Below are 71,574 nucleotides of genomic sequence, written 5' to 3' on the forward strand. Positions count from 1 at the left end.
CCTTTATGCGAAATAATGAGCACAGGCTGTAGCTCTCGCCTGTTCTAACCTTAAAGCACTCAAGGAAATTGGAGCGAGTTGGATAGTAAGAGTTCCAACTTGGATTAAATCCAGGAGGAACTATAGAAAGGTTAGATGGAGCTGCTATTGAAGAAGCTTGGGTGGAAGGGAAAGAATTCCTTCAGAGGGTAGAAAAAATGAAAATAACAGAAAAAGAGAGACTCTGCTGGAATCTCCTGAATCACAGGAGTACTTCCAAGGAGCTTGTTACAATATCTAACAGACTTTCTTCTTGATTTTTTCCAGCTTACCAACAGAATAAGAACATTCATGGCTTAACAATTAAAAGAGATAAAAACGGTGTGTATTGGCTTAACATTGCCTAAACAAACGTTGTCGTTCCAAGCCAGAAAATTTATTTCCTTTAAACAAAACGCTGCGCATCATTAACGAACCAAAACGCAGTAGCGCCAGAAGCAGGCATTGCTTTCTGCAGATAAATAAAAGAATTGACCAGAAGCTAAACAAGAAAATTTAAAAAATGGTGAAAAGTAAAGACTCAAAGAAATGGAAATCTTTTTTAATCAACATGAGAGATCAACATGAGAGAAGAAATGGAATAAGTAAAGGAGGTTGCCTAGGAGTTGGCTATTAGAAATTTAAAGACATGGAATTAGGGTTTGAATTCAAAATAAGAGAAGAACATTATGAATATTATTTTATTTATCTTTTAGTTATTATATACTAGGTCTTTTAGAGATATTAGGGTTTTTATTTAAATTTAAGTTCATTGAATTGTTACTATTTATTAGGTTTATCTATATCCATTATGGATATTCTATTAGACTTATGATTCTTTCTAATATAAATACTCTTTTGTAAAGACTTTTGAAGTTAGATTATTAGACTATTTTTAATAAATAAATCAATATTTTTACTATCTTTTGTATGATTGAGTGATTCTCATACCAAGTTCTTGATTGATCTTGCAAACTTTTGAAAGATTGATTAATTTTATTGTGATTTTATACTACTCGTTTGTGTTTATTTTATAGATATAGGGTAGAGGTGATCATTGCATGTAACTTTAGTTCTTTAAGGCAAGTTCTTGTTAGGTAAAGTTACAAACCATTCAAATATAATTTTAACGTATTTTGAAAGGTGCCCATATCAGTTAGTATTAGAGCTTGTGTTATTATAGGTTATATCCCTTTAATCTTTAGTTTGTGTCGTTTCTTAATTTTCTTTCTTTTTAGTTTTGGATAAGGTCTTATTTCTTAAAAAAAAAGAGAGTATATTCTTCTTTTATTATTTCAAAGTTTGCGTCAAACCCTATATATAAAATAAATCATCTTGCCTAGTTTCTTGATTTTGCCAAACACATCAAAGAAAAATTGTATTCTTGATCTTCATCTTTTATCTTTCTTGATTTCAACCTAAAATAATAAAAGAATTAATTAAATTGACAAGTTATGGCATAACCGAACCCAAGCCTTTGAGTTTTAGGGTTGATCAAAAGTTTCTTGAATATTTTCTTGATTTTTCCAAATAGATACATACCAAATCTTGGTATTGCCAAATTGAATTCTTGTTTTTTCTTTTGTTATCTTGGCTTGTTTCATTTAAATTCCGGCAGTATAGATTTTTTTTGCTTTATTTTAATTATTTTCTTGAAATTCTTTAATTAATTAGTTTTCTTTGGATCTTCAACATAAGCTCCATTGCTTTTATTTTGTGTTTTCTTTTCATCATTAAATTTTGTACACATTTACATTGCTATTCGTAATTTTTCCTCAAGTTTTGTTTTGATTATTTTCATATATTTTCTTGATTCCTGAGTCTTCATTCATTATGTTGTTTTGATTAATCATTTGATAAGTTGTCAAGTTATCTTTAAGATCCTAAGTAAAGAAATAATGAGGTAAAATGCATAGTAAGATTATTAGAGTGAAAACCCGATTAAATTGTGTGAAACACAAGTGGAGTGACAATAAATTGAGTGTAAACATGTGAGGGAGTTTGTGAGAAAATTTTTCTTTAATACTAACCTTTATTACAGGTGTTCACAATATCATCAAAAAGTATAACTTAATCAAATGTGAAAAATCTTGTAGAAAAACAAGATAGGTTGGAAGTAATGATGGAGGTTTTGATAGGAAATGTAGATAAATTGAGTTCTAATGATTAGTAGACATAATGTTCCTAGTCATAAAAGAAATGAGGTTAAAAGGTCTACTAGATAGGTAGGGGTGAAACCAGAAAATAATAAAAGGAGCTAAAATTTCAGTTGTTTTATTATTTAAACTAAAAATATAAATATTGTTAAGGGAGGGGTTGGAAAAACAATTTTCTTGTAGGGGTCAGGGCCTCTGCCAGCCCTCCTGTCTTCGCTCATGTAGATAAGCACTTTTTCCTCCAGATGAAAGTATAGCAAAAAACTTCAATAATGAGAAGGAGAATGATTTATTTAATAATGAAAGGAAGTCCTATACACACTAAAATCCTTTATATGAGACACGTCCAGTGAAATAGTTTGGTGGTAGGTTTTGGACAAATAGGGATTTCAATCAAGAGAGGAATTTTGATGATCATGATGGTTTAGATTAAAATTTGGGTAGCATAAAACTTAAATGTCTAGCATTTCAGGGAAAGAATAATCCAAAAACTTATTTTAATTGAGGAAAAAGGTGAAATTTGTATATGATTGCTATTGATAATTGAAGGAAACTAAGATAAAACTAGCTGTAGTTGAATTCACTGATTATGCTATTATTTGGTGGTATCATCAACTTGTTACAAGTAGGAGGTTTAATGGAGAAAGACCTTTTGAGACATGTAAAGAGATGAAAGAAATCATGAGAAATAGATTTGTCCCCAATCATTTCTATATGAAAGTATATAATAGATTGAAATCTTTATCTTAGAGTTTCAAAAGTTTTGATCAATATTTTAAAAAGATGTAAATAATTATGATTAGAGTTAATGATTTTGAAGATAGGGAAGTCACAATGACTGGTTTTTTAAATGGTTTAAATAAAGATATTGCTAATGTGTTTGAATTAATATTTTTCAGTATTTTTTAATGATTTTAATAAGTTAATGTCAAAAAAAAAAAATATTTTTAAAATATTTTCGAACAAAAAGCTAATTAGAAAATCATCTTGGAAAAAAGAGAGCCATTTTTACTATATTTTATGTGGTTGAGTGATTCTCATCCCAAGTTCTTGATTGAACTTGCAACCTCTTTGAAGGATTGATCGACTTCGTTGTGATTTTATATTATTCATTCATGTCTCATTATAGGCGCATGGTGGGGGTGATCATTGCGTATAGCATGTTCATGTTTGGTTAAGTTGCAAACCATTCAAATATGACCTTAGTGTATCTTGAGAGTTGGCCGCAATACCTCCCGACTTAACTCCTTATCTAGTCCAGGTATAAAATTAAATTATGCAAAAATTAGTTCAATATGATCTAGTTAATTTGATCTATTCAAAAGCATCCTAAATAACAGTTTAAAAAAATTAAGGACAAAATTTAAAAAAGAAGAAAATGAAATTGAAATAGAAAAATAAAGGAAATGAAAAAAAAAACAAAAAAGAAATAAAAAAGGAGGGCACCTGCTTTACTGTTCATATAAACAGTATAGCGGGTGCGTTGCAGTCTTGGATATTTTAGAATGTTTAGGTAATTGATCAAAGGGGGAGTTGGTGCGACAAGTGAGAGAAGTAGAAGAGTTCATTTCCATCATGCTACCATTTAACCATAACTTCTATAAGTTTATTAAATTATAACTATATTTTAAAGTATTTTTAGTGAAATTAACAACTAGTCTCTCTAATTTAAAACTCTCAGATTTATTTTTTAGTTTTTAATATTTTATCTTAGCCTTTTCAGTGTTTGTTTAGTGCAAATTTTAACTATAAAAATGATATTTGAACTCAAAACCTATTAATAAAAAAAAGAAAGGAAAAAGGTGGCAATTAAGTTAAATGTTCATGAGCATGTATTTTTACTTGTACATGCTGAGGAACCACTCTAGGTATAAAACTATTAATTGAGAAAGTAACTACTAACTTATGAAATATGAAACGAAAAGGCAAATATGTTTGTGAAGTAAGTAGTATAATAATGTTTATTTGAGGTATTTAAAAGTGTAACAATGGTTGTTTTTTATAGTATTTTTTTTTAAAATATATTAAAATAATGTGTTTTTTATTTTTTAAAAATTATTTTTGATATTAATATATCAAAATAATTTAAAAATATATAAAATTTAATTTTAAATAAAAATAATTTAATTTTTTTAAAAAAACATCAAATCAAACATGGGTTAAAGTTTAATAGCTTGAATTCGTTACACTTGACTAATTGTCTTGAAAATAAAATCATATGGTCCCCAGAATGCATGTGAACTTGTCGTCAAAAGGCAAGCAGACGTCGGTTTCTTCCAAAATTGCAGCATAAAATCTCTCATATTGTACAGCTCTACTTTCCCAAGCCTCAAAAGCTCCATTGCCGTACAGCTGGTGCACATATCCAGAGCCTCCTCCCATGCCATGATTTTTATTTTTTTGCTAATTCTAACTTATCACGACCATCTAGTAGCTCGGACTGCTACAAAATACCATAAAGTTTTAGCTTTTGAGACATTAATTAATGGAGCCGTACTGTTTGGACATGTGTCGACCTAATCTCCTTTATGCATGCTATCGTTTATCCCAAGTTAAGAAAACTAATTATAAAGAAAAAAAAGGCCAATAAATCTCGTGATCATCAGAAAGAACGAACAATTTCGAAGGTTACTTAGCTTCCATCTACAGATTCTACACCTATTTTTCAGAGTATTTTAGACCTTGGTTGTCAAAATCATCTAAAATAAATTTAATCTTGGATCAAATAAATATATTTAAAACTGTTTTTTCTAATGAAAAAACAAAAAAACTATAATCTCAGAGTAACTATTTTTTATAATTATTATGAAAAAAATACATTGACTGTAATCCAATCCAAGTCCAAAACCTCTTGTACACCTACTCTCATGTACCAAAATAAAAAACCTCTCAATCATTATGCCTTAGTGATCCTAGATCAATACCAAAATAAAGAACCTCATACTATATTAAAGAACCATCTTAATCCAAAATTTTAAGTTATTAGGTGAGATCCCAAGATATAATTTATATTATTCTCTAACACACCCCCTCAAGTGAAAGCCTATTGGGCTTGAAACTTGCACAAGTCCACATTACCTTGTGCTTAATTTTATCAAATAAATGAGGATGGTGAGATTCGAACTCGTGACCGCTTGGTCATTAAGGCTCTGATACCATGTCAAAGAACCATCTCAACCTAAAAGCTTAAGCTATTAGGTGAAGTCCCAAGATATGATTTATATTATTCTCTAACATACTGTAACAACAAAAAAAGTATTTTGCAAGCTAGCCAAACATGATGATCAAGTTTACTTACTCCTGCTCCTAGAATATGAGCCACAAACCCAACAAAAAGTGCTTATAGTTTTCATGTTCAAGGACATGGATATAAACTAAATATTTGATGTTGAATATCTCTAATACTTTACACTTCACTTCTAATTTGAATGCTAATTAAGACCAGTTGTTGATTAAATTCATTATTAAATAACATATTCATTACAAAGAACTGTATCATGTTTTCAATTAAGACTTTCCCACAATTAAATAGGAGAAGAATTGATCTTATGAAGTTCAAGAGAAATTCCCTATGAGGTACTTAACCTTGCAGCGATAATCACCTCTCCTCTTGAGAAATGGAACTTCTCAGATTTCTATGGCCTGAAAACGACCATGTCGGATAAATAATTAAGCTGAGCTTTTGCGTGATCAAACGAGTTTAACCGACACAAAGCACGCTATTTTCAAGAGGCAACCACAAGCTTAATTAGCACCAAGCTGGACGGCAAGCCCTAGGGCTCTAAAATTCAACCAGCACGCACTAATCTCATAGTTTATTATGTTCAAACACTGATGAAAGTTGATATGATTTAGCAAATCCAGGCAGCAATCACCTGTTCATGTTCCTTAAGCTCTTGATTTGATGCTAGCTCATGGCCCTTTGGGAACTATGCACATGCCTTGTCATTCACCACTATCTCTTCTTTCTCATATATAAAGGCCCTGGAGCAATATTCTATATGAAAAAATATTCCAACTTTATCACTTGGTAGAAGTTCTAGCTTCTCTTTGTTTTTTTTTTATTGTTTATATTTGAGTTCTTATTTAACTTGCTTGCACGTAATTAATTAATTATCATCACTAGGCCAACACCATCTAGTTAGGTAACCTAAAAGCAATATGGGAATGGGAACTTGAATGAGCATGCAGGCTTTCCAAGATCCATGTGCTTTGTGAAACTAGTCAAATCGTGCATTTCAATATTTCTAGTCAAAATAAGAGGAACCTCCGTAGGCTGTGCAGAGAGAAAGTAATTCATAAAAAAAAAAAAAAATGAAATCTCCCTTTCTATATATCAAAATGATCTAAAAGGACTTCCCTGTGATGATAGCATTCGTAGAGGAATTTTATTATGATGTTGTGTTTTTGTACATTATTGTGACATCAAAAGTAATAATCACAAGAATTATATTAATGAATATTTGAAATTACGGAGTTTTCAATAATTGAATATTGAAGTTTTAATTGTTCTTTTATAACTAACTTATTTCCTATAATTACTTAATTATATCTCACAATTAAAATTGATTTCAACATGTAGTGTTAGAGAATTATATAAATTATATTTAACGATTTAAGTTTTTGAATTAGATAATTTTTTAATATAATATTAGAGTATTGTTTATCAATCAGTTATGTGTTTGAATCTCATCACGCTTAATTTATTTGATAAAAAAACTTTTGTTTTAGAAAATATATTCAAAAAATTATATAAATTATATTTTTAAAGCTCCCTAGCATCTTAGATTTCCAAGAAAGAAAGAACATTGCATTCCTAAGATCAGCCAAGCTATATATGTATGGTCAACACTATTAGCTGTCAAAGGAATAGCTAGGTTTCTAAATGTGTTTAACATATATATATATATATATGGTGATGCAGATTAAGTCTTACGAAGATGATGAATGATTTTTGTGGTCCTGCACAAAGTTTTTGACGACGTCCATGCACCAGTGCTGTGGGAAAACTCTAGGTAGTTCTCTAGCGAGCTTTGGTGTAAATCTTGGACTTTCTAACTAAAGTTACTGGTCCAGAAATATGCTTGATTATATTCAAATTCCTCGTCGCATGCATGACAGTAAATATATGGATATAAAACATCCATATTTCTGTCAGAATATCGTGGCATGCCTCGTGGCTAGCTTTGGTCCAATGCTCCAGTTCAACCCTGGAGACCACTTTCAAACTCTTGAAAGACATGGATATAGTTTCTTAATTGGTTTTTCACTTTCAATAACCTTATTGTGTTTGGTTGTTTTATTTTAAATTGTCTTTTGAGTTTCCCTAGTTCTGCATGTAGCCAGGGAGCTGTAATATTTTTATTCAGGCAGTTAATGGAACCCTAGGTTTGACTTCGGTTTGAACTCTCTATATAACCAACATCATGCTTCCCAGGTCTCCTCTCTTTCTATTCTTGAAAAACAAGCATATACTCAAGAGAATAAGGAATCAAAAGATGGTGTACAAAAGGTTTTTAGGATTAGCACTTGGGCTGCTCTTTGTTATGAATGCTATATGGGGCTCTTGTGCCTATGATTATCATGGTACCTATATTTCTTGCCATTTATTAAGCTTTGATGGAAAGAAAACATTACTAGAATTCATTTGATCTTTATTTGATTTTGTTTTGTAGATGGGGAAATGAAGAAAAAGGAGATTGTTGGGTTTGGAGAAAATACAGTGTCTGTTGATAAGGTAATTAAGCTTGTTGCCACCTATGTAATTTCTCTCTTATGATGGCCTATCGTTTCTTAACTCGAGCACTGTCACGCACAGGAACTTCTCAGTGGTTTCAGCACTGCTAGCACCAGGAAGATGGGCCTTGGAGGAAGGAAAATGGCAGTTCAGGAAGAGTCAAGGAGAGAAACTGAGAAAGAACAAGGACTTCATGGAAAAGCTTCAGAAGATAATTCAGGTGCAAACTACTCTAACGTCAAATGTGACTTTCAAGTAAAGGGATCGGATTTTAACGTAAGATGTAAAGATGGAGACAAAAAGAAATCTCCTAAAATGATCAAAGGGCCTGGTTTTTTTGCTTTTGGTGATGATTATAGAGGACCTAAGCAACACCCTCCCAAGCATAACTGACAGAAGCGCCGAAACCCTTTAGTTAATTAGATCCCTTTTTTCTGCAATATTCAGCTTGTAGGTATCCTAGCTAGGAGATATCATGTACAATTTTGATGCTTCAAGGAATACAATACAATCAATCCTTAATTAGGTTATGCTTGTCTTTAAGTTACAGTTTCACAGTGCATTAATTTCTTACTTGTAACCATGTGAAATTACAAATATTTGCTTAAAGCTTTGGTTCCAAGATTTTGGAAGCGGCCTGGGTTAGAACATGTTGAATATCTTGTTCATAGTTATCTCTGACTGCAGGGAAGAAGAATAATGCTTTAGACAAGTCTCGTATAGGATCACAAGATCAAATTAATAATCAGGTCTCCTTCTATCTCTCCTTCTCTTCGACACACATAAAATCTTGGTATATTTTAATGTAAGCTCTTTCAACTAATTAATTAACAATAACCTTTTGTTTTTCCCACAGCAGAAGGATATGAGCAATTTGGAGAGAGAGACGCTGTCTGCCAGATTGGGAACTCCAAGGACTGACCAGACAGTCCATCTCCCAAAGTCCAACTCCATGGATTCCAAAGCGTTGCCAACGAAAACCAGCTTGGAAAGTCCTTCAATGGCCGACATTGACCAGGAACCTCAAGGTAGTGCTACAGCTGATCCAAAAAGTGAAATGCAAAGGCTTCTTGATGCAACTAGAGAAATGGTCAACCTCATGAACAAAGATTACAGCACAAGACCTATCCGCAAGCCACCGATCAATAATAACGAGCCCATTCATTGAGCACAGGACAGGCTCACAATTTTGTCCCCATTAGGAAGTGAAGTCCTTTAACCAAATATAGCATCCAACCTCTTTGGTTTTGTTTTTAATGCATGGGTTATAAACGTACGTAGGGCACACTAGGAACATGGAAATATTGTTTGTTTAATTTTCTAACATCTGTAGAAGCGTATAAGTTGTGTACATTAATCACAATTGTATTTTATAATCTCTGTAATAATCTGGACCAGTACTTGTCTGATCATGTCTCTTGTCATGGAAATATTCAGAATAGAATGGTGATGCTTTCAACTAGCCGATTTGATTTATATTTGTATAAGTACTTGCTAGATATTCCCCATCACACAGAAAATTCAATTACCAATCGGTGTAGAACTTACATTTGTACAAGTTCTCTTAGAGTAGGAGAGCAAACCGATCTATCATTGATACAGGCCCCTGCTAAGACTGAATATGCAGTTTCAGTAAGGTGATAACCATCAAAAAAGTAGTGCTGGTTTGGATTAGGGCACGGTTTTAGCTCAGGAATGCAAGCAGAGGTCCCATTGGCCCAAGTTTTGCAGCATGGGTTGCTTGTGTCAAGTAATCCTGTATAAAAAACAGAACGTTTCTTAGCAGAGAAAATCACAGATCCAGTGAGCCAGCCATGGAAATAACTGAAGAGTACTCTACCATATTTAGAAGGATTGATGATTGCATCATAGCCTAGCCAATGAGCATGACCACGAACGAAAATGGAGTTGGGGAGAGTGGATGTCAGATTCTGAAGCATTCCAAGAAGATCATCGTTGAAGTAAGCAACAAGCTGGTTTGATTCTTCAACACATTTTCCACTATGTTTTTTTTTCCTTGTCATCGAGGGGGTGCAACCAATGGGTCCAATCTCATACATCACAACTTTCCTGGCTCCTAAACTGTGTAGTCTCTGTGTTGATAGAAGATAGATATATGTAAATATTTAGACAATTTGTTTAAACCCGGATCCTTAGTTCCAAATCTTCTTTTCGTTTTCAAAAGCAAACATCTCTCTGTGTGTTCAACCACAATACCAAAAAAGAGAGTGTTTTAAAAATATAAAAACAACATCTGCACATCAAATTAAATCGATTTTCCATGCACCGAGGGATTTACCCGGAATTGTGCTGATAGTTTATCGAGAAGGTGTTGAGCAAATGCTTGAGGAGAGTAAAGTTTGCTTGTGTCATATGCATTGAGCTTCAGGTAGTTGCTCATGTAGTCATTACTGCCAATGCAAACTACAAAAATAGACTTCGACAAGTGCTCCGATTGCTCCTTTGGCCTTCCTTTGAAGTGCTTTGGCAAGCTTGACTTAACTGTATGCTGAAATAAATCAATCTGATCATCCAAACTCAAGCATTTTCCCTGAAAATTGACACCAATCAAAATGGGTGATTAATAATTAATTAACTTATTAATTATAGTAAGCAACCTTTTCTTTTTCTCTCTTTTTTTTCACACAAAATTAACAAGGTACTTTTGCTCATTAATTGATACTAAATTCCAAATTTAACTTCATTCACGACAATAAAATTAGTAAATACTAAACTCCTAATTATATAATTTTATCAATGAAAGTAAATCTGATTTTTATATTGGTGATATGTTAAATAATACAAAGAGGATTACAAATAGAATAAAACATGTATATTTTTTTTTTGCATATATTTTTTATTTGTGAAGTCATTGGTAAATTTATTAACAATTAACTTATCAATATATTAAAAATTATCAATGAATGTTTTTTTTGATAAACAATATCTGTTTGTTTGTGATCTTGTTAGTATAAAATAATTATAAACAGATTATTAATATAAATACTAATAAAATTTTTTGTTGATAAAACTGTTAAAACTAATAGTGATTAAAGACAAAGTGAAGAGGTTTTTTTTTCCTCACATAAATTACATTAAACCCATTTAACCATATATAGTAGTTAAACTCACATTCACCTTGTAGATTAACGATAAAACACTCAAGACTCAAAACTTAACCCGATTCAGGTTTAAAATTGAACTAGATAAAATCCTATTAACTCATCTAAGGTTTTAAGAACACAGTTCGCATGAATAAACCGTATTAGAACTTAGGCATATAAACATTAAAAAAATATTTTTAAAATTATAATAAAAATGATAGATATAATACTACTATAAATCATTTAACATAAACTAAACTCGCATCTTCAGCTTATTAATTAACACCGATCTTGATGCCTGCCGATGTCACATGCACTTTTATTAATATTTTTTCTTTCTATTTACAGTTCTGAAATTGAATTGATATGGCTGTACGCGTAGTGTCTTAATTTCTAAGGAAATAATCATATTAGCATATACTTTGACGATTGTGGGAGGATATGCAAAACTGCATCTTCTTGCACGTAAATCCTTTTTATTAATTTTAAATTCAATTATAGAATTATATCATAAGACTCTCAATTAAAGAATCTGAAGCGGCATGTGACCCTGTTTTCTTAAATGTAAGCACGTAATTAATGTTGTTAATGTGGTCTTAAGCTACAAGCAACGATATCTTAGCTTCGAGGCAGATATCACAGCTAGCTGGAGCCAAAAAGAAAAGAGAAAACAAAAGGTAATCTCTGGAATTATATATCTCTTGATGTCCTACAGATGAACACTTGAAGGCTATCATGCACTTATATGATTAGAGTGATGCGACATCCAATAATTCGTCGTTAATTATTTGTCAATGTTAAAGGATAAAATAATTATCCATATACTTAGTTGCAAGGATTATATATATAGAGAGAACAAGAACAATCATCGAAGGAAGATCCTCAGGTTTAACAAAAAAATAAAATAAACAACGACGTGGGAATAGATTAATTGAGTTAGTTAATATCTTACCAAAAACTGTCCAGTTTCAGGAAGAATGCCACAAGATGCTGACGCGTAATTCAAACCAGTAACCGGTGTGGATATCCGGATGCTTATAGACGGCGGAGGATACGGCAGCCCCAGAAATTCAGCTACAAAACGAGTTTCAACAATGAGCATATACACATGTCAGTGGCTATAAAACTTAAAATGAACTTATTTTCTGTGGTGCATGTTCTTGCCAGAACGTGTAACGTAAGAAAATAGCAAAATACCTATAAAATCTGGAACCAATCTACCATTACTGAATCTTCCTGTATCTCCTCTGACAAAATCAACACCATAAGGCTTGAAATTAGCCTTCGAAACGGTTGGCAAGAGATTGTTATTGCCGCTATCGAACAACGAATCGCCGAAGACGAACAGTGCCGGTGCAAGAGGTGCACCGCAGGCCAAAGAGATGAAATGAAGGAGCCCAACAGAGAAGACGAACAGTGTAAAACCCATCACTTTAATATTCTCCATGTTCGTGTTGCAGAACTAGACCGGAGATAAATCTGTGAAGACCGGATAATTAAGGGTGTCTGCAACAAGGTGCTCAGAAAACCCTTCAAGACGTTTTCCTTTATAGAGGGATTGGCCGCTTGGAATAATGTGAACGGGATTAGACATTGGTATGGAAACTAGAACACAAAAATGTAACTGATATTCAATGGCGAATTGGCGATACTTATTAAATATTTCTCCAAAACATATCTATCTAGTTATTAATTGAAAATAGAATTCTGTGTTCCCATATCTTAGCATCTACCTGTATCAAATATTATCTTTAAAAGAAATTAAGTATTTTGTTGGGTTTATTATGTCTGAAATTGACATTTATCTAATCTTTTAAATTCAATCTAAAATTATTTTAAAAATATATTTATTTTATGTTTTTGCTTCATTTTTCTAGCTAAATATATTTGTCTTTTTTTTTTTATTATTTCAAAAGAAATTATTTATTATTGTGATAGCTTTTATTTTTTTTGCTCGTAGAAAAAAACTGTTTCGTTAGTCATATAAGTTTTGCCTTTTCTAATAGGCCTATATACATATATAGGTTGTGCTTGGTTCAACGGTTAAACCACTGTTTTGATAATTTTTTTAGTATTTTTAAATTATTTTAATGTAGTGATATTAAAAATAAATTTTTTAAAAAAATAATATGTTTAATGCATTTTCAAGTCAAAAACACTTTAAAAAATAATCTCTATCATTATCCCAAATAGCTCTATAATTATGTTTTAAACCTTAATTTGTTAGAAGTTAGAATAATTTGTTTTCTATACCAAAAGCATAATTACTATTTATTTTATATGTAAAAATTAAATTTATTATAGTTATAATCAAGTATATATTTTAAAATTTTTATTTTTAAAATATAATTAAAAGCATTTTTCTCAAAACTAATTTTTTAAAAAATATACCCGCAAAAGCTACATGACTGCTCAGGGTTTTGATCTTCACTACCGGCCTTGTATTATTAGGGAGTGCTGATCATAGCAGCAATTAATGCCATTTTTGAAACGTCTGGTTTCATACGATAAAGCTGGCCACCATTCCATATAAATATGAGTTGATTAGAATGTAGTCCCTTTAGTTTATTATAACTAATTAGTCAGTCCCTACAGTATTAAAAGTAATTATAAGGTCCTTTGACCAATGTTAACCATCGTTAATATAGTATTTTTTTCAAAAATACCTGTTTTCCCCTAATCAAGTATTGTCATCTCACCTACTTTTCGTTTCTTTTTTCAATTTCTCAAAAAATCAAATTAAATTAAGAAATAATATGCATTTGACAGAAGGACTAAGTTATAAGTGGGTTCAAGATCAGAAGGATGAAAGGGTAGTTCTTGAAACTACAAGGACTAAATATTTTTCTATAGAAACTGATATTATTTTTCTTGGGCCCCTAGTGTGAAAGCCGGAGGTTCGGCATGAAATGCATGAGTTGACTAAGGAAGGTGGCTGGGACCGTGTCAAGTCTGTGTCAGCAGTCCATTCGGGTTTTTTGCAAGAAAGAAATTGAGCCCTTTTTTTTAATTTTATTTTTAAAATAACCCATAGATTTATCAAAAACTTTTTTTTTTGACACTATATGGAAAATAAAATATAAATTCAGATAATAAACTTGAATGGTAAAATCATAAGTAATTATATATTGATAATTCTAGTTAAGAAATTAAATTACATGAAAATCTGATAAAATAAGTAAATAATATTATAATCAATAAGTGATCTAAATAAAACGGGAGAGATAAATAGTGTGAATTAATATACTAATGAAAAGGAGAAATAAAAAGTATTATAAAAAAATTCTCAATATAAAGAAATCACTGAAAGATAAGAAGCACACATAAACCTAATAACAACCTGATTATTCCTATCACAATAACTCTTGATAGGCCTCTTTTGGGATGTAATCTAATGAGTTTAAAGTACTAATTAACTAATATAAATTCAATAATGAAATAAACTCCTAAACAATATCTAATGCGCTAGAAAAAATTCAAATTAAAAATAATTATTTAAAAATAAATAAATAAAAATAATAATAGAAAATTTCATGTTAAAATTCCTCTATATAGCCTGAATCTTTAATTTTTGTGTATTCTTGGCAGATTTGAGTCCTGATTTCAAACATATCATTCTCTTCTAATTTCAAACATGTTGTTCTATCTCGTTTTGAATAAATTATTGGGCCTACGATATATAGTTGGAAAGTTTCAGATATTTAGTTTCTATCTCAACTTTAATCGAAGCAAAATTCCATCGTTAACTCTAAATTTGGCTCAAATAGTACACAAAGGTATTGTTTGACATATTTGATAATATTAGTTTACTAAATTTGACCCTTTGAAATATTATGTTTCCTAACTCCATTTTACTTTAAATTTATAACTATATATTTCTATGTATATAATATTTCCCTGTAAATGTTAATTTTATCCAATATACAGTTTAAATGATATGTTTAATCTCACAAAAATAATCAGTGGATATTTTAAGGTCAAATTTGAACTTGACCTGATTCATATCATAAATTTAATAAACACTTAAAATCAGACTAGGCTTACTGAGTTTATCAATTTTACTGATTTCGAGTTTTTAATTTGATTTAACACGTTAGACACATATTGATTAACTTGTGATTTTAAATATATTAGCACAGAGTATTTAGTTTTTTCTTTCTTTCCGTTTAGAAATCTAATTCTATCACCAGCTAGCTATACCATTATAAAAAGTTTCAAATCAAAATTATAACAATAGCTAAAAGGAGTCAGTGTTTTACTGTGGATTGCACTGTGCAATCCACAGTAAAACACTGACTCCTTTAACACTGATGCTTTAAGTGTGTTTTGTTATGTTTTTTTATTTTTGTTTTTTTTGTTTTTTTTTAGGTTGTATTTTTTTATGCAGGCTTCTTTCTTTCTTTGTTTTTTTTTTTTTTCTTTTAACAAAATTTGTAGGTGGGTTTTTTTTAAGTTGTATTATTTTTTTATGCCTTTTGGGATTTTTTTTCCTTCTTTGTTTTTTTTTTCTTTTAACAAAAATTTTTTTGTTTAATTTAGTTTATTAATGTTAAATTTTCTTATTTAGTTATCAGATTTTCATGACATGTTTTCCGGATTTAATGGCTTAACCTGATTTGACAAGTTAACCTATAATTTTTTTTTTGCCTTTTATTCTTTTTAATTAATTTTTTTTAGTTTAATTTGTTAATGTTAAATTTCTTTCTATTTATTTATTAGACTTTCATGACACATATCCCGAATTTCACGGGTTAACATGGTTTCACAGGTGAACCCAGTTAATTCTGGGTTGACCCATCAATTTTTTTTTTCATAATTTTTTTGTTTAATTTAGTTTGTTAATGTTATTTTTTTTATTTAATTATCAGACTTTCATGACATAGATCCTGGGTTTAACGGATTAACATGGTTTGACGAATTAACCCGGAATTGTTTTTTGATTTTTTTTTAATTAATTTTTTTTGTTTAGTTCAGTTTATTAATGTTCACTTTTTTTGTTATTTAGTTACCAGACATTCATGACACGGATCCCAGGTTTAACGGGTTAACTTGGTTTGACGAGTTAACTTGAAATTTTTTTATTACTTTTTTTTTCTTTTTAATTATTTTTTTTTTGTTTAGTTTATTTTGTTAATGTTAAATTTCTTTCTATTTAGTTTTTTTTCTTCTTAGAAGTTTTTTTTTTCTTTTTAATTAATTTAGTTTATTAATATTAAATTTTTTTTCTAAGTAGTTCTCGGCTAATACCTTTAGTTTTTCCTTTTGTTTTTATGCCTTTGACAGTGGACTGCACAGTGCAGTCCACAATGAAAATGTTGATGCCTTTTGTTTTTTTTTTTTTAATTAATTTTTTTTTTAATTTAAAGTATTAATGTTAAATGTTTTGCTATTTAGTTATCAAACTTTAATGACATGGATTCTGGGTTTGACAGGTTAACCTAATTTGACGAGTTAACCTAGTTAATTTTGGGCTAACCCATTAATTTGTTTTTTTCTTTTTAATTATCAAACTTTCACAATGCGAATTTAAGGTATGACGGGTTAACCTGGTTTGAAGGGTTAACCCAATTAATTCAGATTTTTTTTCTTTTTTTTCCTTAATTCTTTTTTTCCTGTTGGTTTTTTTTCTTTGATTTTTTTTTCTTTTTAACTAATCTATTTAATTATCACACTTTTATAATACAACCTTGCAGCCATACCCACGCCCAATGCTATTAGGTATGGTATTGCAGTCCAGACATTTTTATGCTAAGGGTTAACCCAAGTTTAATGTTATTATTAATATTATAAATATTACTCTTGGATCAGGCGTTGCAACTAAACTTAAGACTCTTGAGTATAACTTTGCAAAAAAACCTAATACTTTCAGATCTTGACTTTTTTTAAATACAAAAAATAATTGACTCGTGGCATCGCGCGGGGCATGTAACTAGTTACTACTAAATTCAATCAACATTTTTTTTCTTAAAACATCATTCATTATTATAGCAAGCACTGCTTTTATTTCAAAATAATTATGACAAAACTAAAATGATGGCTTGTGTTAAATGATTAAAAACTTGAGTTGTTATATGATTTTTCATTAAAATTTGATTCGTGTTAAAATACTTTATAGGTAGAAGAATAAGAAAAAACAGAAGAAAGTTAGCAGAAATAGAATTAATAGAAAATACTAAATATAAGAAGAGAGTTAGCTTAAAAAAATGTAGAAAATATGATAGATATATAAGGAGATAAAAATTAAAAATAGGGTTTCATGCCAACTTAAGAAAAAAGATGAGTGGATAAACATCAACTATTGGATAGGCTTTAAGAAAATCCAATAATAAATCTGGTTTTAGAAGTGCAGTAGCTTTTGTTTATAAATATGTTTTAAAATGTTATTTATCTTGAAACAGTTATTAAATTAATTTTTATTTTTAGTGTTTTTAATAATTTTAAAGTGCTAATATTAAAAATAAAAAAAAATTAATTTTTTTAAATATATTTTTAAATAAAAAATATTTTTTAAAAACCATACATATATGCAAAACGTGATTTCGGTGGCCTTTCCCAATAATTTGATAGCATAAAAGAAAAGTGATTTCTCTCTCCGTTTTTTTCCCCTCTCCTTAGCTATCATATTCAAATTTCATGTTTAGCAACAATAATATATTTCTACATAAAGCACACATCATTTAATTAGATTTAGAGCATGTTTGAAAATATAAATTAACCCATATTTCTAAAAAAATTATTTTTTTTTTATATATTTTAGATTATTTTGATGTGCTGATCTTAAAAATAATTTTTTTAAAAATAAAAATATATTATTTTGATATATTTCAATATAAAAAATATTTTGAAAAGCAATTACAGTCATATTTCTAAGCCTAAAATTTTAAAAAGTTTTATTCTAGAGCTTTATGCCTAGTGCCCAAGCCGTGGTTTTAACAATGTTCCTCGATTGAAAATTCAAATTAAATGAATTAGATTAAGTCAAAATTAAAAAAAATAATGAAGTTAATTTCCATGACAAATTTATTGTGATTCCCTCACATTACACAATTGAAGCACGGTGGAAGACTCATATGCTGCCCAAAGAAGATGGACTTTCCTCATGAAACACGCGTAAAGGACTTTTTCCTTGTTCTTTCAATTTAGTTCCTTGATTTTTAAAATCTCTTTGATTCAACCATAGATTATTTTTCATATTTGTTATTTTTTTCTTTCAATTTAATCCTTCGATTTAGTCCTAGATTTTTTAAATTTATTTTTTAAGTTTTTTATTTATTTTATTTTTCAACATTAAATTGATTGATAATTTATTTATTTTCATTTTGCTTTTCTATAAGGTTATCGCGATGTCAAACAAATGTTCTGACATTGGATCGATGATTAATTTTATAATTGTCTATTTTTTTAACATTTAGTTACATAAAAAATGGTTTAGGAAAAAAGCCAAGTTATTAAACTTTGTAGAGCCAATGACCTAGTTTATGGGTTTAACGAGGTAACTTAGGTGGCCTAGTTCGCAGGTTTGGCAGGGTATTTTTTTTCTTTTTGTTTTTAATTGAACTCGATTTTATGATTGTCAATTTTTTATCATATAGTTAAAAAAATATAGTTTCAAAAAAAAACCATATTATTAAACTGTAGTCCACGGACTTGCTTGTGAGTTTAACAGGTTTAACTTTTTTTTTTTTAATTTTATTTTTTATTTTATTTTTCAGTATTAAATTGATTAGGAATTTAATTTCATAAATTGTTTCATTTCACTTTCTATAAAGTTACTATATATATATATATTTGTTTTTTAATCTCAATATTAGATTGGTGTTTGATTTTGTAATTATCTATTTTTGTTAACATATAGTTAAAAAATAGTTATTAATTTTAGTGAAGTCCATGACTCAGCTTACGGATTTGATATGTTCACCACTTACCTAATTCACAAGTTTGTGATAGGGTTTATCCACCAAATCCAATATGTCTTTTTTTAATGGTTTTTGGTCCTTTAATTTTTTTAATTGTTTTTTTTTTGTTTTATCCCTCAATATTGGATTGGTTGAGAAATAAATTTCATAATTTATTTTTGTTTATTTTCTATAGAGTTATCATAATTTTAAATAAACATCTATTTTAAGTTTGGTGGTCGATTTTGCAAGCATATGTTTATATATATATAAACATATGCTTGCAAAATCGACCACCAAACTTAAAATAGATGTTTATTTAAAATTATGATAACTCTATAGAAAGTAAACAAAAATAAATTATGAAATATATATATATATATATATATATATTAAGTAAAAACTTTTTACAAAAAAAATAAAATTATTAAACCCAATGCAGTCTATGATCTAATTTGTGAGGTGATTGAGATCAATTTAATCTGGCGTCATTTTAATATATATTTTTTAAAATTGTAATCTTAAAGGTTTTTTTCTTAAAAAAACTAAGTTATATTTTTATTGGTTATCTAGATTGTTTTTAAATCCATAAAATTAATTGAATCATTTTAGATCAATTTTTATATAATTTAATTGAAAATTTAAGTTAAACAAAAAGTTATATCAAGAGATTTTAAAATTTATCGCTTAATAAGTTAATAATATTGATAAAAAATTCTTACTTTTAATATTATTTTATATTTTAAAAAATTAATATAACCTGCTGCTGTTGAGAAGCGCATAGAAAGGCCTTGTAGCTAATACATGAGATAGGTGCGGGTGGGTCAACGTCCCAAAACTAAGTAATCAGTTCGAACCCAAACAAGTATAAAAATGGAAATAATAGACTCGTTTGTTTGCTGAAAAATAATTTTTTTTTGAAAAATAAATTTTAAAAAAGTAAATTATTTTTTAATATTTGGTAGTGTAATGAAAAATAAATTGGAAAAATTTTTTCTAGTGTTTGATTATGTCATGGAAAATGAGTTAGAAAATAACTTATTAATCTTTTTTTTTTTCAAGTTTATTAAAATAATGAGGAACAAATCTTACAAATTAAAAAGTTGAATGATAATAAATTGAAAAAAATATAATTTTATAAATTATCTCAAATAAAATAAATAATAATCAATATAATAGAGATCAAATCTAAAATATATATATATATATATATATATAAATAAAAGATGAAGAAATTAAAATAATAATAATTAATATTTCATAAATTATTTCAAATAAAATAAGTAACAATCAAAAGAATAAAGACCAAATTTGATACATAAAAAATTTCAATAAAAAAATAATAAGGGAAAAGCAAATAACAATTATAAAAAAAGGACCAAAGTTAATATAAAAATTAAATTTTAAGAGATGAAATTGAAAAATATTCAAAAAAATATATATATATATATATATAGCAATCAAAAGTTTGAGAACCAAATTTGATATAATCAACAAATAATATGATATTTTTAAATTTTTTACAACTTCTATAAAGTGTTTTCCGTCCAAATTTTTCAGGAAAATACTTTTCTGAAAACTAAGTTAAATTTTTCTTTGACGGTTAAATATTTTTCATTGACCAATTTTTTTAATGATAAAAAAACATAAAAAAATTTAGAAAATAGTTTTCTGAAAAGTGAATTCCGGGACAAAGCCAAAAGCCCGTCTGATTTTCCTAAGAACTTAGCGTATAAGATTACGCCACGTGACACGATTTTAAACCGTTCGATATGCTTCTTTTGATCACCAACCCCAACAAGAAAATTCGTTCTCGTCTGACTAGTCACAATGGGAAGCAACAAAATTCCATGGTATAAAAATGGCTGAGTGGTCAGGGGCAGGTCTTCCTAGGGGTGTTTATATAATTATTTTATTCATCACTCCGACACTTGAATAACACCAAGCAACACCCCCACCCCTTCGGTTTCTGCAGAAGCTTAAATTTGCTTTGTTTTTTGCACTATAAAGTATAAACTCACACTTTTCTCTCTTCAACCTCAAAGAGGTAAGTAAAGCACTTACTAAGTTCATGCATCTTCTTTGAATTTGACTATTTGCAGCTTTTAAAATTAGTATTTTTGCTTTCGTTTATGCATGGTGTGGTTTTAATTTGAAAGAATTTCCTTGCATGAGATGTAGATCAATCTTGAGGTTTGGATCTGGGGTTTTCATTGCTTATGAAACATTCGATTCGATAGTGAATCTTAAGGATAAACGAGGGGAGAGAAAGAATATTTGAATTATATGTTTTTGTATTTTCTTTTTCAAGTGTTTTGAATCAAACTAAATAAAACTTGATCAACTGGTTATTGCTTTAAACTACATTTTGCGTGTTTTGTTGTGATTTTGACGATGAATAGTAGATGGGAAACATTGGTTTTTAGTGAAACATGATTTTCAGGTCTGGTTGAGGTTGAAGATGACATGACATGATTTACAGTTTAGCCTGTGATGTTTCGAAAGCTATTCATTTTGGTCCTTTTTTTGCTGATTTGAATTGTTTCCAAGAGCATCCCTGCTTTGTGTAAATATGCCTTCTCAGATGGGCTCTTGGTAACAAATGTATGGATGAACTGCTTTGTGTATGTAATCCCAACTTGCTTGTCAGTTGTCACAAATACATGCATTGAGTTATGAAATGCATATCTGCTATGCTTCAAGATTAGGATTCTGTTGCCTTCAAACAATAAGGTTGCTTGGTTTTGTTATTCTGTTTTTTTATTTTTTTTATGTTCTACATGTATTTTACAAGTTTAGATTACCAGACAGAGATGAACTACGTATTTATCTTTTGGATGAAGTAGAATAAACTTCTCTCTCATTGTAAAACACACACAAAAAAGATGGTTTTATATATGAGCAAAGTATACTGTAGTTTGATAAAAACTCTATTCTTCTAACCCATAATTCCTTCTAAAATTCTTGCTGTTTTGATCCAATATTTCTGAATATAGATGAATAATAGAATGTATAAGTCAGTTTTTGGCATGGTTTTATATTCAAATTTATATCTCTTAATGTAAGAGAGAAACGAATGTCACAATTTTTTATGTTCTTAACCATGTTGATATGTGATTCTTTCATAATATTTAGATTGAATTACAAACGCTTGTTCAACATACCAATTTGGGCTAAACTTTAATATCTTGGTTGCAAGAACACAGTTTTTTCAGCTGCTTCGTGTGTTACGAAAGCCGTATTGCCCAAAGGGGGCAAGCTGAACAAAATAATGAAATTATTGGCTATAACATAAAAGTTGAATAAAGTCGTAGGCTGCTTCAAACCAGAAACATCGGTCTTTCGCTTCAACAAGTCCTTGTAAATGATGTTTCAATTGATTGGTTTATTGTTTGACTTCTTCATATAATGAATAGGTGATGGCATATTGACTTTTGTTTAGAGAGAGAAAAAATGTTCACAAACAAAGAATTCATATTAAATTGGATTATATCACTACCTCTTTTGAACACCTAACTTTGAAATTTGCGTACCAAATCGATTGCATGCACTGGGCTAGAAACATTTTTTGATCCTGTAAAATAGGACTTCTGAGTTTCTTCAGATATTAAAACCATAGCAACCCGAAGCAACTTTTGAGGTTGTGTCTTAGTTATTAGTTAAGCTTTATTTGGAGGTTAACTGGCTTGTATCACCTGTAGCTAAGCTAACTGACGCTTGTGTTTATAGCTAAACCTTTAACTGTTCTTTTGTAACAGATTTACAAGATGGCGGCAACATCAGCAGCTACCTTTTCAGCTGGATCTACTGTCGCCTGTGGCACCAAAGCAAGCCAACTCCCACAATCAAAACCTTCCGCTGTAAGATTCAAGTCCCAGAAATCACTTGCAACCTTCAGTGGTCTCAAGGCAGCTACGTTTGTGAAGTGTGAGTCAGAGTCACATTTCTTAGGCAAGGAAAGTAGTGCAGCCCTTCGAGGCTCTGTTGTACCAAAAGCTAAAAATTCAAGCCAAAAGTCACAGTATCACCTAAACCCACAGGCATCCTACAAAGTGGCAATTCTTGGAGCTGCTGGAGGGATAGGCCAGCCCCTAGCACTTCTAGTTAAGATGTCTCCATTGGTTTCAGCCCTGCACCTCTATGATATAGCAAATGTCAAGGGAGTTGCTGCTGACATCAGTCACTGTAATACCCCTGCGCAAGTTTTGGATTTCACAGGGGCTTCTGAGTTACCCAATTCTCTGAAGGGTGTCGATGTTGTTGTCATACCTGCTGGGGTTCCAAGGAAGCCTGGTATGACCCGGGATGACCTCTTCAACATCAATGCCAGCATAGTGAAGAACTTGGTTGAGGCTGTGGCTGATAACTGCCCTGATGCTTTCATCCACATTATCAGCAATCCAGTAAACTCTACAGTGCCAATTGCAGCTGAAGTTTTGAAGAAGAAGGGTGTGTATAATCCAAAGAAGCTCTTTGGCGTTACTACACTTGATGTCGTGAGGGCAAATACATTTGTTGCTCAGAAGAAAGACCTCAAGCTTATTGACGTGGATGTGCCAGTGGTGGGAGGGCATGCAGGGATAACTATTCTTCCCCTTCTATCAAAGACAAAACCCTCTGTTAGTTTCACTGATGAGGAAGTGCAGGAGCTAACTGTAAGGATCCAGAATGCAGGCACAGAAGTTGTGGAGGCAAAGGCAGGGGCAGGGTCTGCAACCCTGTCAATGGCATACGCCGCGGCCAGATTTGTCGAATCTTCTCTTCGTGCTTTGGATGGGGATGCTGATGTCTATGAGTGCTCGTTTGTGCAATCTGATCTTACTGAGCTTCCATTCTTTGCTTCTAGGGTAAAACTTGGAAGGAAGGGGGTTGAAGCTCTCATATCATCTGACCTCCAAGGGCTGACTACGTATGAACAGGAGGCACTGGAAGCTCTCAAGCCTGAACTGAAGGCCAGCATTGAGAAGGGTATTGCATCTGCTCAGAAGCAACCAGTTGGTGCATAGAGTGAGGTCAGTTATAAATGCCTTAACCAAACTGAGATGCAGGAGTTATCGAGGTTGATAATTCTTGCTGCGACACATCACTGCATCAGCACTTTCAAGTTTTGTAGAATTTTCATTTTCTTTTTTTATATTATGAAAAACTCTTTCTAATGAGATATTTCATGATAGCGCTGTAAATTTGAAAATTGCAATTGCTGCAATTTAGAGCATGTGTCTTTTTTTTTTCTTTTTCAAACAACATGGATGATGTGCCCCGATATATGTATATAATGAGATGTTTTGTCCTTCCATTGAAAGTACATTGAATTGTCATTTTTGGCCTGATGTTTTGCAGGTGTCTTTGTTAGGAAGGCTGTATTACCAGAATCTCTGTATTTTTGTTAGGATATGGTGTTAGATAAACCAAAAAAACCGTGTTGATCTATGAATTCATGAGCAAATAAGAGCAGCCTGAAAGAGTAACTATTGATGAGTGCAGAGTCTTCATGGGAAGTGAAACATACATGAGAAAATAATTACTTAATAATAATAGCAGAGCTCATTATATCACCTTTGTTCTGTGCTAACTGCTTCGTGGTAATGGTAATATTTGCTGAATGTGGGTGAGGGCTACCTAATCTTCAAGGATTCCAAGCCTGTTGATCTTTTATTTTTCTTCTGTTGAATTAAATGTGTTGGTGGAAAATCTTACAATGTTAGCGACTTAGCGTCTCTCGAATTTCGTTCCATTTGCTGCCTCGCAAATGTTTCATGGAGCTACCAAAACCTGAAATATTGTGGGAGTATGATTCTCATGTTCAGCAATCACCACTCAATTTCTTTGAGCTTCTAACCAGTTTTATGATATAGAATACTAATAATTGAAAAAATCCTATGCATGGTTAAGATATCTACTAGCTATATTGCGTGATAGATCAACCAAGAAATTATTTATCATTATTACTACACTTGATATAACAAATCAACCGTAATTTTTTTAACTTGACTCATTGCTTAGTTCTGATTTAAAATTAATTATGTGAGAATTGTCATGATATGATTTTTAAAGATATTTTAAATGACTGATAAGTTTGATTTAAAAAAAAAAATCAGATAATATATATATATATATATATATATATATATATATATTTTTTTTTTTAAAAATATTGAAACAAAGATATATTAGATCAATCTAAGTTTCACAACTTAACACTTTAAACTCGCAACCTGAATTATGAGTTTCATTGAATTTAACAACTTTGTATTTTTAAACTAATTTTTATTTAATGAAATGATAATAAAAATAGATGCTCACAAAATTAAACATGAATCAAATGCCAAAATATTTATTTGAGACTGCGATAACTTTATAGAAACTTAACAAAAATAAATTATAAAGATCAATTTAAAATCAACCAAATATTAATAGATGAAATTGATAAAATAAAAAAGGATTCAATTGAAAGAAAGAAAATTTGGAAGGTAGAATTTAAAAAGAAAAGAAAAGAAAAGAAAAGAAAACTATTGTTATTAAATCGGATCCAACATGTCAACATTAAAACCTCTCAACCCGACTCTTTATCTAACTTGAGTTTAAAATTAATTTGCATCTTTATCCAAAACAAATTAAGTTGTATGAAACTTGACTTTAAAAAACTCAGTTGACTTAGAGAGTTCAAAAACGACTCAGACAACCAATAAAAGTATAATTTGACTTATTTTTTTTAGATAATATATATATATATTAAAAATGATGACGTATTAAATTAATCTTGATTTTGTGATTTAACTCATAAAACTTACCACCCGAATCATGAACTCTTCTCCATGGAAATAAAAGCCTAAAACACTTATGGCCTAACCTTGTTCAACATTTTTTAGCTAGAAAATTAATACAATTTTAATCGTACATGACTTCTCAAAGTTTATTTGAAAGTGGCAATAGGGCGTTGTGCATTATAGAAGTGAAAATTAAAAGGAGCCAATGAAAAAGAAAGAAGTTGCTGCAAAGCTTATTAAACACGGCTGCAATGGATAAACAAAAACTAGCAGAGGTTGCGCTCGCGAGAGAGGAACATTGTAATGGTCAAGCTGATGCCGATAAACATTGTATGATAACAAAGCCTGCGCTGCAAAAACAAAAAACCTTGCCTCATCCAAGTAACTGTGGAGAAATAGCAAAAACAAAAAAAAAAAAAAACAGGGCAAAATAAGTTTGAAATCCCAGATAATAAAGAGGAAATTAAAATGCTGTGAGAATAAATAGTTAGAAGAGAAACTAAAGAAGCTTAAGAAGGGTGAGGCAAGAGGGGAGAAAGAATGGAAAGGAGAAACCAAAAGTAACAGCAATGGGACGATCGTAGACTAAAAACAATAATTTCAAAGCAAAAGATTTTCTCCATAAATGAATGCATGTAGATCATCAATCACTCAAATGGATGGTTCATAAATGGATGAACTTCTCTGGTGTGCTTGCTCATCAAACCATGAATTTCTTTGTTTCTATCACGAGTCTCTAATTATGAGTATTTCTAAAAACCTTTTAATGTCATCAAATCTTCAAACAGTGCTTAATTATGCTTCATGACATGCCTTGGTCTATAATTTCTCCACATCGTTATGTTGGTCGATTGTCGGAACAATCAAAATATAATTTTAACTTAATTATCACAAACAAAATAAATTTATAGTATAATCTTCCTACAATATACTAAAATAAGAAAAAATGGGGGATTTGAATGAAAAATTCAAGAAAAAAAATAATTCTAAAAATAATAAATTGATATGTTGTTAAATCAGTTCAAAATTTCACACATCCATTCCTAAAAAATTGTTGATCATCGAAGTGAAATAAATATTCTTTCATGTCAAGTAAATAAATTTGATGTCTCTTAAAGCTGAGGGAAATTGATAAGATTACGAGTACATTAATTACGAAAAGCTCTTTAATCAATTTCTTACCATCAAGCGAATGTAATATTAAAGACAATGTTTATTCATTCGGCAGTAGTCTTATGAATAAAATCTGTGTATTTATTCTAAGCAAACGTTTAAAAGTTTGATAATTTAACTTAGTTTATTCTTCTCTAATAAATCAATATGAGAGTTACAACAATCAAATTAATTCTTTTGCTTCTTATTCTAGTCCTTAACAACAATTACGGTTTGAAAGAAATTAGAAAGCATACATGTCATCTCAAAACAATTTGATAAGCTTGAATAACAATAAATAACATAATTCTGAATAAAAAAAAAATACTTGAATCTAAAAGAATTACAATAATAATGTTACTTCTCACAACCTGCTAATAGAGATGGTGTGTGTCACTCGTGAACCGAATTTAGAAGTTTAGTTCATAGTTTTTGAAAAATTGACAAAAGCAGAGAAGAAAGGAATGTTTTTCGGACTCTACTTTAGCTATGTTCTGTTCCATTTATCCTCCCTTTAGCTGCCGAATTTCTTGAGGATTACTAGGCTAATTATAAGTATTCATGATACTTAATTCTTTCCTTTTTTATCTGGTCCTTAAGGTTGAATAAATCTCCCAAAATTTATGTTGAAAACTGACTCTGCTGCTGTCACAACTTTGTTGTAATTCCAACTCTGTTGCAACTTAGACTTTGTTTTTTTACTTGGTTTCTTGCACTATTTGATCATCTCAATTGTATTAATTCATTCATGGAATGTTAAAGGTTTGATATGCATCTTTCTTAGTTCCTAAAGCCCACCTTTTTTTATGTCAGACTTTCAGCTATAGTGCGATGCTCGACACTGTTAGTTTCATGATCAGATTAGGAGATCCATCTTTTCCTTCAGATTGCATCCGAAGTTTGGCCTTTAAAAAGATTTTATTTGATGGAGTCCTGCATGAAAGTTGTATTTCTAGATGTGTAGATAAATTTGGACTTTTAAATTGCCTGATTTAGATATTGAAATCTTAAGATATTCTCGTTTGAATATTTAGTTTGAATATCTAGTGTGGAAGCAGAGAATCCTATTGTGAGTAGGATTCTGGCCCGAATTTGCAAGTCGAAATAAAGATCTAAATGAGATCAAAGTTTTGCCTATAATACCTTCCTGGAAAGCTTAACGTGTGTACTTTGACTTAGATTAAGCCCGCGCTTTCATTCGAGAACTCTAACATGGTGAAAAACTTGTCACAAGAAACAAGGTCCAAAACATAAAATATAGAATTTCTTATCTTCAACAATTAATTCACAAAGTCTCTTAGGTATGCCAACTCATAAAAATAACTTCCAATAAACTCAAATAGGCTCAAAATACATTAAAAAGTAGTTTTTGTGTGTGTATTTGTTGCACTTATCATATGTCATTAAAGCCGGCTTTATTAATTTTTTTGTTTATAGGCATCATACCACAAATCACCCAACCTGGTATAAAATTTATTAAACAAAAACAAAATAAAAAAAATTTAAAAATACAAGTTTAGAATAATATAATATTCTTTTATTGATTATTACCTAGTTGTATTGTGATTTTCCTTTTCTGACCATTACTTAATTATTATAATCCAAACAAAATTCTTCCTTATATTAAATTCATACATTAATTAGTTTTCAAAATATAAAAAACTATTTACTCAAATAAGTGATTATTTATTTATCCTTAAACTTCTCTCACCAAACTTCTACCATATTTACCCATTCAAGATGCTCATAAAGATAGCTCTATTAAAATAATGGTTCTTTGACTTATGATTTCATTGTAAATATGATCGAATATAGCTTCAATATTAGTAAAACTAAAAATCAATTTAATGAAGCTATTTTAATTTAATGTAAAACTTAAATAACATGATGCAAATAAATAGCTTTAATATTAAAAAAAAAAAAACATTAATTACATAGTGAGATTGCCCTTCCATTCTATAACAATTTTGCATGATACAATAATGTCTATGGCAAAAGAGATTCTGGCTCTATTGTTTATATTGGTGAATGCTTGATCAATAACTTCTATAGTATGTTTCTTTTCATGATCATCACTTAAATTAATAGTATAATTATTAACACCACTGGTTGATGAAGTAATAACTTTTTTACTGGACTTGGACCTGTTTCTTCTTTTATATATGGTATCTAAAAAAACAATTAAAATACAATAAGCAAAATTTTTTCTTCGACCTAATATTCTCATAACAAGCATATATATTAAATTTGATTATAGGGTTTTCTCGGCAAATTATATACAGAACAATGTTACATCTTTGTCTTTCTCTTGGATCATGATATTATGTGAACCCCAAGGATGATATACTGACATTAAAAAAAAAAAAAAACAAGAAGAAAATAAAAGAATCTCATTCAAATCATGTAGTGAAGGGAGAAAAAAATATGTTGATTTGGAGATTATCTCCATTAATGATATTATTGCGACTAGTTGAAGCAAAACACATTTTAGGAATATATTGGTTGCAGCCGCAACGAGTGTAATATTGGGCATTCACCATTCTTCCATCTCCAACCCCTGACATCCCCTCCAACAAAAGGGCTACCACTATTACTGCTGGATTTCATTGACTTGCAAATATGTAATAAAGTAGTTTGCTAATTTTTTTTATTTCTTTTCAAGATAATATTTGATATTATGATAACGGTTTTTTTTTTTTTTTTTAAAAAAAATTTACTTGGAAATACATAAAAATAATATTTATTTTTATTTTTAAATTTTTTTTTAATGACACAGGGTGCTTCCTTACAAATCAATAGGATGTTTTGTGATGCCTCATGGATGGAACCCAGCAGTGGGGAGTTTAGCGGCAAGCGTTCCTGTAGTTGGTACTTCCGAAGTAGAAGAGACTGGGAGGTGATGGGAGGAGATCAAAGAGGAGAGGAAATAAGGAATGCCAAAGATAAAAGGTGGAAAGGATTGGTTTTGGAGGTTGTGACGGAGGGAGGGAGGTCCTTCACATAACCCCCCTTATATTGAAGGAACCTCTCTAGATTAAAGCTTTGCCGAGCATTTTAGTCATAGGTAGTCGCTCATATTACCGATACACTAACATTTATGTTGGTAGATCGTTTTATGCACCTGCGAAAATGGCTATTTCAGTGTATATATTGCCTCCTCCTGTCTTCTCCACAGAACAATTGTAACTGTCAATTAGTGCACTAGTCTTTATGGGCAGTGAAAAACCTGACTATTATTTGAGAACACAAGAACTTATGATGTAAGAGTTACTTGTATCGCGAAATATTCATGTTGGTGAACGTGTGAGTGTTCCTCGAGCTGTCTAAGATCTATCCGCAGTTGTGAAGTACGGAACCGCAAAGCCAATCCTGAAATCAACCCATTTTGCGTCATCCAATTTGGAGCTCTTCTTGTTATGGAAGTCTACCTGTTTCAAAACAAATGTCTGGCCTCTTCAAGACCTTATAATATGAAGAAATTGTTCCGACCATTTGCCCACAAATTCATTCTTCCACTTTGCTTCCTAATTTCGGTTGATATATTTTTAACATCAACAATATTAGATGGCCATGATCAGCTTATAGCTCAGTGGCACTCGGGGAATTGAATCTCGGTCTTACGAATGAAAAGAATTCGGCATAACCTGTAACAATCGAGTGCAGTCCTCCCAGCACCAATGAGCCTGTTTAAAAATGTGATTGCGGTTGCTTTTTAAAATAATTTTTACATTCAGAAATATATCAAAATAATATATATTTTTTATTTTTTAAAAATTATTTTTAATATCAACATATTAAAATGATTTAAAAACTTCAAAAAATATTAATTTAAAACAAAGAAATTTTTTTTTTTTTTTTTCAAAAACATTTTTGGAATGCAAAAACAAAAGGGGAAAAGAGGCCAGGAAAAGAACGAAGAAAAAAAGAATCCAAGGCAAGAGCTTTTCATGCATGGTAGTAAAACCACTGAAAGGTTAGAAAGTAGCTTCTTATTATACGTATGGAAAAGCCTCTATCTGAAATGAGAAAACCAACGGGGAAGACAAGTTCTCATTCTTACTTTCTTCCAGGATACTCCACGCCACTGGGAAACAAGCCAAAGAGCATTTATAATACATACATGTACAACTGATCCGAACCTGGCTGTGGATGATGGACAAACAAAGACGAACACCGAATTTTCTGTAGGGACCAAATGAAGTAATCAAGCTGGTAGATACACTGTGAGCGGAATGATACACTAGCATTTTTCTCTTCTTGGCCTCTTATGAGCTTGTTCTGAGTTTTCTGCACTGCTCCCAGCTCCATCTTGTACGCTTAGTTGATTGCTTAGATACTGGTTTACCTGATCCTCGGGAAAAAAAAATATATCACCACATCATAAAGGGTTTCTGTTAAAAAATCATGGCATCAGAGGGCTTCCAAAACTCTAGTCTAGGATCATAAAATAGGCAATTCCTTTTTTTCAAGAGAGAGAGAGATCACAAAGCAAATATGCTACCCTTGTTCGAAAATCATGGAAATCATATAGGGCTTCCAATAATTAGTTTAGGATCATGGAAATAAACCTTTGAACTGGGTGCTGCCACAGCAGTTGTACTATTTTCTCGTTTGCCAACATCAATTTGCACTCCGATGCTTGTCTGTGCTAGATCCACACCCGAAGATTGTAGTGCCTGGGTCAGAGTATTCAGTATCCTGTTGAACACCAAGAACCCATTCTATAACAACATATACAAGATCTCTTTACAGTACTGCTTAGCAGCAAAATGAACTGATGGCAGGTATGATTGCTAAGACTGCTATTAATACCACATTAACTTGTATGAATTCTGAAGTTCAGAAATCAATTTGTTCCAGTAAAATAGACATCCCTAAAACAAATCAAACCATAAAGAAGGGAATAATCATTGGCACATATTACACCTCATATCATACAAGTTCAAGTAACCCTCGAGATGACCCACCAATTTACCTTGCACAAAAACCTTACCCCAGATAAGTGGTTAATGAAATTTGAAAGCATAAACTTGCAGACAACATCAAGGTAAAAACTTTATTGGCCAAGTTACTAGCCTAGACAATTCTTACATAGATACTTGCATCAAACTCTTCTAATTTTTTTGAGATGGTGTGAGACAACCATGAATTTTCTTTCCAGATCTCCCACAGGTAAGGTCAGTGCAAAGTATACATGACCAAACATGCTAGTTCCATAACAAGCATGACCATGAAGTGAATTTATTCCAAGAACATGGGTAGTGGCTCGTTTCACAATTACTAATGCAACAGAATTATTAAGAGATGGGCAGATGCTCACTGTTGAGAATAGGCATTTGAGATATTAACTGATAGACTGTCACTCGCCAAGTCCTCCTGTCCATTCAGTGTATTGTTTGGAGTAGAACACTCAGTAGCGCATGGTCTACCATGCAACAGCTGGGATTGAAGCTGGTAAGCCATGTTCTCAACATCAGAAACAGATTCCTGCAAAGACTGTGTAGGCAAACCACCCCTCCCAACAGCAGCAAATACATTCGATGGTGTCTGCGCATCAAATGGAATTGCTGGGTTGGTGGGCCCATGGGGATGATCCAATGTTTTGTACATTGCAGCAGCGCCCATGTCAGATTCTATTGAGTTATGTACATTTGCAAGCATGACACTATTCTCATGAGCAGAACCATTTTTCATAACTTGTGTATGATCGAGTAGGCTGTCGGCAGAAGCACGATCAATCTTCTGTTTCAAAGGGAAAAAAAAACCAGTTGGAAGGGAGAACAATATAGGGAACAATATGCCCCACAATCAAATATAAAGCGGTCATGATTGCAATTCTTATCTATAAAATATTCAACAAAGAGAACAACACATGCATTTTATGTTCTTACTGTGATCAGTGAACATAAGATGAATAGCCCTCCCTCTGTTCACTAAAATTCACTAACATTTGATGTGTAATTTGCCCATCATATGGTCCAGATTAAAAAGTTGATGAGAACACCTTTGGAACCTAGGCCACTAGATCCAATGAGATTTTTTTTTTTTTTTTTAGCTTACAAATCCATGCATTCAAATGCCAGTATGCAAGTCATGCAATGTACCAAACCCCAAATCATCGAAGGCCCTGAAACTCTCAGTCCTGCACTTTAAACCAAGGTCGCATCTTCAACATTCCAAAATGAACAGGCGAGTGCATGCAGCAAAACCTCATTATATCATGACTAAGTCATTTATAAGAAACCCTAATTGGACTAGTAATGAAAACAAGAAAACATTTATTGGCTTCTTTACAAATTATGAAAGTTGTTCCACATTTTAAATATACTTTATAATATAAAAGTTAGAAAAAATAAAGGCACCAAGGAAGTCATCACTATCCCATTTTGGCTATTATGCTGTATGTAAAAAGCACACAGGAACCCATTAAAATGTCATATCTTAATCAAAATCAGTGAACTTCAATGGATGTTTTAAACGTTCTCAAAGTTGTAAATTGTGAGCACATCCTTCATACCCAAGCAATAATCCCTCTCCTGGTCATGACCAATAAACCCACCTTGCATGGCGGCCTGCTATGCATGTTAGGCGCAAGAATTAGAAACATAATTCATCTATCCTTCAAGTGCACAGACAAAGAGGCACGAATGAAGTTCATCTATCCTTGAAGTTGTTTTATTCCATACGCTAGTTTGTTATTGAATTGGTAGGGTACGGTCATTTTTTAAGAAAATATTCAAGTTAAAAGATCATATAGTAGGAAATTCAAGCCAAAAAGGACTCAGCTACTATTTCTTTTGGACAGTCCAACAAGAGTTGTTCCCAACTCGAAAACTAACATAAACATCCTTGCTCGTTTCATGAGGTTTTAAACAGAGGTGAGTATATTAGAAGTGATGGTAAATAGCACCAAGCAGACTAATGTTAATCAAAAGCAATAGCACCCACACGGACAAGAGCATGTTCAGAATTGAAAGTTTACCCATGGCAATAATTTAGCTGGCTCCTGACTCCAACCTTCATATGATCCCTCATACATTTGTAACTTTTCTTGTAAAAACTGAATGTACTCTATAACCTGCATAAAATCACAAAAACTTTCAATCGAAGCAGAAATTCAAAACCAAAATCAAAGAAAAAAAATGAAACATATTTGATCGGTTCACCTCTAACAAGAACGAAGCCTTATCTCTTTTCTGATCATTTTGGGGAATAAGATCTCTCAAAGCCTGGAACCTGCTTGACAAAACATGTCATCAATGAGCCAAAAACAACTCCTATTTTAAAGTATTAATGTCAAGTTATATATATATATATATATATATATATATATAAAATCAAAGTGTGATGCATCAGTAATCAAATGCAAAATACTCATACTGCGAAAGCTTTAAGAAAATCTCTAGTGTCTAAATTTTAACAAATTGAAACAAAAATATCATCAAATTATGAAATTTCTTAAATCATTCCTTCGCCAATTACGCCTAAAACAACGCACATTCCACAATTGATAATAGAAATAGCACAATCGTCATCATTTTTATAAAATTTCATGCAATTCAAAAAAAAAATTGCCTCTCGTTAATCTTGCTCCTTCTACGCTGCTCTGTCTCAGAATGCTTGGACCGGTTCGCATTCGCCTTCGGCTCGCTGCTTTTACTCTCTGGTTTCACTACTTCCCCTGTGTATATATTTATGACATTAGTCAACAAAATCATTTTAAAAACAAAAAGAATTGTGTGCGTTGACGTTACCTTTGTAGGACGACGAGTCGTAGTCTTCAGGTTCATCTTCTTCGTCGAGCTGAGACTTCGCTGATTTCACCATAGTAACTACTATCTCTCGACTCGACAATTTTTAATTTTTCTTAAGTAAAGAAGAAGCTCTTCCGTGAAACCAGGAGAATTCAGTTTTGAAGAGAGAGGGAGGGAGCGAGGGAGGGAGGGAGGAGATCCGGCCTTCGGGAGTAACCGGACCGTATTTAAAGAGAGGGGGAGTGTGTACAGTTGTGCAGAGAAGAAGCCCTAGGCCCTAGGAGATGATCGTATGATTTGATATTCAGAGAATTTCTTTTTTTTTTTTTTTTTTATTTATCCTATTACTATTTGTTAAATTTGTTGGGTTTTTAAAGACAGATGTCAGGTGGGTGGTTGCTAACATGCGCGTAGGGATTTGAGCGTGCATAAACATTGTTCAAATTTTCATATTTTATTGTACTCATGAATTATTTTTTATTTTAATTCTCAAATTTTATTTGATAATTATATTTTTATAGGGTTAAATTAAAGGATAATTAATTTAAATTTATTGATCAATAAAAAAAATTAAAAGAAGAATGATAATTATGAAAAAAGGTTGAAATTTACGGTTTTTGTATAAAGTTGTAAAGTTCAATTTAGCTCTTGAATTTTCAAAATCATACTCATTTGATTTCTAAATTTTTATGCAATTCAATTTTAATATAAAAATTTATTTTAATTTTTTTTAGGTATTACTAGAGAAAGAGAGAGATCGTTTATTTTAGCGATAAAAAGAAAAAATAAAAACTGACACTAATTCTAACAACTAAAATAAGAAATCATAGTGTCAACATGTTCAGTTTAGTAAGAAAAGTTCTACTTATTTGTTTTTCAATTTAAAAACCAGATCTAAAGTCGAGAAAATTTTTTATTTTAAGTTGATTTTCAGCTTTTTAGGTGGTTTTTTAGGTTGTTTAAGTCCATTTGTTGGTTTATGAAGGTGTTAAGGATATTTTCTATATGTTTTGAATCAAAATGAGTTTCTAGATTAAAAAAAAACAATAGATCATAATTTTTCAACCACCATAGCAGTCAAAATATAGAGAAACTAAATGACGTGTCATTTGTATTTTTTTAAAAAATATATATATTAAAACAGGTGACATATCATCTAGCTCAATTGTATTTTTTTTTTTAAAAGAAACATGGGTCCAGATGAGCCCCTTCTAAATGTAGCAAGTAGTGGCTAGACTTGCTAGGCCATTCCTTTTTTGTTTTCTTTTTTTGTTTTGTAATTTTGCCTTTTTAAAAAATCATGCTTTGAAAAAAATCCATTTATATTTAAATTAATAACTATTTTCTCTCTCTTTTTTTTTTTTTTTTGCATTTAGCCTTTTCAAATAGTGATTGTTTTTTAATTATTTTATATGTATTTAATTTTTTAAGAGATTATTGTAATTCATTTATAAATTTTTATATTTTATACAATTGAAATTTGTTTTTAAAAATAAAAAAATATATATCTATTTTTTGAATTTCTAATAAATTCAACCTCGTGAAATATTTTTCTCCTTTGATTTTATTCACTTAATTTTATGTATATAGTCTATATTGCCTAATCAAATATCTTGATCTATATTCACCTATTAACCTTTTTAGATACATATTTAGTTATCATTAATGATATTTTTTTTCATTTATTGACATATATTGGTTCTTGATTTATTTAATTAGATTGGTGCATAAACTTTTCGATTTACACTAATATTTTTTTTTATGTAAGACAAATATTAAAAAAGCCTACACATTCAATTTTTTTGTTGGAAAAAATATTTGTCCCACGGTTAACAAAAACTAATTAAAAAGGAGAATTCATTATTCCCCTTTCTACAAAACACTATTCACTTAAACAATGTTTTTTTTTTTAAGGTTTAGTATTTTAATTTTTAATTTTATTACTCAACATCGGGTTTGCTTATCCGTGTCTCATGACTCGCGATGCGAGTTTGGTGGGTCAACTCAAGATTTTTTGCCTTTTTTTTAGTTGGATTTTTGTTTTTTCTAATTTCATCTTTCAACACTTGATTGATTTAGAGTTAGGCTTCATATTTTATTTGTATTTTTTATTTTCATGAGGTTATCTCAGTCTTATTACCTAGGTTATGAGCTTAGAGAGTTGACTTGGGTTTTTTAAATTTTTTTTTAATTGATTTTTTTTTTCAATTTTATCATTTAATATTGAGTTGATTGGAATTTGGACTCCATAATTGATTTTGACTTGCTTTCCATAGGTTTATCTCAGTCACGTGATTCGAGTTATAGGTTTGGTATGTTAACTCGGGTTAACTTGAATTGTTTGTTTGTTTGTTTTTTTTATCTTTTTTAATTGAAATTTCTTTTATAGTTTCATTCATCAATATTTAGTTGATCGGAAATTGAGTTTCATAAGTTGTTTTAATTTATTTTTTATGGGGTTATCTCAATCTCATAATTTCAGTCTCAGATTTGGTAGGCCAACTTGGGTTGATTTGGGTCGATTCAATATGTTTTTGTCTAAATATTCTTTTAAAAAAATAATAGTCTTGAATTTTTTTTTAATCAAAAAATATTTTTAACGATTATTCGGATTACTTTTGGACTAGTCAAGTTGGCCGGGTCACACTAAATTAACTCCTACACGATGTAATTTTTTTTACTCAAGTTAAATTGGATCTTTTTAGGTTTTTATTTAAATGTGCTTTTTTTTTTTCTAATTTTTATCATTCAATATTAGATTGGTTGGAAACTTGGCTTCATAATTTGTTTTGATTTGTTTTATATGAGGTTATTATGATTTCATAACCTGGATCGTGGGTTTGGCAAGTTGATCCGGGTTGACTCAGGTCTGTCTAATATTTAAAAAAAAGATGTCATTTTAAGGTTTTTTAGTTAAATTATATTTTTTCTAGGTTGCATTTGAAACTACCAAGTTAAAAAGTCATATCAGATTAACCGTGCATTATTAAAAAAATTATACTAAAAAAATATTAGCAACAATCTAGTTAAAGAATAATTAAAAAAAGAATATTAAAAAAGTTATACATAAATGTTTTTCCTTATGTTAAAGAAAAAGTTAATTTGATTTGGAGCCTAAGCGAACCATCAATCTAGTTATTATCAATGGAGAACCGGGTTAGGTTGCCAAAAATATTAGATTTTAAGTAAGAATCTATATATTTCACAATAAATTTTATATTAATTGAACTATAATCATCAATAATTATTTAATAAAAAAATCATAAGAAAAAAAATATGACAAAAAATCTTAAAAATAATTCTTAAATTAATGAAATTTTTTTTTTTTTATCATTTCTTATAAGATAAAATATGATTCTCTCTCTCTCTCTCTCTCTCTCTCTCTCTCTCTCTTTTATTTCTAAATCTACCTCTCCTAAAGGGTGTGAAAAAAAACCAAAAAACTAAACAAATCGAGAAAAAAAAATAACCGAAAAAACTGAACCGTAAAAAAAACCGATTAAACTGATTAAAATTTGGTTTCGGTTTTATAAGCCTAAAATCAAAAAATTAAACCGAACCCAATAAAAAAAAACCGGAAAAAAAAACCGAGTCAAACCAGTTTGAACCTGTTTTTATCCTAAAAAGACAAAATGGAACTGAACCAAAATCAGTCGGTTTGAACCAGTTTTTTTTTTTTTTTTTTTTTTAATTTCGGTTTGGTTACTTTTATTTTTTATAAGAACCAAACCACAACGAAAATGATCACTCCTAATCTATATATGGCAAAAAGACCTTGTTATAATTAGATTAAATCATCAGATAATATCGCTCAAATACGATTAGAAGTAAAATAATCTTTATATATATATATATATGTGTGTGTGTGTGTGTGTGTGTGCGCCCCTTAAAATATCCTATTGAAAATCCATTTTCACATAAATCTACTAATGCCAAGAAAAGGATATAATAAGAAACATCCTTCACATGCAGGCTTAGGGATTAGTGAAGATACGTTGCTTCATAATATCAAAGGTTATCGAAGGTTATGTAAGCAATTTCCATAGATTATTTTTATAATGGATCACCTTTTTTCTTTATAGAAAGTCGAATTCAAATTACCATATATCTCATTTCTTTTTCTTTTTAAGGAGCAACAATTAAGTGATTTTTTTATCAAAGAATTTCTTTTTACATGTTGATAAGAGAATACTCTTTGTTATTGAATAAAAAAAATCAATTTAGCTATAATTTTGTCCCTTCTTACTTTGATAATATGGTTTCTACCAAAAGATAAAATAGGGATATGAATCAACACTTAAAAAAAAATCAACTTACAATACTTGTTGACAAAAAATAAACTTAAAGATGTAAATTGAGACAATAACAAATTATCTTATTTTAAAATAAGTTATTGCATGTTCTTTGATATTACTAGTATGATTGTAATATTATTGTAGTATTGTTTCTCAAGTTTACTCAATCTCTTATTCTCAATTGTGGCATCAATTAGCAGAACGTTTTGAGAAACGATTAGATATTTCAGAAAACAGTAAGATAATAGCCAAAACGGTCAGACACTTTTAGCTACTATGTAGTTTTAGAAAAACATTTGGTGTTTTAAGACTAAAAAAGTTTTAAAATCATATTTTTTTTGTTATTCTTAAATTTCTTTTACTTTATTATTCTTAGAGAGTTAAAAACTTTACAATTTTAATAAAATTCAGACCAATTTTCTTCTATATAGAAATTATACTCAAAATTTTGTTCCGCTTAAAATAACCTACAAAAAATCCATAATAACTCAATCAATAAATTCTAATTAAACTTGACAAGTTCTCACATTTCATAATCACAAAGCAGCTCCTAGAATAGGAAAAAAAAAGACATATATACATTTTAAATGAATAAAAAATAATTCAATAATACAATATTCAAGTAATCCTAAAATATATAAATATAACTCTCATCTATCTATTTACGCCTACATTGTCTACTAAATGATTCGGGCTTATTAGTGGCACGACTAAATCCAACTCCTTCACCTTAAATTTGATTGTTTTTAAGGGAAAAATAAAAGGATTTGGTGGATTTTTTTAGAGAGATTACGAGGGGCAACGTTTGGTTTCAGAGAGAGGTTGTGTAGTTTGTGTGTTCTTTGATTTAGGTTGCATTTAAATTTTAATTAATTTCACCCTTTGAAAGCACTACATCTTAAGTTATTGAACTTTTGAAGCATGACATCTTAAGTTGTTGCAATTCAGAACCGGGACATTTCGTTAATGTTGCGCTTTTGAAGGGCAACATCTAGGTTGTCGCTTTTTTTAATAGCAACATTTACTAAATATCATGTTTTCAAAGTGCGACAATGTCAAATAATGTTATTTTGTCAAATCTTTTTGAAATGGTATTATTCCTTCAAATTCATATATTTACTGTGCTACTTTTTTAAAAACCCATTCAAGGATGAGGAACTTTCTCGAGATGCAAATTAAGTATAACTCTAAAAGTTATGGGTTTTTCACTATTTAAGGCTTCATTACTTATCCTCTCACACATTACCATGGATGGGTTATGCAAGATTTTTTATTTTTTTAATTTGGTCCTCAAACATTTTTTTTCTAGCGATTTAGTTCTAATTGAAGACCAATTGATTATGATTTCTTATGAAAATATGGGATTCAAAGAAGAGGGACCACAATGAAAAAGATGTCAAACATGGGTGGCATGCCATAAGTTTTGCAATAGATGCACTTTGGTCCTTGAACTTTAAAAATCATGCAAATTATACAATTTTAGTGCCTCAATATTTTTTCAATTCAATTTTGGTAAAAAAAATTATTTTTGTTATTTTTAGTCCCTAGTTGAGAGAGGAGAGAGAGGGATCGCCAGATATCGACGGTAAAAAGAGAAAAGTGTCATTGATATCGATTTAGGCCACCAAAACGGGTGATATTTGTGTGAAATAGTTCCATTTGATAAGGTTGTTCATATTAAGTATTTTTCACCTTTAAAGTTCATAAAAAAAAAAAGATTTGAGCTCAGGTTGATTTTGGTTTTGGGGTTTTTTTGAGACCATATATAGGTTTATCAAGGTTTCTATAGTGTTTTATAGATGTTTTGGGTAAACAAATCGGTTGAAAAATGGTTTTTTGGGTGAAAAAAACTTAACTCTAATTTTTTAGTCACCATAGTGGTCAAAATTTAGGAAAATTAAATGACACATCATTTGAGTTTTTTTTCAAATGAATTAGGGGGCGGACGACAAAAACATTAAGGGTTCAATCGCGCATGCCTACACGTGGGCCTTGACAAAAGTAACCACGCCTCGCAGCTCATGGCCTTTGCTTTATTTTTAAAAAAAAATTATTTTTTTAAATTAATTATTCTTTTTTTTATGATTTTTTTATTTTTTTATTTATATTTAAATTAATATCCCTTTTCTCTTTCGTTTTGTATGGAAAACCTCTTTTAAATGATTATTATTATTTTTAGTTATGCACTTAAATTTAAAGAGTTTTTCTAATTTATCTATAATTTTTCTATATCTTTTGCATAGGAGAAATTTATTTTTTAAAATAAAAAAATATGTCAGATATTAGTTCTAATATGTGCAAGCTTGCATGGTGCTTTTTTTTTTTTCTTTTTTTTATTCAATCAATTTAATTTATATCTCTATTTCAATTGTCATTTGCTTAAATAAATAAACAAAATTAGTAACACAATAGGGTAAATATCTTGTCTTTTAGATTAAATATCTTGATTTACACTTGTTTCTCGACTTTTCAAGTTTTATATTTAGATATTGTTAATGATTATTTATTTACATATATAGTTCTTAATTTATTTAATTAAATATATACATAAAATTTCTAACCTGAACTTAAATTTTTTTAAATTATAAAAATATATTGAGAAAATTTATATATACATTTTCTTTTTTAAAAAAGTAAAAATATCTTACCTGCGACTATGTCAATTTCACTTAACCAGTGAGCCTCTCTATTCCTTGTTGTTTTCCTTGTTTTATTTCCACAATTTCCTTTTGTTCTTTTCTTGTTCATTATGTTTGATAGACCCAATGATTAGTACTTAAAAGTGCATATTTATCAAGGTTTTATATTATCATTTTGCACTTAAAGTATCAATAACTCCTTAACTAAAGCATGTTTTACAATAACAAGTCTAATACTATAAAATGCCCTAATATATGGTAAATGTTCATCTTAATGCAGGCCTATCACATAAATCAAAGGATTGATTGATGAATTCAACTACTGAAATTTGTTAAGATAAAGAGAGGGTGAAACTTAGAAAAGAGATGTTGGTGCAATCCAAACTGGAACACTGTTCGGTAATTGGGTCATATCTCGAGTTCTAGATTTCCAAATGACCTCAAATTTTTATATAGATTCAGTAAGACATAGGCCTACAACTTTCATGTTTTCATCAAGATCTAAGAAGGCCGTTTGCAAGTCCAAATTATAGCAACAACGGAGAAGTCTGAATCTGTCTTGCAGCGCCAATACTATTCAGTGTTTGGCTCATATCTGGAGTTCTAGAAGTCCAAATCACCTCCATTTTTTTTTTCCTGGAAATCTGAGTCAGTTTCCTACAACTTTCATGCTTTCAAGTGGACCCAGTTCTGATGCTAGTATTTTCATTTTATTCAGACAAGAATATAAGGATTTTCACAAAGTCAAACGTTGGCCACCCACTCAATAATTAGTCATCAAATCAATAATTCTGAATTTTGGCCTATAAAAGGAGGCATTTGCGATGTATTTAGGAGCTTCGTTGTTCAGATCAAGTTCATGCTCTTTATTTCTCTCTTTATATATTTTTTTTAATTTTTAAGTTTTGCTTTCATTAATATTTTGTTTATACTTTTCATTTCCTTTCCTTTACTTAGTTAACTTGTATTTTATTTATGTTCTTGTTTTGTTTATTTATGTTTCTCTTCTTCATTATGTTTAGTTAAGTTTATTATGTCAAGGTGAAAAGGTTACACTAATGGTGTAAGAATAAATATAGTGTAAACTTAACATGGACCTTAATGTTTAATATTAACATGTCTTATCTTTTTATCTTACTAATTCTTAATACCTTGCTTGTTAAATGGTTAATCTAGATTTGTGTTGTATAACACTTGGTACAACAAATGCTTGGTACTCTCATAGCCCAATCGTATGATATTACCTACACCTGGGTTATGAAAGGAACTTGATTTGTTGTTAACATCAGTTAACATCATGAATTCCTGACAATATTTAAAAGTTTGGTGTTATGTAAATAAGATAATTAATATGATCATGTTAATAATTTATAATAAGCTATTAATGAGAAATCATCCGATTGAAACCTCTTTCTTGTGTGGTTTCCAATTGAATAATAAGAGTTTATACTATACTTGTTTGAAATACCATTGGTGGATCCTCTAACCTTGACATTTGTTTTTATCATTATTTAATCCTTACATTAATCTTTCATCTCAAAGTTCTCATTAATTTCTTCATCTTCTTCTTCTTTTATTATTATTATTATTATTATTATTATTATTACTGCTACTACTGCTACTACTATTATTATTATTATTATTATTATTATTATTATTTACATTATGTTTATATTATATAATATATCTCTTTGATCTTTTTATAAACTCAGTATATAGACTGGAAACCTGTGACCCGATCTTTTAGATCATTCTCAAGTATAACGCCACGTACTAAGTATAATTATTATTACTATTACTATTACTATTATTGTCATTGTTGTTGTTGTTGTTGTTGTTGTTGTCTTGTTATTTATAATTTATACAATTAACCTCTCTGTGGTTCGACCCCGGTCTTGTCGGGTTATTTATTACTTCGACACTCCTGCACTTGAGAGAAGACATCAATCTTTTGGTCATGTTACCCAACTTGTAATAACCTAACATAATGGTGTTCTGGTTTGGTAAAAATATGGTATGAATGTCATGAGATTAAAAATATTAGTGACTTTTTATGGCTTGTCTTTTCTTTATTGTCTTATATTAATTTAAGGTCATGATTATTTTTATATTTCAAAAACACTTTTGAAAAAATTTAAATTTTATTTATTTTTTTCTTTGCTTCAAATTAATATATTTTTTATGTTTTTAGATTATTTTGATGCGCTGATATCAAAAATAATTTTAAAAATATGTATTTTTCAATGAAAAAATATTTTGAAAAGTAATCGCAACCACATTTTCAAACAGGTTTTTAATCTAGTAATGGAATCATCTTACCAATCATTCATACTAATTTATTTGGAAGTGTGGTTGTGGTTGCGGTTGCTTTTTAAAGTACTTTATGTGCTGAAATGCCTCAAAATGATTTTTATTTTATTTTTTTAAAATTATTTTTGAGATCAGCGCATCAAAACAATATAAAACATATAAAAAAATTTAAATTTTTTAGAAACACGATTTGCAAAAAAACCATTCAATCATGAATGTAATGCTTCAGCTTCTAATTCCTATGCCTGGCCTCTAAATCATTTGAAAATTTTAATTCTTTAAAAGTGGGATTTACTACTTAGACAAGTATAATATTGAAATTCCTTTTAAAGATTTTTGAAGTTTTTTTTCTTAACTTGTAAAATATTTATTTTTGATATTTTTGAATTGTGCTAATGTAAAAAAATATTATTTTAATATATTTTTAAATAAAAAATATTTTAAAAAACAATATATACCACTCTTCTATACACCTTTAATTACTAATATGTACTTCAGTTTAGTAGACAATATGAGATAATTATTAATTAGTTACCCATGGAGAAATCAGTTTTTGTATTTGGTCAGCTAGAATAAAATGAAAACCAAATCTGCCAATCATCAAGGAATGAAATGAAATTTCTTAAACTGAAAAATTTAGGTCAAAGTTTTTTTTTTTATAATATATTTGATTTTTACTGTTTTTGTTTAAACTAATTGATAGTTCATATTAGAAACTTTTGTTAATTAGGAGGCATCTTGAGTTTTTTTTTTTTTTTTTTTGTTAATAAGTAAGATTATTTAAAAGGAAAGAAAATTACTTTTGTGCTAGATAATCCTTACCAAAGCTCTTTAAATTATTTAAAAATTTATGATAATATAATAATTGAATTGTGTGTCATTTACACTTTTATTGCTCCGCAATTAAACCCTTTACCATCAATATAACTTTGTAATATTCCTTTAAATTAAATATAGATTGAGAATGTCGAATATATAGTTTTTCACTATCATAATAATAGCAATATAACTTTGTAATATTTCTTTAAATTAAATAAAAGACCACTTGTGCAAGCACGGGCTTACAGTAAAACAATAGCAATTCACAAGAGATGCTATAACTAATTAAATATTTGATTTTGACACATGAATATGTCAATGTATGCTATAGACATAATTATTAACTAATCATAAAGAAATACCGGGTAAATATTGTTTTTCACATCATTGTTTACCAATAAACAAATTACCCTACAGTAGTTTGTCTTTTTTTTCTATATTGGACCTATATAGGTCTAAATTAATGGCTAATTAAAACATATTTATTGAGAAAAAGTAAGATTCAAAGATAGGGGACTAAGATAAAAAAAAACATGGCGAAAATATATGGTTCTTCTAAACGTGGGGATAAAAATATACTTTGGTCATTCAATTTTATAGATTATAAACTTTCAGTCCCTAACAATTTATGACATTCAATTTTGGTCTTAAAACTTTGTTTTTTTTTTTTTTTTATCATCGGTTTGAGAGAAAGAGAAAATGTTGGATTCTGGTCATAGAAAAAGAAGTTTCAGCTACAAAAACAAGGTGTTTTTTTGGTGTTAATTGACTCCTTTTAATGGAGAAAATTTATACAAGGTGTTTTTTCCTATAAGTTTACCTGAAATGATAAATTTGAACGCAAAAAAATTTTGATTTTCGGTTTGATTGTGGGTTTTGGAGTCAATTTTTGGGTTGTTAAAGACTAAATATTTTTTACACAGTGTCTAACGTGTTTTATATATATATATATAGTTTTTTCAGAGTAAAATATTGTTGAAAACAAGATTCTCTTAGTTTGAAACAAAACAATCTGATTTTCTAGTGACCTTTGACTGCCAGAATCTAGATAATGCATGCGAAAGTATCAAGTAGTGGAAGACTTGTACTACACCTTTTAAGAGAATTAAAATAATAATAATAATGCCCAGTCATGTGGGTTGAATTAAAGTCCTATAAGTTGCTTTAAAGTTTACGATGACATAGGATTTGAATTATGTAATATTATACCTGTATTAGTTTTCAATTGAGTCATTTAGTGAGAAAAAAAATAGCAAAATCAAGATTTACATAATATAGGGTTTGAATTATGTAAAATAAAGTGATACAATTTATATTATTGCTTTAAGAAATTGGGCTTAATTAAAAATTAAAATTGAATGTGCATCTAGGGTTTTCAATTTATTGTAGGATATGATTGTTTTAAATTATTTTGTAAATATTTAATTAGGTTGAATAGATAATGTTTAGGTGGGTAGATCTGTGAATGTGTTTGTAAATAAATTTCATTCCTTATTTTCATCAATTGACACAACAAATAATGACATAGTTCATATTATTATTTTCAAAAATTGAGAATAATTTAGAATTTAAATAAATAAATAAAACACATCAACAATGTTAAAATAGGTATGCAGATAAATTTCTTCTTGATATTTAAATTTATCAAATGATTCAATAAATAATAATACTCAATTCTACTTCAAGTTCATTATAAATTATTGCCTATAAAAAAAAAATGTCAAATTAAAGACCTCAGCTGTAGCAAACACAACTAGGAAGCAATATATTTCAAGTACAAATCAAACTTCAAGCACGATCAATTTTCCCTGCCACAATCACCATATCGTTCATAACACGGTCATTGTACTAGGATCATTCATCACGTCTGTTCCTTGTAGCATGGCGAGGCAGAGCCAGAAGAGTTTCTTTTTGTCACAAAAAGTATTAATCCTCTTCGGTTTTTCTTTTGTCAGACTTTATACGAGCTTAACAAAATCGAACCTTATGAGCAGATGAAAAATGCTTAGCTGCTGCTACCATGGCCTCCTCTGGCCTGAATGGTGCCGAGTTACTCGGAGACCTAGGCTTATCATCAGTTCTTGAAGAGCCACGGAAGAAGGAAAACACCCACCTTGAAAAGGCGGCACGCCAACTGATCCCATCCCTCTTCTTGCTTCCCATCTTTGCTCAAGACTGCTGTTATCCCTTGATCAATCTCGAATTGAACAACAGGCGGCTAGATAGCTACTGAACAGTAAATAATTAATATGTTTTCTTGGCAGGGTGTGTTTTTCTGGGTTGTAGATGAACAACAGCCTTGCTCCTTTATATATATATCTGAAAATTCTTGACGGACACGCCTATATTGGAAGGGAGTTTCAGGTAAAATAAAGTGTTCTCTTGTTGACCAAGGCACAAACAGATGGGGTGTATGTACTCTGTGTCTTCCATGTATACTCAATCAGTTTCTCAGATGTTTCCATGATTCCGTTCGGAACTTTCTATGATCCCTAGGCAGTGGCCACCATTGCACAAAGTCTCTGTTAGCAGTGTCGTTTTATATATTTGAAAAGTCGTTACTTTACTCAATTAGTACTTTTTCTACAGTTTCCAAACTGTTGAACTTAACGAATATAATTAAGCAAGAACCTGAAATAAAAGGGTAGCAAACATAATTAATTGAGAGTGGAGGATTTTTGCAAATTTCCAGTCAAGTGGCTGCTCTAATCCTTCCGAGGTGAAAGATTCTGGAATTCAAAATTTAATGAAACTCACTATCACGAAAAAAAATGCGAATACTGGTAAAAAAAGAGAGTTGAAGTTCATGTCAGCACATACATCTCAAACAATTAATACACTTGAATCACGTAATTAAAAGGCGGCAATAACTATATACATGTGAGGTCATGAAAAGAACTATGAAAAATAAAAAATTATTAACAATTAATAAATAATTTACAAATCACACTAAAAGATGGAAGGTTATTAGGAATTGATATCACTCAACTAAACTATATTAGACGGATGGTATGGAAGATGAAAAGAATCATCAATAACTTAACAAAAACTCAAATCATTGTATTATTGTTTTATCAAGTTTTCAAAACCTTTCAAACCTAAACATGTAGGCGATAACTTTATAGGTAACATAACAGTAGGAGATAATTTTGTAGACAATAATCAATTAGGCTTGCAATTTCTCTTATAATTAGTAGACTTGTAATTTCAACTCCATAAACTAAAAACACCAAACAGATGTTTCATTATCCAGGAGTTTCAATTCAAGGATGTAATCAAAGTATGAATCACTCTATAATTGTAAGTATTTCTTTCCTAAGTTATTGAGTTTACCTTACATTCAAATTGTTTTAATTATTTGGTTACTTCTTCAGTTGAACTATTGTTTGTATAAAGTGGATTTAATTAGATTGATACTCATGTAACTCTGTAATATAAATTTAGAATTACGTGAGTAGATCTAGGATTAAATTTAGAGTTTAAACTGGTTAACTTAAAACTTCAATCTTAAGTTGCAAAGTCCTTTTAATTAAGGCAATCATAAAAGAACCTACATCAAACAACAACCAGAATAAGAGTGTCAAATTAATTCTTTAGAATTATGGCAACAATGAAGAAATCAAAATTACCATGAAGTTTAGAAGAAAAATAAGAATTAATTAATGTTTATGTTGAAACAGAACATGAAATACCAAATTTTTAGGAAAAAGAGTTGGAAAAGAAATAGGAGAGAGACATATATATGTTATTAGAAGAGAGATATACACGTCTTGAGTAAAGGTTAGAGAAAACTAATAGAATCATTGATGAAAAATATTGACACCTTACTGAAGAAATGGAGGAAAGACATAAGATAAGAATAAACAATTATGATGATTACTACAATGGGATTACAGTGATGAATGATAGGTCAAATCTTATTGTACTAGAGTCTTTGTGAAAGGAATTTAGCAAAAAGCTTTGAAAGGCTTGAATAGAAATTAGAAGGAAGTTTTAAAAAATTACATAACTTCAATAAAATTTATTGTTAAGAAGTTGTTAAAACACTGGAAGATGTTAATCTCAAGCTAGGCACCAAAATAAAAAGTCAAAATGATGAGGTAATATTTGACTTTAACCATGTGATGATGGAAACAATTAATAAAATATCTAAACAAGAGGCGGTTAAAGTCAAAAACCATATAAATGAGAATGCGGTTAAAGAATCAAACTTTAAGAAAATAAATTCTAAACCTAACTGGTAAAGAGCCAATTTAGACAAGCAGTTTAACTTAAAAAGTAGCTTCTCACAAGAACCTAGGATAAATTTAAAAAAACATGTAGTCGTGAAGGAAGCTGAAAGTAATTCAAAAAAGAAAAAAAGGATTGTTAATTATGAGAATATTTCACAAAGAAACATATATGAAAAGATGATACTAGGCAATACAAAGTTTACCTCACTAGATAAGATTGATCCAAAATATATTTTAAGGATAGTTGCACAAGTGTATGGTCCAAGGGTTCAACAAATTCATAGACCAACTTATAAGAGACGATATCTATATTACATAAATATAATGTACCCTTATCCCACCAATTTTAGATTCCTAGAATTTACATTATTCAATGGTCAAGAGTCGATATCTGCTCTAGAACATGTAGTTAGATTCATCTGTCAATGTAGAGAAGTTATTGATTCTGAATTTCTAAAGTTAAGGTTATTTCCAAATTCATTAATAGAAAATGCATGTATTTTGTATTTAAATTTACCACTGAACTTTGTTCAAAATTGGAACAACATGCAGACTATATTCCAGGCATACTTCTCTTAGGATGGAACCAGAGTTTATGTTGGAAAATTTAGTAAAATTGAAACAATACACTAAAGAGACTTCGAAGCAGTATTTAGATAGATTTATGGAGGCTAGAAAAAAGTGTTGGTCTAGGATTCCTACAAAAGTTCAATTGCATCCTTTTCTTTTCAATTCAATCCTTTTGTCATACTTATAAAACTCGACCAAGACCAAGCCTCGAGTCTTGGGTCATAAGGGTCAACTCGAGTTTTTTAAAATGCTCATGTTTTTTTCTTTTCAATTGAATTCTTTTTTCATACTTATAACACCTAACTCAGGCCAAGCCTCAAGTCTCTTATCAAGCCATAGGTCTAGAGTTAAGAGTGTCAACCTGGGTTGGCCTAATTTTTTTTTTTTTTAGAAAGCATCAAAGAGAACAAGTTTTAACCCAAGTCATCTAATCACAAGTCAATATAGGTCATCCTTAGTCAATTATTTATCTCATTTTTTTCAACCTGAACTAGTACATGTCTCGCGTTAACTTACTGAGCTAGTCTAGGTTTTATAACTATGCATTTTGTAATGCAATTAATGACCAATTTCTTATAATATTTTACAGGGAGATAGTTAAGAGGTTGATGATCAAGGTGTAAAATGCAGCAAAATAGCTTGGACAATTTAAAATTCACACAAAAAAGTTCTTTTTAGTTCCCTAATTTCCATTTTCTTCACAAATCCCTATGTTTTTTATACCACAATCCCTATGGTTTTTGTAAGTCTTATTTTGGTATAATTTTTTTTTATTATTCCTACATTGAGAGATGAGACAAAGTTGTCGTATTCAAGTAAAAGAGAGAGAATCATTGGTTTGGCTGCAATCTAGCCATAAAAAAAAGTCATTATTAGTCTCAACGAGTTCTATTCAACGATTAGAGTTGAAGGTGTTTTTTTGCCTTTCACCTTCCTGAAAAAAGTGATTGGGGTTGAGAGAGGATTTTTTACCTGGCTTGATTTAGTATTTTTGGACACATTTAGAAATGTTTTGAATTAATCTATTAGTTTGTTAAGATTATAAGGATGTTTATTAGGTGTTTTAGGGTGAAAGTAGATTAAAATTTATTTTTGGATAAAAAAAACTCTAGCTCAATTTTCAACCACTCTCTAGTGGTAAAAAAACAAAAAAATGGCAAGTAGGTGACATATTATTTGCCTTAACTTTTTTTTAAAAAAAAGATGTGTAATTATCATGTCACCTTGATGTGAACATAGAGGGTAAGAATCTTAGAACTACAAACAAGATAGAAATAACATAAAAAAACTAAAACTAGATTAATAAAATACATGACTCAATAGTTACCTAAACCAAGAAACCGAGGTCATTGGATGAAAGAACCCTAACTTATTGATTATGAAGAATTAAGAACGGAAAGTATAAGAAATAACCAGGAGTATAAGCAAAGTCCCATACACACACAATACTATTTCTTAATAACTAAGTATCTCTCTCTCTCTCTCTCTCTCTCTATATATATATATATATATATATATATATATATATATATATAATTTTAGCCAATTACTATAATCATTTTATAGTTTGGTTATTTTTTCACTTTACAACCAAGTTTTTAAATATTATAAGATTACTATTATATTTAAAATAATAACTAAACAGCCCTTGAAGCCTAAAAATAATAAAAGTACCACCAAGTTGTTGGGTTGTTTTTTTTTTTTTTTTAAATCGTTGCTTTGTTGCTTTGTTTGTACTGAAAAAAATTGTTGCTCATGGTTTACTCCGTTTAGAATTCAGGTTGAACTCGCTTTTTATAAAAAAAAAAAAAATAATAATAATTTTTCATTTGCTTTAAATTAATGCTTTTAATGTTTTTAGATTATTTTGATATGCTTGTATTAAAAATAAATTTTTAAAATAACAAAATATTATTTTGATGAATTTTCAAACTAAAAATATTTTAAAAAACAACTTTTATTATACTTTCAAACACTGTCACCTCAAACATCCCTTAAATTATTACAAAAATGATATAAATTCAAACATGACAACTTGTTAGATTTGCAGTTGAGAAATCCCTGTACTTTACACCGTTCGAAAATTCAAAGAAGAACAAAGCTCAACTAGCAACATAAGGGAGGATAAAATCTCATTTATTTTTATCATATAAAAGACAGACTTGCTATAGTTTTTTTCAAACGAGTTGGAAACCATGCTCCCGGACTTATTCACAAAACCATCTCCAGTCCAATTTTTTTTCAGTTATATATATAATAGCCGGATAATTGTTCAGGTATTCATATGAATACTCGAATCTAACAAAATAAAATATAAATATCTAAGTTTTTTAAATTATATGAATAAGAGATAAAATATAAATATAAAAAATATACCCCTTGTTATTGCTTAAAATCTAAAGTTGTGAGCTGAAATCATAGCACACAGTAGCATATAATAAAAGCTGAAGCAAGACAAAAATAGATAGATGCTATAAACATGAGCGCATATATTATTACAGAGAGAGGCCAGACCAGTGGGGCAGAAATGCCACCGGAATGGCGATAGCTAAGATAAAAGCCAAACTTCTAACAGAGAATCAATATATATTCAGCCATGGATTCTCTATATATGTGCTGTTCTGCTATCAACTATGTCTACATTAACATGCCTAGGAATATAGGAGCTTCCTAAGATGGGTCTGCTTTTGGATTATCCATCAGAAGCTAGCTATCTACATCAAAACTGATTTGTCGGTTGCAATATAAAGGTTGAAATTTTTCCCAAAGGAGCTTGAGTAGCTTGCAACAGTATATGTAGATGTAAAAGGGCTTCAACCTGAGCATATGTATCTGCAGTTGAGCTTAAGGGCTCAAGCCATCAGGTTCTTCCCGTCTCCCATCAAGACAGAAGACAACAATTGCTCTTTACAACTTTCCTCCCTCCAAGTTAGCAAAATCAATACCCCATGCAGAACAGTGTGGTAGGGGATGGTGTCAAAGGCACTCAAAGAGACCACTAGCACATCTCTAGGGCTCTTATCAGTCTGCGCCCTCCAGTTCTTCTTGATCATCTAGTTGAGACTCTTCTTTGATCAATTCCCCACCTCCACTCTCATGATTTCCACCACTATTCCTGAAAAACAGTCCAGAAGATGAGGAAATATCTTCATCAGGATCCTCTTCAATTTCTTTATCCTTCGATTTTGTTTTTATCCCACTATCCATCCACTTAGGGCAATGATGCATAACTCCTAGGGCAGCCTCCACTGGTGCCTGAGTAGAAGGGCTTGAAACATGCAATGATTTTTTGGTAAGATCGTATCTCAAGCAAGAACATTCTGGGACCGGATGGGAGAGAAAAGACAATGGCTTTGATTTTGTGGATGCTCTTATTACTCCATCAATTAAACTTCTTCTAAGATGGCTGCGTGTTGATGTCAGCCAGGTATGATTTGCTTGGTATAGGTGTTCGCGGTTTTCTTCTAAAAGCTTTACAACTTCCCTTCTGTGGTAACAGAGAAAAAAAACCTGTGTTAAAAGAAAGAAAAAGGAAAATGAAGATACTTAATTTAGTGGAGATTACTTCACAAGGATGCATGAATTGGATATCATGCTTGCATGTATACATTCTATATGTTTGAGTGCATCACCACTTGGATTTATGCAAACTGAATGAGGAAATGACTTTTATAAGCACAAGCTTAGATAAAGATGCATGAAATGCTTAGCCAAATTCTAAAGGCAAATGGTCCATCTAACAAGAATTAGTTGGAAAAGGAGACTATACAAACGAACTTATTCAGTTAATCACAATACAAGAACTAGGTAGTCATTTAAGAAAACATGAAAAGAGGCCAGAGAAGACAGGGGACTCCTGTTATTTAAGGTGTGCGGGTATGTTTGAGGATAAAGTGTTTTCCATGAAAATACTTTTTGCAATTCTAAATTACTTCAATAGTTAAATTATTCACAAGCATGCGCACTTCTGTTGATAGAGATGATTACCTGTTTGGCTGGAATGTTTTAGATGCAGCTGCTTGATAAAGCCTATGCCCCATTACCAAGCTGGCGAAATTTGGACGTCCTTTCCCATCACGATCGAATCCAGGGATGAAAACATCAGCTTCTACACAAATTAAATAGTCAATTGCTTCCCATAATAGTTTATGGGCATTAGTCCTTAACTCCATTACTGTACTCTCAGGCTCGTTATCACTCTCAGCCACCCAACCCCACCAACCTTCAATGTTGTATGGATATTTAGGCCTAGCTGGAGGGGGTGGAAGTGGACGGGGACGTGGGCCTTCATTTTTCCATATTTCATGCTTTTTTTCTTGCACTACAGAAGGTGGAGCCCTTAATTTAGTGTCAACAAGGTTCACTTCACGACCATAAATTCTATTGAGCTCCCACGCAGCACTGAGAGAAGTTCTATCAACAATATTTTCAAACATGGCATGAAGAGGAGTCAGTGTCCGCTGGCCTCCAAAAACTTCTCCCCCAGAGACATATAGAATAGTGTCCCATGGATATCCATATGCACGTAGAAGAATGCCAACCTGTAGAAAACCAATTAATTTAGACCAAAGTAGCACTCAGCATCTTTAAATACTTGCTTTTTTTATGATATCCTTTCCTGTTTAATAAAGTGAAGGAGTTGACTTGAACAGGCTATTTTTTGGTATTGGGACCATTGTCATAAGCTTGTTCATCACCCAGTCAATGAGTACCATAAAATGCAATGCAATGAAAGGCTGATCCTTATTTAAAAGTTAAATCTGGAGATAACCCCACTCCCTGTGCTGGTTAAGTGGCAGAAATAGCCTTGAAATGCAGTGTCTTGCTCTACATTCTTAAAACATTCCCAGGGACAAACAATAGAAAAATTAAGCTACCTAAACTGGAGATTTGGAGGGAATCCGAAGCACATTTCCTATGCATGAATCACTAAACAAGACAAAATTTGATAAGCAAAAACTCTTACCTCTTCTGGCATTAATGGACATGAACCATTAAGACGTTGTTCAGCTGAATTTACAGAAAGCTTCCCCTTAACAATCCCACGTTTCTTCATCCAAGCTCGTTTGTGCTGAATAAGTTCACTGTGCACATCCTTGGGAAGAGCTCCAAGACACAACACAATCAAATGCTAGGTAATAAGCTTTGCTGTTCAAAGGTTCCAAAATCAAAATCAATCATGAATTCTGGAATTGGTGCGGGTACCTGGAATAGTTCAGCACAGCCATAGTATGCTAAGGCATCTCTTGTCAAACCAGGATCAAAGGCTATAAATGGTTGGCCAGGAGCCCGTAACCTGGAATAACTTGGCAGTTCAGAAATCACAAACAGAATATTACAATAAATCCCTCAATTAAATGATGAGCAATCATTGACCTCTGCAACATTTTAGTTGCTAGTTCCTGGACCTCTTGCCTAAACCGTAAGGCATGAAAAGCAACTCTACACCTCAGCCTTTGATATTCTTCAAGTTGGGGTGGAAGGATAGCCTACATCAGGACCAGAAAGATGGTATTATTCCTAACCTCGTGATGTGACAGAAAGATGGCATCAAATTCGGAAAAGAAAATCTGGGTCACAATTTCTCAAAACCAGAAGGATTACAAAATATCTCACCAGTAAACAATAGTTACAGAGAAGATTGTTACTAAGGACAAACAAAAGGGAGACATGACTAGGATATAAAGAAAATCTGACTAGGATATAAAAAAAATCAATCACATCATTATGAAAAAGCAAACTTAAAACCGTGTGCACATAAAGATAGGTCAAGTTTCATTCCTTCAAGGGTAAAAGGAAACAAAAACACCAGAGCATTACTTTGAATTACAAAAGCAGAGAGAGAGAGAGAGAGTCAAGTCATAAAAAAGCACATCACGTCTAAACTTTGGGTGACACAATTGCATGCTTAAGTACAAGAATGCCCAAAGGAATCAAGTATAGGTAAGATGCCAGTGTGAGAATACAATGAGCTACTCCAAAATAGATGGAAAAGGCAGGAGTTGAAAAGAAAAGAAATAAGTTAAAAAAATATGAATCATGTAAAACTATCTAAAATGAAACAAAATATAGTGTGAATAAATCTACACAAGATTTCTGAATATCTGGTTTAGAAATACCTACATGTCTACACCTAAAGCAAAACAATGGTTGAAAATCAAGTACCTGCAAGCACCCCCCATCGGAAACAACTAGTTCGACCACCACATGCTTAATAAGTACTGGGAGAACATGATGCAAATAAAAATATGGCGAAGCTGAATTAGGCACTCTGAATGATGGGATCTTTTTTAGCCTCCTGGCATCTTTAAGATTTTGCGGAAGGGTTTTCACAACTTTAACATCTTTCACTAAAGCTGCCATGAAGTTATCCTCATTATAAAGGTACGCAAAACTCTTGAACTGGGAGCTGCAGTGAACATTTCATAAATTGTAAGACAAAGAATTATTAAGGGTTAAATTAATTTTGCCATTGATATAAATTTTATGAGAGTATCACAGAAAAGGAGTCACCTGATTCCTTTGCTCCTAGTGGTTGATTGGATCTCAGGAATAACTAAAGTAGCATTAAGAAGCCGAGAAATCACAACCACATCACATATCTGAAAATCAACAAGACTCGGAAGTCAGATTAACTTTGTTACACATCGATAGCAAATAATGCAACTAGAGCATTTTACCCTCACCGAATTTCTTATTTCATGGAATCCACCTTGTATCCTAACAAAGACATACCCACTTGATTCTGATCTGGGATCTGTTGTATGCATATTAAAGTTAGAAACTCATGTTGCATTCGATATAAACTAGAACAAAAAACATATTATAGCAAAAAAGTATCCACTAAGAACAACAATTCCCTAGTTTCCTCACCAACCACTTTTGTATTATTCATGGATTGAATGAAGTATGGAACAACAAAACTAAACATTCTGATGAAAAGAACCACATTATCCAACTCTAACCATGTAAAGAAAAATGGATAGGTAATGTGTTAAGCAGGGATAGAAACATCATAAGAAATGCCAGCTCAATATTATATTAAAGGGAGTCCAATATACAGCAACACAGAACCAACTGCCATCACAAAAGAATGAAATGTACATGGAAGCAACCAGGTAAAGCAATCAAGTCACATACGCCACACAGGTTTTTAGCCAAATTTCACGCGTGTCGTTTCTCTATTGCAAATCCAAACCAAACTGCAAAAGAAATCACAATCCAACTTCCATGGTCTTTCAATCATGTTTTTTACATATCCTAGCATGCCCATTATCATAAAATTTCAGACTAACAACAATGTCTAGCAGCAAGTACAGAACACAACTTGGTTGCAGTTCCATTTCGAGCTATTTGAGTTCCAGAAATAACATCTCCAATATGATACAAGCTCTTTAAGTTCCAGTTCCAGTTAGGTTTATAATACTGGTTCCAGTGTACAGAAACCTACTCCAAAGTTTATCCTCTCAATAACTTGAAAGATCTCAAACTGTGTTTCTAGGCATAACCTACAAATCTCCCTGAGAAGCAAATTAAGTAATGGCACCTTTTATCAGTAATAATTTGCAGTGTTTATGTGTTTAATTTTTTACATTTTTACAAGTAATTTTGTGTATTCAATTTTTAATGAAATAAGTTTCATACTTAAAACATAGAGTTATAAATCCGAGATAAACTACAATTAGCTATATAATATTGCAGTGATTTCATATTGTATTCTTAATTAGAACACCAAGACAATCTAGTGTAAGTTATAAAATTGCTTGTTAATTACTAATTCCTTATTATGATAGCTAACCAGTATAATATCCTCTGGGATTTGCATCTGGATGTAAAGATTCAAGGCGCCTTACTGGACCCCATAGTCTTCTGTACGAAGGACTCTGCACCACATATTAAAAGCAATAAGTCCCACAAATAGACAAAATTATACAAAACATGAAAAGAAATCAGGGACTCCATGATCGTCGTGCTGCAATTCTAAAAATCCCACCAATACCAACAAAATATTATAGAAAAGACTTAAAAAACAGATCCAAACTGAAGTCAAGAAGACAAAATTTGTCAAGTTCCATGGAAAAAGCAAATAAAATTATCTGGGTTTCAATGAAAGTTCTGTTTAGATCCACACAAAACCTTTAAGCACTCAACAACGAAGCCTAAACTCATGAAAACTGATTGCTGCATGCATTGATATACAAAAAAAGATAAAAGAAAAGAAATGCCCACAAAACAGCCAAACTATGAAGAAAGCAGCTCAAAACCCACCAAAGCAAAACCAAATCTCAAAAACACAAACAGTACGGTACAAGAAAACAATTAAGAAACTGTTAACAAGTGGTGGTGGTGCATACGTTTTTGGCAAAGTCAGGATTTTCAAAGACGGGTCTCCAAGAAAAGATCGTGACTGAAGACTGGTAATCAGTAACGCCTTCCTCGGTGAATCTAGCAAGCAAGAAATGTACAAACAGGGAAAAAGCAGATAGAACTAGCCCGACTAAACCAACCCACTTCATCTTGGACTTTATCATCGTCTTCCGTTCTCCTTTCATTGCTATTGACCACTAAAGACCCCAAATTTCTAGTTTTTCTCTGTGTTGAAGTGTGAAGGAGAGAAACTTGAGCAGGGAAATGGGTACCTGAAGGAACAGAGAAGACAGTGAAATAGTGGAGGTCATGAGTCACGGAGAGATACAGACAGAGAGAGAGAGAGTTTACGGACACGTTTGGGATTTGAGTTATAAACTACAGGCATGTCTAGCTGGAGGATCCAGACAAGATTCTTAATTTAGATTTGTAGTTGGATTTAAGCACCCACTTTTGGAGCGTGTATCACACGTAGCAATCAAGAGAAAGATAGAGCAGCACTAAGAGTGATATGACGGAAGAAAACAGGTGTACTGATTCGGGTGATGCCCCCAAGCGGATAAAAATGTCTTAAAAGTTTCCAAGCTTTGGTACACAGCGTCACGTGGCATGGAAGGCTTTTTGATGTGGGGTTTTGCTTACTTGCTTGTCTCTCCTCGGGGTTTTATCGAGCGTGTTTGTGCTAGTGTGGGTGGGGAGAGAATCTGGGGTTGGATATGAAACAGAGGCTACCTAACAAGCAACCATGCAAGGGGGAGAGAGAGAATGGAGGAAGGAGATAGGGACCGACCAGCTGTGACCTCTTGGGTCGAAGAAGCACAGTACTCTGGCTAACTGGGTGAAGCCAGAAAAACGTGGCTTGGGCAGTAAATGCATCTGGTCTCTAGAGTTATTGCCTGATTTGTGAAGCTCTGTTCCGGAAGGAAGGCACAGTGATGAATCCCATTTCTTGCTCTGACTTTTCAAAAATTGTGGGCTCGAACCCGTTTTCCTCCTACTTTTTATCTTTTCTTTTTGTGTGTGTGTGTGGAGGGTGGCACCTTGAACTGTCAATTTTGCAAAAATGTTTAATGAATGTATTAGGAGGTGGTTGATTTTGCAAAAAAAATGTTTGATGCTCGCCTGCCTCCATGATTTCAAGCTCCATCTTCTACACCAGTAAACTAATCTGGCTTTCCCTTTCTGATTTGCTCAGACACTATGGTGTGTAGTAGAAAAACATGTCACATGTGCCTCTGTCATAATTGAGGCAATAGTTTTTCTTGTGGGCTTGTTCAGAAACAGTTCTTTATTGTAAGTATATGAATTGAATTCACGCATTTTGAAAAAAATTAATTTTAATATTAAATTTTAAAAAAATATATATAAATCAAAGGAATTGATCTTTAATTATTTTTATAGTGTTTTTTTAAGGATATGATTGGAATTTTACATGGGGGTGTCAAAGTTAGTCTTATTCATGATGACGAGAGAAAGTACTTTGGCACTTGGGTTCTGTGCAAATCCACCAGAAAACTTCCTCTGCTTATCCATTCTGAAATTCAATAGCTTAATGTATTGTGCACAGAGTAATTTAGTTTTGATTAATTAATAAGATTATTAATAAGGATCTAATTATTGTAAATCATTTATATTGACCCTCTTTAATTTCTTTCCCAACTTGTGATGTTTTAATATGGTAAAAAATGAGCATGTTTTGTGTTATTATAATCATAATTATTTTTTAAAAATATTTTTTATTTAAAAATATATTGAAATAATTTTTTTATTTTTAACATCAACACATTTAAATATATTAAAAAAAATTAAAAAAATTAATTTAAAGTAAAAGAATAAAAAACTAATTATTTTTAAAAGCATTTTTAAAATATAAATATAAACAGACTTTATATTACAGGGGAAAAAAAAGAAAAAGAAGGAAAAAAAGGAAAAAAAAGAGAAGTTGCCACTACGATCCTTGTAAAAATCATGTGATAAGAAAACAGTCTGGTCGTGAAAGAGATGGGCAAGTGACTTATATTTTCATGTGTTTAAGGAATATTAATTGGAGGTAGGATCACGGTGATGGGATGTCCTTAGGGTGGGCTTGACACGCAAACATTTAAACCATTTTGTTGCATTAAGAATGATAAACCTTGAATATTTGTTTTGTGTTTTAAAAATATTTTAAATTTTTTAATATTTAAAAATATTTTTTTAAAAAATAAAAAATATATATTATTTTAATATATTTCTAAATTAAAAATATTTTAAAAAATAATTATTGCCTCATTCTCAAATACCTTTCAATAATAACAACAACAACATGATTATCTAGGTACAATAGTATAAAATAACTTAAGTTTATGTAGACATGAAAATAATTTAGTGGCACTTCCTCAAACATATTGTATGGTTCGAATGAGAATCTTGTTTTAAATTATATAAATTCTTTTCTTATTTTTTTTAACTTTCAACTATAAATATATTTTGCATCTAGTTCATGTCTCGATCAAAATTAAATTTTTAGATTTTTGAGATATTTTTTTATAAAATGATTGGTTTGTTGAAAATAATTATAATATTGTTGAAATTATATTAGCTTTTATAAATACATTTCTTTTCGTGTAAAGCATTAAAAATTAAAAAATAAAAAAGATTGAAAAAATCATTAAAGTGTTGGTTTAATGCGATTAATGCATTATTATATCCATGCAAGATGAAAAATATAAATTCGATCCCTTAAAAAATGTATTTATTAGAAGAAGCAGCCACGACCTTTAAATGAGACTAATCATATTTTTTAAAAAGAAAATACGAGGGTATCCGAGTAAAAATATAAAAAAAAAATTAAAAAGGACATGCATTAATTTTTCTTTATCGATCTGACATCAACATGTCTACATATTATTCTTTCAAAGGTTTTGTTCAAACATCATTTTTTGCTGGCAAGGAACACATCTTTGTTTTTTGTTTGGCATTCTAATTAAGGCCTTTAGTAATCCCCATTACGATTGTAATTATATTATAAGAAATATTAGAACACACGACTTCTTCACTATATATGTGTGCACTGTAGATTGATGTAGTGTCCTTTTGTTTTAAGTTATTAAATTTATTTTTTTTCTCTTAAATTTTATAAGCAAGTGACTAGAGTGAAACAAACTGGAAAACCATGTGGCCAATTACAAATTGGCGAAAGAAATCCTCTTTGATCTACCTACTTTTCTTTGAATTCCTTTTTAGTCCCTTTAATTTTTTAGATTTTAGTTTTGATCCAAAACTTCTTCTTGTACATTTTTGGTCTCTAAGATGAGGGAGAGAAAATCACCGAAAAATAAAAGAAAAAAATAAAAAGTTGTTTGTTGGCCTAATTTTGACAAAAACAAAATGTCAATCTTGTGATAAAGATATTCTACTAGGTTGTTTTTTATCTTACTTTTTAAAAAAAGATTGGACTCATAAGTTTTTCTAATTCAGGTTGATTTTTCATATTTTTAACTGGTTTTTAGTTAATTTAAGACAAAACATAGTTTAATTGAGGACTTTGATATTTCATTATTTGTTCCAAGGTTAAAAAAAATGGTTGCAAATGGGGTTTTTATATATATAAAAAAAAGTCAAAAACCTAACCTTTTCTACTACTAGTAATGGTCAGATCTGAACTAAAGGTGATACATCGTCTACTGATGCAATGATCTAAAATTGTTTTTTTTTTTTTTTTTTTTTAAATGGACACATGATGCTTTATCCACTTAACAAAAAAAACAAAGTGGTCGAGCACATGGGACTACCCACTTTTGAGCTAGGAGTGGCCCAACTAAGCCCGGACTCCCTTGTCTTTATATATATATATATATATATATATATATATATATATATATATATATATATATATATATATATATATATATATTAATTTTGCTTGAATTTTATTTAAATAAAAAATATAAATTTAATAAAATGATATCAAAAGGCGTTCTTTTTGTTATGCCCTTCATGTTTTTTTTTTTACTTAAGGCTTAATATCAACTATAATTGAATAAATGTTATTATATTTGGGATGTTATTTAATTAGATATCAATCAATTTAACATTTATTTTCGAATGAGATTCATTTGTTTTTTAAGATGTAAGTAATTATCTCCTTAATTATTCTATGTGGACCTGCTATGTAGATTTTTATATATATATATATAGTTGTGGTTGTGGATATTCTATGAAAATAAATTTCAAGTCATTATAGTTATAATAAATACTGTTCTTTAATTATTTTTTCACTTATTGGTCAATAAACTAAGCTCTTATTGTAAGAATGTAAATTGGAAGTATAATGGTGTTTAAGCTCTAATTAGCATTAACACAAGGAGAAGAGTGAAGCAAAAAATAGAGAATTAAGATTTTTTTTTCCGAGAAGGATAGAGATATTCTAATCATTTTGGATGTGATTTTTATTTTTATTTTTTCCATCTTTAATAGTTACAACTTAATTTATTTTTACATTGTTTTTTTTTTAATTAATTATTTTTTTTAGTATTTTTTAGTTATTTTTAATATGCTGGTGTTAAAAATAATTTTTTTAAAATAAAAAAATTATTATTAACTGTTAATTGGCACCAATTAAAAAAAAAATGGGAAAGTTGCTTATTGCCCATGTCTGCGAAATTTTTTTCGATGGTTGATGTAAAAAGAAAAATAAAACGTGTTATATGCTTATTTGTAGCTCAATTAGTATCTCGGATTCAAGCTTAACTTAACAGCTAAACCTTAAAATCTTCCAATCTAATTCTTTATATAATTTAAATTTAAAATTAAATTATAAAAAAAGTTATTTTAATATAACTTTATTAACTTGATGAGTTTGAAAAACAACTAAAATGATAAGTAAAAATCATGGTTTGATTTTAAAAAATTTTAAAATAATTTTTTAAAAAAATATTAAGAAACCTAGATTTTGTTGTTTATATTGCCAAACTTGCAACCCAAGTCATGAATTTAAGAATTGTTTTTAAAATAATTTTTACTTAATTATACACTAATAAAAATAAACATTCATATAATCAAGTACAAATCAAATATTATTATATTTATTTTAAGATCATAATAATATAATAAAAAAGGGGAAAAAAAGGTGAAAAAGAAGATTAGTTAAAACCTATAATAAAAAAAAGAAAAAAAAAGAAATGAACAGTAGAACAGATAAGTTAAAATTTCAAAAAAAAAAAAAGTACATATGATAATAAAGAAGGAATATATTTGGATAAGTTTATCTAAATACGAAGTCCTGCTGTCCTGGGAGAAACCCGTGACCTATGCTTCCCAATCAGTCATCACATGTGTTTCCTTCGCTTAGGACATGAGAAACACGCATCCTACAATCTTTAGCCAGGGACTAGTTTATTTTCATATTTTTTTAAGCATACAAAAAGTAATATTTAAGATTAGTTTGATATTTATATATGTTTAGTTAAAATTATAGATTGAATTTAAGGTTAATAAAAAATAATTTAATGTATTTGATTAAAAATTACTTTTTTAAATTGAGTTTATATATATATATATATATATTGATGTTTTTAATTTAAATATTGTAGATTTAATTATTGCTATTACATTATAAAATAAATAATACTTTATATAAAAATATTTTTTATTATTCAATTAAACTATTTACAATTTCATCAGGTATGAAATATATCCGACAATGCTATAATTTTCTTGATTTCTTAAACGCGCCACAATATCAGGCAAAATATAATCAGGAACAAAAATTAGGATTAAAATAAATTTTACAAATACTACGTCATCAATAAAACAAAATAAAAAATAAAATTTAATTTTTTTACTAGATTGAACCCAATTCAATGTATTTAATTTTAGACCAGATCTGATTCGACCAGAATCATGCACTACTATTCACATGAATAATAGTACATGTCTCTATTGTGCACTTAAAAGTGAAGAGTGGAGCAATTGCTCCACTCTTCACTTTTAAGTGCACAGTGGAGCTCTCTGGAGCTTTACACTGAAAGTAGCATTGTGTTGCATTTCAATGACTTGTGTTTTTAACGCATGAATTATTGAGGCTTTATGCAGCTGAATTAAATTTTTAACCGTTGCCAAATATTTGTTTTTTATGATCGGATTCAAACGCAAAAACAACTACGGAAACAAATAGTATCTTAGATTATGTGAAATTTTTTTAACATGTCATTAAACTCAATCTTTACTCAATTTTTTATATAACTCAAATTTTAAATTAAATTATGTAATAGCTACTCGATATGATCTTGTTTATTATATATATCTAAAATAATATATTAAATAAAAAATATAACATGTTTACTCTACTCAACCTGTCTATGTCGGTGAAAATGTTATCTTTTAAATTTTTGTTTAAAATTTGAAGAAAATAATCTGAATGATTAGAAGCAATGTGAAGAGGTGGCTGATAGAAGAGTTGGATAATTACTTGTACAAAGATTACCTAGTTTTTGACTGCCCAGATGTGGATATTTATCTCTCCATGTCTGTTTTTGGAAAGTTTGAAAAACTATAATGGGGAATGTTTTAGGCTAATGTAAGACTGCATAGCTTTTATTTATATAAAAAATATTTTATGTTACTGCAAACCCGAATATTTTTTTGAGATATTAATCCGACTGCGTTTTTGTGTTCTTGGCTTGCCCTGTATCAATTATGATTAAAGACAAACCAATTACCTATCTTTGTAAAACTTTATATGTACAATCCATTTGTTATTTTTACTGGATCAAATTTACAATTTATAAGAATTTAAAAGTTAGCTTAGTTATAATTATGTATCCAAATCTAACCTAATTATATCTGTAAACATCCTTAACAGGGTATCATTATCTTTTTAAATTGTTTTTTTTATTGTTATTTCTTGTTTTATTTGAGATGGCATAATTTACCATTTTATTATTATTTTGGTTGAAAAAATTGTTGAAACGAGCTTTATACACGCCGGTATATTGGAGGTGTTGTGCATTTTAAGTGGCGTGTAAAATGTTTCATAGCAATTAAAATTATGATTATGCCATGTCATTTTGTTCTCCAACATGTCCTCTTTCATTATAAGTGGCGCATGTTATCTAAAAATGATCGGTTTATTATTGGTGACCCTTTCCCCCCTTCATTTCTTTCTCCTGCCCCTAAACAACTAAATTCATCCCTAATTTTTGTTGGTGTTTCAGAATCCACCCTCTTAGTTTTCATTTTTTTTTTTCTTAGTCAATTTCTCTTTTGTTAAAGTTTTAATTTTTTTCAATTTAGTTCTTCAATTCTAATTTGTGTATATGATATTTTTCGATTCAGTCTTTCTACTTTTGATTTATTATTATTTTTTTACTTGGTATTTTTGTCAAAATTTTTATAGTTTTTAATTTATCCTTCAAAACAAATTTATGACTTTTTCAATAATAATAATAATAATATTTATTTTAGTTTGGTCCTTTTTCTATTTTTTTTTTTTATCTCTTTTTCCCTTTTGTCAAAGTTTTTTATGGTTTTTAATTTTATCTTTGAAATCAAGTTCATGATCTTTGTTATTTCAACAATAACAATAACAATAACAATAACAATTGATTTTACCTTCAAATTAAATCTATATTTTTTATAGTAATAATATTTATTTTCAATTTAATAATATGAATGAATTTAATAATATTAATAAAAATATTAAACTTGTTTGCTCTCAAGTTTTTATAGTTTTTAATCTCTTCAAATAAAATTTATGGTTTTTTTCGATAGTAATAATATTTTATTTTAAATTTATTAATGATAATAATAATAGTAATATGAATAATAATTTTTAATTTACCCTTCAAATCAAATATATGGTTGTTTTTCAATATTAATAGTATTTAAAAAAAACATTATTATTAATATTAACTATAATAAAAATAATATTATTTATAATACAAATAATAGTATTTATAATATTAATAATATTAATAAACTTATATGTCCCAAATTTTTATAGTTTTTAATCTATTCAAATAAAATTTATAGTTTTTCTTTGTTATTAATAAATATTTTTTTTCAAATTTATTAATAATAAAAATAACAATAACAATAATAATTGAGTATTATTATTTTGAATTTTTTCAAATTTGTTATTCTTCTCCATAGGGGTATGCAAACTCCAAACATGGGTCAGAAGACCCAGGCAAACCCAGGTGCATGGGTCTGCAACCCCTGGGGGGTGTGTGGAGACCCTAAGCCCAGGTCAATCAATGCACAGGTATGCAGACCCAGGCAAGTGGGTTTGCAATCAATGCCTAGGGCATGATAGCCCCGACGCCAGGTATCTTGCAGCCATGCCATGCCCTAACACTTGAGGCCCACAACCTGACCATGCCCTAACAAAATTAGAACTGACCATTTTGTCTTTAATGCCAAATGAAAAAGACAACCCACTGCATGTTTTGCAAGTTTATGTGGAAAGAATAACTCTGTCATTACATTACTTCAATCCACAATAAATTATATTTAGGCAAACAGTGAAGGAGCACTAATGCCTTTTTGTTTAGTGTGTAATATAATAGACAACTCAACACCATTTGTTTAATTTTTCATTGATGAAACAACTCAACATTGAAAGAGCTTTGGAGAGAGTAAGCTCAAACAGTGCAATCTACAGTAAAATTATTCACAGTTCACAGTAAAACACTGATTATTTTTAGTTTTATATATATATATATATATATATATATATATATATATATATATATAATCCTACACAGGTGCGCAGGTCTGTAACCCCTAGGGGGGTGTGTGCAGACCCTAGGCCTGGGTCAATATACTAAGGCGCATGAGTTTGCAATCAATGCGTAGATATGCAGACCCAGGCAAGTGGGTTTGCAATCAGTGCCTAGGGCACGACAACCCCGATGCCAGTATCTTGCAGCCATGCCATGCCCCAGCACCTGAGGCCCGCAACCTGACCATGCCCCCAACAAAATCAGAACTGGCCATTTTTTCTTCAATGCCAAATGGAAAAGACAACCCACTGCATGCTTTGCAAGTTTATGTGGCAAGAATAACTTTGTTATTATAGTGCTCCAATCCACAATAAACTATATTTAGGCAAATAGTGAAGGAGTACTAATGCCTTTTTGTTTAGTGTGTAATATAATAAACAACTCAACACCATTTGTCCAATGTTTCATTGATGAAACAGCTCAACATTGAAAGAGCTTTGGAGAGAGTAAGCTCAAACAGTGTAATCTACAGTAAAATTATTCACAGTTCACAGTAAAACACTGATTATTTTTAGTTTTATATATATATATATATATATATATATATATATATATATATATATGTATATGGGTTTTAGAGGGAAGAAAATTAGTAGTTTAGGTTCACTTTTAAGTAATTTTATCAAATTCAATCTTGATTATTTCATAAAGATTCTTATGATTTGTAATTAGTTTTGTAGTAACTAGAGATGATCTCCTACGTACTTGATCTTTTTTTTTTAAAAAAATAAAATAATTATGATAAATATCTTAACTTTTGTTCATGATTGTATGTTTCTTTCCATATATGAAAAATTATATTTTATATAACACTTTGCATATTTAGTTAGGAACACACAAATTCAATTAATGAAAAAGTTCTAAAATATTATAGGTTTGTTATTATAATTGTTTAATAACTAAAGTATCCTTATAACACCATTTCGACATCTTCTTCTACCCCAATCATGTTTGTTTTTTTTTTTTTTTTTACATTTGTTTTTTAAAAATATAAATCCAAATTCATGGATTGTATCACTATTTATGCATCTTCTTCTTTGAAATTATTACCTTCCTTTCACTAAGTTTATATGGCAATAATAACTTTGTTATTATATTGCTCCAATCTACAATAAACTATATTTAGGCAAACAGTGAAGGAGTACTAATGCCTTTTTGTTTAGTGTGTAATATAATAAACAACTCAATACCATTTATCCAATGTTTCATTGATGAAACAACTCAATATTAAAAGAGCTTTGGAGAGAGTAAACTCAAACAGTACAATCCACAATAAAATTATTCATGGTTTACAGTAAAACACTGATTATTTTTAGTTATATATATATATATAATATGGGTTTTAGAGGGAAGAAAATTAGTAGTTTAGATTCACTTTTAAGTAATTTTCTCAAATTCAGTCTTGATTATTTCATAAAGATTCTTATGATTTGTAATTAGTTTTGTAGTAACTAGAGATGATCTCCTATGTACTTGATCTTTTTTTTTTAAAAAAAAAAATTATGATAAATATCTTTACTTTTGTTCATGATTGTATGTTTCTTTCCATATATGAAAAATTATATTTTATATAACACTTTGCATATTTAGTTAGGAATGCACAAATTCAATTAATAAAAAAGTTCTAAAATATTATAGGTTTGTTATTATAATTGTTTAATAACTAAAGTATCCTTATAACACCATTTCGATATCTTCTTCTACCCCAATCCCCAATCATGTTTGTTTTTTTTTTTTTTTTTTTTACATTTTTTTTTAAAATATAAATCCAAATTCATCGATTGTATCACTATTTATGCATCTTCTTCTCTGAAATTATTACATTCCTTTCACCAACATTGTCATCTCCACAAAAATTATATATAAAATTTTTTCTTTATCATATCCTAAATTCTTAAACAAAAATCATAAATAAGTTTTAGATATGGTTTTGTTATTAAATGAAGCTAATTTACCTACTAGGTAGACTGTTATTTCTCCTTTCTATCTTATTCTTTCTCCATGTTCAAATCTATTTTGTTTTCTTTCTTTCTTTCTTTATTTAAAAAAAAAAAACTAAAGGAGGGAAATAGGGTGTTTTTGCATTAAAGAAGTTGTTAATACAACTACACTTATTATTTTTAACTTGATGTATTATAGTTTTTGAATATATTATAAAATGTTAAGATACAACATGTGGTATGAAATATTCTTTGAATATGATATGTAAACCTTCAAGACGAACAAACCTATGATATTTATAGCAATATTTCCTTTTTTATCGACAAAATCTGCCGTACATTAACTGTATTCTTATTCTTCTTTATAATCCCATTTGTTTTTTTTTTTTTTTTCTCTTTCGGTAGGGCCATCCCTGGATCAACCATGACAACAATTCCTTTTTAATGAAATAAAAATGTTCCAAGTATATATATACTTGGAACATTTTTATTTTTTTGAATCTAATATATTATACACATACCCATATATTGACATGATAAATAAGACTGCTTATATATACAAATACCTGAAATTATGTAAATATTTATGAATATCTAAACTTTGATTTCATGAATAATATATAGAATATGGATATAGTAAAAACTTAATGGATATATACCCATTATCATCTCTGAGAGAGCTCATCGTGGTACGTCATGATGGTTTGACGAAAGATGAGCAGGGAGAGATTAGAACAGAGAAAAGAACCAGCGGAGCAAAAGGATCCTCTGCGCACTCAGTCGCCATCTTTTCTGCTGGCCATCCTACTCAACTCCACCTGTTGATCCTCTATCCTGCTTAGAACTCGTGAAAATTCTCTAGACATTTCCCTATCGAGGAGCCTTTGTTTTATCTTCAATATAGCCTGTGAAACTTCTCCTATTGAAGGTCGCTTCCTCTGGAACTTTTGCAGGCACTTGTGGGCAATGGCAGCGAGGTCCCTCACTTCTTCAATGTTGCATTCTCCAACCAGCTTCTTGTCTAGTATTTCATCAACGCCATCTGGACTCATACCAGCCTTGAAAGAGGGGGCAAAAGAAACCACAAGAGTAGAACATTTTGGGTTCAGACGATCTTAAGTTATTAAAAGAAAGTCATCTATGTGTTAGAACAGAGCACGAGACTTACAAGATTGACATATTCCATTAGATTTTGATGTGGGTGGATGGCTGTAATAAGTTCGAAGATGACAACACCAAAACTGTAGATATCACTCTTCGTGGTGAACTTGTTTGTGGATACGTACACTGGATCTATGTAGCCATAAGTACCTTTCAAGCCAGAGGTGTGCTCATCGAAGACCTCTTCATTTGAAAGTCCAAAATCAGCAACCTGCCATGAGAGCAGCAGCAGCAGAGGTCAATCATAGAAACACACAACATGAAACTTGATCTCTGTTTTCTAGTAACTAATATTTTTAGCTATTCGTGCTCAAGAAAATATCACTGTAAACAACGATACGCTAACTGCAAAAGCTCATCACCAACATCTCAGAATTCAATTAACTGAAGATCTCCACTTTGGATGCAGAGATTAAAGTTTCAAATCCAAAGATGGTGGTTTTTTTTAATTTGTGGATCTACGGATAGATAGGTAATATTACTGTGCATAATAAATCAGTTAATGTGAGCATGCTAGCTTACTTTAGCTCTCATTGACTGGTCCAGCAATATGTTTGCTGACTTCAAATCACGATGTATAACAGGTGGGACTGCCTGAGCCAGAATAATGGTCATATTAATGGAACAAGCAAATCCAGTATTCGACCGAGAGAAGAAAGAGATTGTGTATTCAACCTACCCCTTCATGAAGATATTCAATTCCATGCGAAATATCAAGAGCAATTTGAAGTCTTTCTTCCCAACTCAAAAATCGCTCTTCATCATCTGGTAACATGCACAGTCGGAATGTTCATTATCAAGGAATTGAATAGCAAAAAAGTGGTTTCTATATTCATGAATTATTTTTTAATATTTGTTAATATCATGAAAAAAAATTTCTAGTATTTGGCTATATCACGAAAAATAAATTGGAAAATAACTTTTAAATTTTTGTTCAAGTTTATTAAAATAAGGACCAGATTTGACAAATAAAAACGTTGAAAAAGAATAAAATTGAAAATAAAATAATTCAATGTCATAAATTATTTTAAATAAAACAAATAGTGATAAAAAAATGGAAACAAATCCGATAAATAAAAAAAATTGAAAGATTATGAAATTAAAAAAAAAAATTCAATTTCATAAATTATTTCAAATAAATATATAACAATAAAAAAATAACAGGGACAAAAAATGATAGATAAAAAATTTCAATTAAAAAAAGTATAAGAGAAAAACAAATAACAGTCAAAAGAATGAAAATCAAAATTGATATAAAAATCAAATTAAATCAAATTCTAAGGGAAGAAATTGAAAAAAATTCAAAACAAAATATATAATAATCAAAAGATTGAATAACAAATTTGATATAATTAACAAATAACAAGATATTTTTGAATTTTTTACAATTTCTGAAAAGTGTTTTTCGCTCAAAATAAAAGAAAAACACTTGCATGGAAATCAAACTAAATTTTTTTTTTATTGAAAAATATTTTTTGTTGATCAACTTTTCTAATAGTAAACAATCACTGCAAAGTTTGGAAAGTGATATTTAGATAACTAATTTTCATAAAACAAACACGGCCTAAAAGTATTCGCAAGCGAACCAACAATGTTTACATATGTTCAAGATGATTGTAAGATTACTACCACACAAATCAGTACAACCAAAAAAAGGATGACATCCCTACACCATAATATTCATTGCAATTTTAATCTAGAAATGCTCTTTTTATATTGGTGGTTACATACCAGCACATGGTTCATCACAAATACTAGCAGATGGTTCATCACAAAGAATAATGAAAGAAGCGAGGACTTTTTAGCTTACTGTAAAGGTGGTTTGCTAAGCTTCCATTGCTCATGAACTGATAGATCAACATGTGGCTTCCTTTATCTACACAATATCCTAAC

At 30.1% G+C, this 71,574-nt stretch overlaps 6 protein-coding genes across 13 annotated transcripts in view; 2 read left to right on the forward strand and 4 right to left on the reverse strand.

The window, feature by feature from the left end:
* Nucleotides 1-7,632: 7,632 nt before the first annotated feature.
* On the forward strand, nt 7,633-9,378 carry LOC118055134 (uncharacterized). Its single transcript, XM_035066951.2, has 5 exons — nt 7,633-7,760; nt 7,850-7,911; nt 7,993-8,131; nt 8,599-8,660; nt 8,768-9,378. The coding sequence occupies exons 1-5, from the start codon at nt 7,673-7,675 to the stop codon at nt 9,077-9,079; spliced, it is 663 nt and encodes a 220-aa protein (XP_034922842.2). The 5' UTR covers nt 7,633-7,672; the 3' UTR covers nt 9,080-9,378.
* Nucleotide 9,379: 1 nt separating this feature from the next.
* On the reverse strand, nt 9,380-12,586 carry LOC118055135 (GDSL esterase/lipase 7). The gene is made up of 5 exons (XM_035066952.2): nt 12,213-12,586; nt 11,968-12,089; nt 10,211-10,462; nt 9,752-10,004; nt 9,380-9,667 (listed from the first exon to the last, which is right to left on the reverse strand). Exons 1-5 carry the CDS (start codon nt 12,460-12,462, stop codon nt 9,456-9,458), a joined length of 1,089 nt encoding a protein of 362 aa, XP_034922843.1. The 5' UTR covers nt 12,463-12,586; the 3' UTR covers nt 9,380-9,455.
* An 8,133-nt stretch (nt 12,587-20,719) lies between these two features.
* On the forward strand, nt 20,720-24,776 carry LOC118055136 (malate dehydrogenase, chloroplastic). 2 transcript variants are annotated; one of them, XM_035066954.2, is made up of 3 exons: nt 20,720-20,957; nt 22,669-23,922; nt 24,251-24,776. In XM_035066954.2, exon 2 carries the CDS (start codon nt 22,678-22,680, stop codon nt 23,914-23,916), a length of 1,239 nt encoding a protein of 412 aa, XP_034922845.1. In that variant the 5' UTR covers nt 20,720-20,957; nt 22,669-22,677; the 3' UTR covers nt 23,917-23,922; nt 24,251-24,776. The 2 variants fall into 2 exon arrangements, with proteins under 2 accessions (XP_034922845.1, XP_034922844.1); XM_035066953.2 differs by lacking the exon at nt 24,251-24,776 and having other exon boundaries at nt 20,721-20,957; nt 22,669-24,238.
* Nucleotides 24,777-30,801: 6,025 nt separating this feature from the next.
* Nucleotides 30,802-34,923, reverse strand: LOC118055137 (transcription factor BIM2). 3 transcript variants are annotated; one of them, XR_004688605.2, is made up of 7 exons: nt 34,584-34,923; nt 34,405-34,510; nt 33,996-34,065; nt 33,812-33,907; nt 32,179-32,571; nt 31,398-31,527; nt 30,802-31,174 (listed from the first exon to the last, which is right to left on the reverse strand). XR_004688605.2 is itself a non-coding variant. In XM_035066956.2 (7 exons), the coding sequence occupies exons 1-7, from the start codon at nt 34,654-34,656 to the stop codon at nt 31,070-31,072; spliced, it is 999 nt and encodes a 332-aa protein (XP_034922847.1). In that variant the 5' UTR covers nt 34,657-34,922; the 3' UTR covers nt 30,802-31,069. The 3 variants fall into 3 exon arrangements, 2 of the variants coding, with proteins under 2 accessions (XP_034922847.1, XP_034922846.1); XM_035066956.2 differs by having other exon boundaries at nt 32,150-32,568; nt 34,584-34,922; XM_035066955.2 differs by having other exon boundaries at nt 32,150-32,571; nt 34,584-34,922.
* Nucleotides 34,924-51,900: 16,977 nt separating this feature from the next.
* Nucleotides 51,901-58,505, reverse strand: LOC118055139 (O-fucosyltransferase 27). 2 transcript variants are annotated; one of them, XM_035066958.2, is made up of 11 exons: nt 58,267-58,505; nt 57,803-58,087; nt 57,247-57,331; nt 56,135-56,205; nt 55,962-56,050; nt 55,614-55,857; nt 54,825-54,937; nt 54,654-54,744; nt 54,415-54,543; nt 53,436-53,989; nt 51,901-52,935 (listed from the first exon to the last, which is right to left on the reverse strand). In XM_035066958.2, the coding sequence occupies exons 2-11, from the start codon at nt 57,998-58,000 to the stop codon at nt 52,470-52,472; spliced, it is 2,040 nt and encodes a 679-aa protein (XP_034922849.1). In that variant the 5' UTR covers nt 58,001-58,087; nt 58,267-58,505; the 3' UTR covers nt 51,901-52,469. The 2 variants fall into 2 exon arrangements, with proteins under 2 accessions (XP_034922849.1, XP_034922848.1); XM_035066957.2 differs by having other exon boundaries at nt 58,171-58,505.
* Nucleotides 58,506-69,048: 10,543 nt separating this feature from the next.
* LOC118055140 (calcium/calmodulin-regulated receptor-like kinase 2) overlaps nt 69,049-71,574 on the reverse strand; it is a 5,743-nt gene continuing 3,217 nt past the window's right edge. For 3 of the 4 annotated variants that reach the window (XM_035066960.2, XM_035066962.2, XM_073408482.1), the window contains 5 exons: nt 71,492-71,574; nt 70,361-70,446; nt 70,204-70,275; nt 69,689-69,892; nt 69,049-69,578 (listed from right to left, as the gene is read on the reverse strand). The exon at nt 71,492-71,574 is cut by the window's right edge and continues 44 nt beyond it. In XM_035066960.2, the coding sequence (XP_034922851.1) occupies nt 69,297-69,578; nt 69,689-69,892; nt 70,204-70,275; nt 70,361-70,446; nt 71,492-71,574 (727 nt within the window). In that variant the 3' untranslated portion in view covers nt 69,049-69,296. The remainder of the gene's footprint in view (nt 69,579-69,688; nt 69,893-70,203; nt 70,276-70,360; nt 70,447-71,491) is intronic. The other variant, XM_035066961.2, reaches the window with a different exon arrangement.

This window comes from Populus alba, chromosome 4, assembly GCF_005239225.2.
Source record: "Populus alba chromosome 4, ASM523922v2, whole genome shotgun sequence".
Classification (NCBI taxonomy): Eukaryota; Viridiplantae; Streptophyta; class Magnoliopsida; order Malpighiales; family Salicaceae; genus Populus; species Populus alba.

What these genes read in the sequence shown, in the direction of transcription:
- LOC118055137 (XM_035066955.2), bottom strand. Translation starts at nt 34,656, where the DNA reads ATGGTGAAATCAGCGAAGTCTCAGCTCGACGAAGAAGATGAACCTGAA. An exon ending in CGACTCGTCGTCCTACAAAG is followed by an intron (nt 34,511 to 34,583) that starts GTAACGTCAACG and finishes ATATATACACAG; the next exon opens with GGGAAGTAGTGAAACCAGAG. An exon ending in AGGCTTCGTTCTTGTTAGAG is followed by an intron (nt 33,908 to 33,995) that starts GTGAACCGATCA and finishes GATTTTATGCAG; the next exon opens with GTTATAGAGTACATTCAGTT.
- LOC118055139 (XM_035066958.2), bottom strand. Translation starts at nt 58,000, where the DNA reads ATGAAAGGAGAACGGAAGACGATGATAAAGTCCAAGATGAAGTGGGTT. An exon ending in CCGATGGGGGGTGCTTGCAG is followed by an intron (nt 54,938 to 55,613) that starts GTACTTGATTTT and finishes GTCCTGATGTAG; the next exon opens with GCTATCCTTCCACCCCAACT. An exon ending in GCTGTGCTGAACTATTCCAG is followed by an intron (nt 54,544 to 54,653) that starts GTACCCGCACCA and finishes GCTCTTCCCAAG; the next exon opens with GATGTGCACAGTGAACTTAT.
- LOC118055136 (XM_035066954.2), top strand. Translation starts at nt 22,678, where the DNA reads ATGGCGGCAACATCAGCAGCTACCTTTTCAGCTGGATCTACTGTCGCC.
- LOC118055134 (XM_035066951.2), top strand. Translation starts at nt 7,673, where the DNA reads ATGGTGTACAAAAGGTTTTTAGGATTAGCACTTGGGCTGCTCTTTGTT. An exon ending in TTGTGCCTATGATTATCATG is followed by an intron (nt 7,761 to 7,849) that starts GTACCTATATTT and finishes TTTGTTTTGTAG; the next exon opens with ATGGGGAAATGAAGAAAAAG. An exon ending in AAGATCAAATTAATAATCAG is followed by an intron (nt 8,661 to 8,767) that starts GTCTCCTTCTAT and finishes TTTTTCCCACAG; the next exon opens with CAGAAGGATATGAGCAATTT.
- LOC118055135 (XM_035066952.2), bottom strand. Translation starts at nt 12,462, where the DNA reads ATGGAGAATATTAAAGTGATGGGTTTTACACTGTTCGTCTTCTCTGTT. An exon ending in ATTGGTTCCAGATTTTATAG is followed by an intron (nt 12,090 to 12,212) that starts GTATTTTGCTAT and finishes CTCGTTTTGTAG; the next exon opens with CTGAATTTCTGGGGCTGCCG. An exon ending in CTGAAACTGGACAGTTTTTG is followed by an intron (nt 10,463 to 11,967) that starts GTAAGATATTAA and finishes GTCAATTTTCAG; the next exon opens with GGAAAATGCTTGAGTTTGGA.